The sequence below is a fragment of the Antedon mediterranea genome, chromosome 2, assembly GCF_964355755.1.
Source record: "Antedon mediterranea chromosome 2, ecAntMedi1.1, whole genome shotgun sequence".
NCBI lineage: Eukaryota > Metazoa > Echinodermata > Crinoidea > Comatulida > Antedonidae > Antedon > Antedon mediterranea.
Window position 1 is genome coordinate 10,820,875 of NC_092671.1, and position 58,906 is coordinate 10,879,780.

At 32.0% G+C, this 58,906-nt stretch overlaps 9 protein-coding genes and 1 long non-coding RNA gene across 11 annotated transcripts; 7 read left to right on the forward strand and 3 right to left on the reverse strand.

Moving 5' to 3' along the window:
• The first annotated feature begins 2,540 nt into the window (after positions 1 to 2,540).
• Positions 2,541 to 5,008, forward strand: LOC140039625 (uncharacterized). The gene is made up of 4 exons (XR_011842539.1): positions 2,541 to 3,083; positions 3,630 to 3,787; positions 4,165 to 4,249; positions 4,787 to 5,008. It is a non-coding gene; the product is annotated as an uncharacterized lncRNA (long non-coding RNA).
• A 3,916-nt stretch (positions 5,009 to 8,924) lies between these two features.
• On the reverse strand, positions 8,925 to 10,724 carry LOC140039626 (uncharacterized). Its single transcript, XM_072085244.1, has 2 exons — positions 10,284 to 10,724; positions 8,925 to 9,763 (listed from the first exon to the last, which is right to left on the reverse strand). The coding sequence occupies exons 1-2, from the start codon at positions 10,366 to 10,368 to the stop codon at positions 9,180 to 9,182; spliced, it is 669 nt and encodes a 222-aa protein (XP_071941345.1). The 5' UTR covers positions 10,369 to 10,724; the 3' UTR covers positions 8,925 to 9,179.
• A 2,081-nt stretch (positions 10,725 to 12,805) lies between these two features.
• Positions 12,806 to 14,588, forward strand: LOC140039628 (carbohydrate sulfotransferase 1-like). The gene is made up of 2 exons (XM_072085245.1): positions 12,806 to 12,876; positions 13,228 to 14,588. The coding sequence occupies exon 2, from the start codon at positions 13,257 to 13,259 to the stop codon at positions 14,322 to 14,324; it is 1,068 nt and encodes a 355-aa protein (XP_071941346.1). The 5' UTR covers positions 12,806 to 12,876; positions 13,228 to 13,256; the 3' UTR covers positions 14,325 to 14,588.
• Positions 14,589 to 19,700: 5,112 nt separating this feature from the next.
• LOC140039629 (uncharacterized) lies at positions 19,701 to 22,835 on the forward strand. The gene is made up of 3 exons (XM_072085246.1): positions 19,701 to 19,879; positions 20,520 to 20,659; positions 22,558 to 22,835. The coding sequence occupies exons 1-3, from the start codon at positions 19,822 to 19,824 to the stop codon at positions 22,780 to 22,782; spliced, it is 423 nt and encodes a 140-aa protein (XP_071941347.1). The 5' UTR covers positions 19,701 to 19,821; the 3' UTR covers positions 22,783 to 22,835.
• A 3,208-nt stretch (positions 22,836 to 26,043) lies between these two features.
• LOC140039630 (uncharacterized) lies at positions 26,044 to 29,053 on the reverse strand. The gene has a single exon (XM_072085247.1). It carries the CDS (start codon positions 28,879 to 28,881, stop codon positions 26,908 to 26,910), a length of 1,974 nt encoding a protein of 657 aa, XP_071941348.1. The 5' UTR covers positions 28,882 to 29,053; the 3' UTR covers positions 26,044 to 26,907.
• A 2,194-nt stretch (positions 29,054 to 31,247) lies between these two features.
• Positions 31,248 to 32,150, forward strand: LOC140040379 (putative gamma-glutamylcyclotransferase CG2811). The gene is made up of 2 exons (XM_072086271.1): positions 31,248 to 31,590; positions 31,830 to 32,150. The coding sequence occupies exons 1-2, from the start codon at positions 31,411 to 31,413 to the stop codon at positions 32,130 to 32,132; spliced, it is 483 nt and encodes a 160-aa protein (XP_071942372.1). The 5' UTR covers positions 31,248 to 31,410; the 3' UTR covers positions 32,133 to 32,150.
• Positions 32,151 to 32,819: 669 nt separating this feature from the next.
• On the reverse strand, positions 32,820 to 36,524 carry LOC140040378 (protein CDV3 homolog A-like). Its single transcript, XM_072086270.1, has 5 exons — positions 36,097 to 36,524; positions 35,547 to 35,626; positions 35,029 to 35,153; positions 34,006 to 34,249; positions 32,820 to 33,676 (listed from the first exon to the last, which is right to left on the reverse strand). The coding sequence occupies exons 1-5, from the start codon at positions 36,349 to 36,351 to the stop codon at positions 33,547 to 33,549; spliced, it is 834 nt and encodes a 277-aa protein (XP_071942371.1). The 5' UTR covers positions 36,352 to 36,524; the 3' UTR covers positions 32,820 to 33,546.
• A 438-nt stretch (positions 36,525 to 36,962) lies between these two features.
• On the forward strand, positions 36,963 to 43,713 carry LOC140040380 (uncharacterized). Its single transcript, XM_072086272.1, has 4 exons — positions 36,963 to 37,121; positions 37,957 to 40,779; positions 42,169 to 42,286; positions 42,606 to 43,713. Exons 2-4 carry the CDS (start codon positions 37,990 to 37,992, stop codon positions 42,803 to 42,805), a joined length of 3,108 nt encoding a protein of 1,035 aa, XP_071942373.1. The 5' UTR covers positions 36,963 to 37,121; positions 37,957 to 37,989; the 3' UTR covers positions 42,806 to 43,713.
• Positions 43,714 to 46,261: 2,548 nt separating this feature from the next.
• On the forward strand, positions 46,262 to 50,442 carry LOC140039631 (uncharacterized). The gene is made up of 6 exons (XM_072085249.1): positions 46,262 to 46,428; positions 46,990 to 47,087; positions 47,926 to 48,033; positions 48,652 to 48,973; positions 49,290 to 49,354; positions 49,765 to 50,442. Exons 1-6 carry the CDS (start codon positions 46,346 to 46,348, stop codon positions 49,806 to 49,808), a joined length of 720 nt encoding a protein of 239 aa, XP_071941350.1. The 5' UTR covers positions 46,262 to 46,345; the 3' UTR covers positions 49,809 to 50,442.
• Positions 50,443 to 52,519: 2,077 nt separating this feature from the next.
• On the forward strand, positions 52,520 to 57,112 carry LOC140040381 (uncharacterized). Of its 2 annotated transcripts, XM_072086274.1 has the most exons (7): positions 52,520 to 52,747; positions 53,172 to 53,200; positions 53,480 to 53,560; positions 53,923 to 53,988; positions 54,165 to 54,270; positions 54,476 to 54,534; positions 54,965 to 57,112. In XM_072086274.1, exons 1-7 carry the CDS (start codon positions 52,737 to 52,739, stop codon positions 55,699 to 55,701), a joined length of 1,089 nt encoding a protein of 362 aa, XP_071942375.1. In that variant the 5' UTR covers positions 52,520 to 52,736; the 3' UTR covers positions 55,702 to 57,112. The 2 variants fall into 2 exon arrangements, with proteins under 2 accessions (XP_071942375.1, XP_071942376.1); XM_072086275.1 differs by lacking the exon at positions 53,480 to 53,560.
• The last annotated feature ends 1,794 nt before the right edge of the window (positions 57,113 to 58,906 follow it).

The window sequence follows — 58,906 nt, forward strand, 5'->3', positions numbered from 1 at the left end:
GACTTACAAGGACAAGTAGACACTAACACAATAACAAACCATCCTGCCATAAACAGACAAAAATGGAAACAAATTGTGGAAAGCGTAATGTCGGAAGACGGAAAACGTTAACAACAAACAAAACAATACACAGCAAAATTTGAAATTCTAAGCAAGAAAAAAAAATCTTGTTTTAAGAAAAAATTCTTAAAATAAGTATTTTTTTTCTTGTCAAGATTTAAAATTACTTAAAACAAGAAATAATTTTCTAGAAAAGACACATTTTCTTAAATTAAGTTTTGCAATATTCTTGAAAATGCTTATTACAAGAAATATTTTACTTAAAATAAGAAGTCAATATCATTCTCTTCTTATTAAGAATAGTTTTGCTTAAAACAAGATTTGAAAATACTTAATTTGAAAAGTATTTTACTTAAAATAAGAAATCTATATTATATTTATCCCTATCAAGAATAATTTTTCTTAAATCAAGATTGATGAATTATAAAAATTACTTAAAACAATAAATATTTTTCTAGGTAAGACAAAGTTTCTTAAATTAGGTTTCGCAATAGTCTTGAAAATACTTGTTTTGAGAAATATTTTACTTAAAATAAGAAGTCAATTTCACACTACCCTTATCAAGATTATTTTTACTTGAATCAAGATTCGCAATATTCTTGAAAATGCTTATTACAAGAAATATTTTACTTAAAATAAGAAGTCAATATCATTCTCTTCTTATTAAGAATAGTTTTGCTTAAAACAAGATTTGAAAATACTTAATTTGAAAAGTATTTTACTTAAAATAAGAAATCAATATTATATTTATCCCTATCAAGAATAATTTTTCTTAAATCAAGATTGATGAATTCTTAAAATTACTTAAAACAATAAATATTTTTCTAGGTAAGACAAAGTTTCTTAAATTAGGTTTCGCAATATTCTTAAAAACACTTATTTTGAGAAATGTTTTACTTAAAATAAGAAGTCAATATCATACTATCTTATCAAGACTATTTTTGCTTAAATTGAGATTCGCAATATTTTAAAAAATACTTATTTTGAGAAATGTTTTACTTAAAATAAGAAGACAATATCATACTATCTTATCAAGACTATTTTTACTTGAATCAAGATTCGCAATATTCTTAAAAATACTTATTTCGAGAAATGTTTTACTTAAAATAAGAAGTCAATATCATACTATCTTATCAAGACTATTTTTGCTTAAATTGAGATTCGCAATATTTTTAAAATACTTATTTTGAAAAATGTTTTACTTAAAATAAGAAGTCAATATCATACTATCCTATCAAGACTATTTTTGCTTGAATTCAGATTCGCAATATTCTGATTTTGAGAAATGTTTTACTTAAAATAAGAAGTCAATATCATACTATCTTATCAAGACTATTTTTACTTGAATCAAGATTCGCAATATTCTTTAAAATACTTATTTTGAGAAATGTTTTACTTAAAATAAGAAGTCAATATCATACTATCTTATCAAGACTATTTTTGCTTAAATTGAGATTCGCAATATTTTTAAAAATACTTATTTTGAGAAATGTTTTACTTAAGATAAGAAGTCAATATCATACTATATCCTATCAAGACTATTTTTGCTTGAATTGAAGTCAATTCTATTTTAATATTCTTAAAAATACTTATTTTGAGAAATGTTTTACTTAAAATAGATTGTCAATATCCTTATATTCACACAACGGTAGAGCAGTTAGCACTTCAGTTTCAACTGATGAAAGAATCTGGGTAATCAAACTGTTTGTGCTTTGAATAATCGATTGCACTGCAACCTAAAGAAAATAATATTGATTTAATATTTTTTATATTCAAGTTTTAATATGTTTAAAAACTAAGTTGTGCTTTAGTTGGAGAGCTATGCAGCCTAACAAAAAAAATGTTATTTGTAACAATGAAATTGGTCACAAAAAAAATGCAACATAAACTTAGAGTGTATAATGCCTAGGCCTAGGCCTAGTACCCAAGTCCTATAGTTACTATAGCTAATAGTCCTGTATAATAACAGTACCAGCAGGGCCTAGGAAATAGACGTATTTCTCTAATAAAAAATAGTTTAAAATGCATAATTGTTGTAATTTTAAAGCAAAATGGCTTACCTGTGGAATCTTGTTTCTCTCCTTTAATTTTAGTAGAAGGAAATCAGCATTTTTTATACTATTATCTGCTTGTTCATCCTCTACAGTAGTTAGTAGGCCTTCTTGCTGAGCATCAACAAGATCATTAATATTAAACAATCATTAACAGTATAACAATACTAGAATTATCACTACTACTATCGTCAGTTGATAAATCATCCCCGTTATAATAGTTTTTTTCTTCATTAACTTCGTCAGTCTCCTAGTCTAGGCCTAGTTCTACTTCATCCTCAATTGGCATCCTCGTTTTCTCCAGGCATACTTATATACTGATGTTTCCATCGTCAACTGCAGGAGGTTGCCGATTGTTATACTCGTCCTTAAAATGGCGTCTTATGACATGCTTGTAAAACGAATTGTAAATTCCAAAGCTTGCCGGGCAGCGAACCACCAATTCCACATGTTACTCGAAAATTCGGAGTATTTCCATGAATTGAATTATAATGCCTTAGCAAATAGGGTAGCAAATACTGTACCTACTTCAGTTTACTGGCACCAACTTATCGCTTTTTTTCGGACTGCAACAAACATGTGTCATTATTATTGTCTGTCGTATTACTGTTGGTCCAGACGTTTTATAGATTTGCTTTAACCACCATGGAGGTTTATACCTCCATGCTTTAACGTTGAGCAGTATAATGACCTTATACATTCTGGGTAAAAGGCCAGCGATAAATTTTTGGTTATAGTTGAAAAACAACACTGTGTGTGGTCGATGACCTAGCTCCCGGCGGGATCATGGCCAACGGTTTTTTAAAGTAATCATTCAAAATCTAGAGTTTGTAAGTAAAAGACACCTTTCATCGCAATTTATATATTAAATGCTTCAATAGGCCTAGTAAGATTAGTCTAATATAATGTCGAAGGAAGACGCTTTGTTGAAGATCCGAGAAATAGATGAAGAAGTGGCCAACATTTTAACAGGTTCGTAGGCCTAATAATTATATTTTAATCTGCCAGCAGTCTAGGCCTAGGCTCCTTCCTAGTTAGTAATACTGTAGGCCTGGAACTAGTAGGTCTAGGCTAGCCTACTATGCCTGTACTGACGGACAGGTGTATAGGTTTAGCTTAGCATTTTAGTTCAGACATTGACAGAGGGGACAAATATTGTCGGACCTATTTCAGCTAGGTATAAGGAAGGCCTAATAATAGATAATACAATTATAATTGTAACAGTTATTTTGTAATGTAGCCATGAAATATCTACGAAGGATTATATTATATACACATATTCCAATGAGAAATATAATGACATTTAAAAACATTTCTTTATATTTAATTAATTGTACACACTAAGTAATCCCCGAAGTGATCACATCGATATTGAAACTTAATGTTTTTAACTCTAAATTTAAAAAAAACATACTAAAAAAACAAACAAAAAACATACGTACTGCATAACTAAAATTGTTATATTAAATTTCTTTTTAAAAAACTGTGTTATTTACAATATCTTAAATTATTTGTTAGGTAATTGAAGAAGTTCGAAGGATACTAATTATTACTAGGCAAAGAGGAATGAAATACAAAAGAAAGCTTTTTAAAAAAGTGCTTAGCAAATTTTTCCAAAGAAGAGAATAATATAGTTTATTTTGGTATTTTAAAGAGAAACACCAGTCCTCCATCTGGTAAGTACAGTGTATGTTTTTGTACTTTTATCTATTCATAAATAGTTTTATAATGGACCAATGGTAGTGAGGAAAATACGTGTACATATTGTGTACGTATTTTTAACAGCTTGGTTCGACTCAAGCTAGTGTCATGCACTCCTCCCTTTGACAACTAAAATTAAATAAATGACTTATGAATATTAATTTTTGACATATTAATGCTCTCCTGGCCAGCCCACCCTTTCCCCTTCCTTTTACATTGACCACCTACAAAACTGTAGGCTACATTATTAAAAATTTGAGCTACAGTATATCAAGTTTATGTCCATACATTATTCCACTCATTTAAATAAATTTATATAATATAATGTTTTCAATTTGTTATTTTTGGTTAGGTTCAAAGATAACCCATATGTTGTCAAATCTGTCAAACATATTTGTTGGGAAAAACTCATCAAAAAAAGTCTGCCGACCTTGAAGGTATTTAGTGTTTTTTTAAATTTAAAATACAAGTAACATTATGTACATTAAAAAAAAATATCTTAAAGTGTTTTTTTAAAATCAAATTTATCTTAGCTTAAAATTCAAGGTATATACTATGTTTACAATAATTTATTAAAATCAAACAATTGTTATTATAAACATTGATACGGAATAAAAACATCAATCAGGATTGAGCACCGTTTTGCGTATTGTCTTCCTAAATAGTAATATTAAAAATAAATTTAGACCCTAATAATTTAACTAAAAATAATAGATACAGCCAGGCCTGTCTTTGGGATCGGTATAAACAGGGCAAAGTTTGTGATTAAAAAGTTCAAATGCATATTCCACCCACCCTTATTTCTTATAATGTAAAATTATTCTTACCACCGTTCTAATATTGCGTCATGTTTTTGTGTTTACCGCCCCAGATATAGGACTCTAAAACCACACCGTACCCAATTAGTTGATGATGTTACACATATTTTAAATACAGTAATAACTAAAACTATATTAATCTCTTTTCATGTTTAGGAACATGAATAAAGATCCGATCCGACCGATCAGGTAATATGCCGGTATTGCTTTTGGACACAGAAATGGCCTACATTAAAGTTTAGCAAACAATTTTAACTACAAAGAAAGCAAAATTAGATGAGGCTCTAGTTACTCTCCTCTCCACTTTTTACCTTCTGGATTTTGATTATCCAAAATGAAAAGAAGTAGGCCTCACTATCCTTTAACAGTTAGTGATTTGTGATGAAAACACACCTGTACACTTTACAAAGGCTGTTGAATCATCATTAGTATACATTAATAAATTTAAAGACACCTAATAGTTTAAAGCTCAGGTGCGGGAGAAGAATTTTACGAAATTTGTATTTTACCATTTTAATGTTTTTAAGTTTTCTTTTGATGGCATTTTATTATTAATAAAAACAAGTTTGTTTTAAAGAAGTTGTATATATTATTGTACCTAATGTCATGTAAATTGTAGTTCTTAATGAAAATAACAGTATTGTTAATATTATGTTTTATAACATTCTTGAATTTATTTGTTTAAGTAAAATATTACTTAAAATGAGTATTCATTTATCGTTCTTAAAATAAATTTTTAATGATTTATATTTTATAGAATTCTTGTTTCAAGCAATTTTTTTCCCAATATAAGTAAGAATTTACGAATTTTAATTTGATAGAATTCTTGTTTCAAGCAATACTTTTCTTAAAATAAGTAAACATTTACTGGTTTTTATTTGATAGACTTCTTGTTTACTTATTTAAAAAAAAGTTTTGCTTGAAACAAGAATTCTACAAATAAAAATCGGAATATTCTTACTTATTTTAAGAAATATATTGCTTGAAACAAGAAAACTAAAAATATAAATCGGAATATTCTTACTTATTTTAAGAAAAATATTGCTTAAAACAAGAATTCTAAAAAATACAAACCGGAATATTCTTACATATTTTAAGAAAAATATTGCTTGAAACAAGAATTCTACAAATAAAAATCGGAATATTCTTACTTATTTTAAGAAATATATTGCTTGAAACAAGAATTCAAAAAATACAAATCGGAATATTCTTACTTATTTTAAGAAAAATATTGCTTGAAACAAGAATTCAAAAAATACAAATCGGAATATTCTTACTTATTTTAAGAAAAATATTGCTTGAAACAAGAATTCAAAAAATACAAATCGGAATATTCTTACTTATTTTAAGAAATATATTGCTTGAAACAAGAATTCAAAAAATACAAATCGGAATATTCTTACTTATTTTAAGAAAAATATTGCTTGAAACAAGAATTCAAAAAATACAAATCGGAATATTCTTACTTATTTTAAGAAAAATATTGCTTGAAACAAGAATTCAAAAAATACAAATCGGAATATTCTTACTTATTTTAAGAAATATATTGCTTGAAGCAAGAATATTAAAATTAAAAATCGGAATATTCTTACTTATTTTAAGAAAAATATTGCTTAAAACAAGAATTCTAAAAAATACAAATCGGAATATTCTTACTTATTTTAAGAAAAATATTGCTTGAAACAAGAATTCTACAAATAAAAATCGGCATATTCTTACTTATTTTAAGAAATATTTTGCTTGAAACAAGAATTCAAAAAATACAAATCGGAATATTCTTACTTATTTTAAGAAAAAAATTGCTTGAAACAAGAATTCAAAAAATACAAATCGGAATATTCTTTCTTATTTTAAGAAAAATATTGCTTGAAACAAGAATTCAAAAAATACAAATCGGAATATTCTTACTTATTTTAAGAAAAATATTGCTTGAAACAAGAATTCAAAAAATAAAAATCGGAATATTCTTACTTATTTTAAGAAATATCTTGCTTGAAACAAGAATTCAAAAAAATACAAATCGGAATATTCTTACTTATTTTAAGAAATATATTGCTTGAAACAAGAATTCTATAAAATACAAATCGGAATATTCTTACTTATTTTAAGAAATATCTTGCTTGAAACAAGAATTCAAAAAAATACAAATCGGAATATTCTTACTTATTTTAAGAAATATATTGCTTGAAACAAGAATTCTATAAAATACAAGTCGGAATATTCTTACTTATTTTAAGAAATATATTGCTTGAAACAAGAATTCAAAAAAATACAAATCGGAATATTCTTACTTATTTTAAGAAAAATATTGCTTGAAACAAGAATTCTATTTTAAAAAATTGATAAATTGTTACTTATTTTAAGGCAGATACTGCTTAAAACAAGAATGAAAAAAGCAATTAAATTCTTGGTAAGAATATTGTTCTTAAAGTATTATTTCTTGGTAAGAATAATTTTCTTGATAAGAATTTGTGTGATTCTTGTTAAGAATTTTACGATTCTTGGTAAGCCAAAAAGTATTGAAATACGGACAAGTCAAAATTTACTTGTTTCAAGAAATATTTTGCTTGAAACAAGTTTTTTTTTTCTTAAAACAAGAATCAGAATTTTGCTGTGTAAGCATTGTATAGACACGATTTTCTGATGTTTAACATCAACAAGAGCGAGTCATATGGCTGAGCGGTTAAGGCAGGGGCGCCGTTTATCGTACCTAAAGAGCCAACAACAACATCGGCAAGGGTTCGAGGCCGACTCGCTCCTAGTTCTGGTGGTGGAACAAGTCTTCTCGGATAAGGACTATAAACCGTAGGTCCAGTGTACACAGTTATAACCTGTGTGTACGTAAAAGAACCCAGTTCAATTCATTATTCGAAAAAGAGTAGGGGGTTACCCCGGTGAACTGGTTCACACAATAGCCTCTGTATCAGGGGGATTACCACCTATCTGATAGGACAGTGATTAATTCACTATTGGTAACTTCCAGAGTAAAGTCAATTGCAGCGTGCGTGCGTTATTTAGTGTGTCCAGAAACATGTATGCATCATTCTGACTGGGCATGAACACATCAGTGTCGTCAACATATCTTCGATATAAAGATAACATCTTGTAAGACGACTGTAAGGTTTTTCAACGTTGCACATAAATATTTTGGCCATTAGTGGACTTTATTATCACATGGCTCTGATTTTTCTTTTTACGTAGCGCCACCAGAGGGCGTTTTCAATTAATTCTAGTATATGTATGACACACCATGTGTGGCAAAGTTATTTCTTTTTAACGAAATTGTTAGGCCAAATAAGCCGAACCTATAGCAGGGTATATTGTTGTTTATTTCATTACATGTTATCATTAATTATAATTGTATGTGAAGTATTTCCGTCGTGGAGCAGCAGTTGTTAATATAATCGATAAACAAAACCTTTTCGCGGAATTTCTAATTGCGTGATGAACTGCACAAATTGTAGTTAATAAATGTTATTCTTTTTACACTAAATAATTATTGATTTCACGTTGTTTACTTCGTGTAATCATTCATACAGTGCCTCCACATTTGTTTACAAAATGTCACTATTGTACAAGGCAGCCGCACACGAATAATGGATCGACATATCCGACAATTAATGTGTCTAACTTAGCAAAGGTAACATGGTTAGTGAATAAAATGCCGATAAATATGGTTCATGGTGCAAAATTAAAGCGATTAGAATCTAGTTTCAATTTCAAGTATTTGAGATCAGCACCAAAACCATAACGACATGTCCCATAAAATATTGTAAGGCTAAGACTCAAATTCTTTTTAACCATTACTTAGCCTAAAGATGTATTGTCCCTCTGAAAAAAAATGTTGTTGAATATGTCATTTTAATATCACATAACAGTTATTCACTTTGATAAAAAATTGATCGAAAAAAAAGCATTTATCTGAATAACTGTAATCTAAAGCAAAAAATAGTCAACGTGGCTGCCAGCCAATTGGTTTTTGGTTGAATTTGACCATTTATTTTGTCATTTTAAATGTGAAAACATTATATTTTTCGGTTTTTTTTTACGGAAGGGATTAACTTCATTAAAACTACAAAATAACCTATTCAAAGTCATGTTTCCGGGGGACAATACATCTTTAAACAACGCTTTGAGATCAAAGGCGCACGATTATAAAACGGTGCGTAAATTTGTTACAAACTTGTTTATAAAATACTAGACGTTTAAGCTGTGTTGATCATACCCTTCTAGTAATTTTAATTTAACCTTAAAAAGGTGCCATAGTTTGCAATGTCAACCTAATCGACTCAAAGAATAGAGTGGGGAAAGAAATAAGAGGCACTGAGGATTCAATCATGGCACAAGTTCTTGATTACGAAAGCAGACCATGCTCAGTTAAGTCATCTGTAAATTTTAATAAAGAGGTATAGCAGCCGCTCCCATTAGGTCTACATTTACATCTACACACATAAAACAAATTTTAAAATGTAACTTGAAACACACAACCATTGCTAAACAAAACATGAGTGAAGTAAGTAAATACCATAATACATGCTCTTAATTATTATTACATTTGGTATTTTGTAAGGAGAAAGTCAATTCTATTTACTATATCTGATAATTTTGGCAGTAGACTTAACACCCCTTTATAAGAGTTCATTTCCTGTTCAGTTTCAAAAAATATTAAATATTCTCCAACACTAGCATGTTCCAATCTGGAGAGATCGTGGTCTACATTCACTAACGTGCACCACGTGTTCAGGAGTACCTCTATCTCTCCCCTACTTCGCCTCTGTGCAGCATTTTCTAAGTCCTGGGGCTGTTTTTTTAACCTCATGTAAATCTCCATTTTCACTTGTTGTCGCAAGAGGCGAAAGTTTTTCACGTTTATTAGGAATGATTCGAGGGCGTATGTCCAACTGTTAGCCTCACCATACTCGTGTTGGCAAGATTGTAGTCCAGCCTCTACCATACTCAACGAGATGATACATTGTGAATCTTGAGGTTTGACACTTCGTAACGCCTGGATGAAGTATTTGATAGATTTGGTGAACTTGTTCATCGCGACAAGACACGAGCGAAGTTGGCTTTGGAAGTGTAGTTGCAGTCGTTCAACGAGTTTGATAAATTCAGCTGCAGTATTTTGATTACCTGAAACAGAAGGCCTATAACATGTAGTTATTGCATAATTATATGCGTCGTCGATGTGTATGCATTGAATGATTATGATTACCATTATTATAATGAATCGTCGCCATTTGATCATTTCTTGATCATCTTTAAACCACTTTTGGCATTTCTATCTGAACATCAACACTATCAATGATTTTTCCATTACAAAGGTAATCTCACCTTACTTTATCGGTACTCATAATACACAAGAATATCTACCCTTAGTTTTCATTTAAGAAACAATACCACTAATCTTAGGCCTAATTCAATTCTATATAATCAAATCAAATAAATGACAATTAGACACACCTACGTAATACTATTTTGAATTACTACATCGGAAAACGTTAAAAACATTAATATAAAGCGTTAATGTACATATAAGTTTGTGTAGTACCGAATACCTATATATATATATATATATGTATATATATAATAAAAATATAATACAAATCAATAACAATTTAAATTAAACACAAATTAGAAAGATAATACCAACCCTTGTTTGAATTGTTCTGAAATCCTTCATTGACTTTTCTAGTCAGTGGATGTAGCTGTGACCGGAGAGACGACGAACTTTCCATCACGGTGAATGAAATCGTAAACAAAATGTCAACTGTGTTTCAACAACGACATCATTACAACTTTTGTTCTAAATGCCTATGTTCTTTCGTCTTTTTTCCTTAGTTTTATAGTTGAAATGACTCCATGGATTTGAGAATACACACCAACCGTTTCTGCTTAATTCCGTACGAAAGAATTATCTTAAACACTTTTTTGTTTTACGGACATCAATCCCCTTTGAAGGTTAAATCCAAATGGGTATTCTTCGCAGCTATTGTAAACCTATAACACCACAATTACCTTCTTACAGAATCAGTAGATAAAGAGACAGAGTAAACATACAAAGCTTCCTTTTGTTGACAATGTTGAGTAATCCTCAACAATAATAAAATAAATATTTCCTCTCTTCTTAGCAAATGGTTTATTCTTGCTCAATGGTTAAATTGTTTATAAAAAACAATTCTCTGACTTACTAAATTCAATATCGAATGCAAAAACAGATTAGTGTTTAAACAGTGTGTTTACCGTCATTAGGCAAGGATAACCGTATTTGAACAGAACCGCGAGCAAAGAGAAACACCTAGGTCTGTACAAACATCTTACTCCCATCGGTAAATATATTAGTAGAAAGGTAATGTTTAACGACCATTCTAAAGAAATCTGCAGTGTTTTATATTTCCTTAATTCTACATCTGCGCTTTTCTATTCAAAATCACGTGACGATCGAGAAATCTACTATTGAAGATGATACCCGCAGGGATAACTTCAGATTAAAAGAGACATTCAATTAATATAGATGAAACACCGGAAAAACGACAATTATGAGAGTGATTATATTACTTCAAAAATTTGATTTCAATGAAGGAAAGCAGGTGAGGTGATTTTATTTCGATAAATCGCAGTTTATATGAATAGAAAATTAAATATAGAAGTTTGCATCAATTTGTATGATATCCTACTAGATTTCCGTAAATAAAGCTATTAAATTGAGTGATGTCCTTTGTACTTTTAGGTATTCATTGAGGCCTAGAATTACGATAGAAGAAGCGTACACGTCTCCGTAATTGCAACAGTAGATGATTCTTCGTCAATCAAGAGAAAGGAGTATTATTTTTATTAATGCTATCGTGTACATACCCTCCTAATGCCTTTTTCCTAGCAGAGAGGTGAGAGGTCTCCCCTTTAGGTAAATAAAATATAAGGGGACTTTATAAAACACGACCAAACACTAGAGGGCAGTATCATGTTCAAAATTACATGAAAGCATAGAGGGCGCTATATTGGGTGTCAGTATTTCATACTAAACACTTTCCAAAACGTAGAATATGCGAATATCCCGATTGAAACGGGAGACCGGATCACTCAAAATATCGGAAAACTAGTTAATTTAAAAAATTATTCATTCATTCTTTATTTAGCCTTCAAAATCGAAATACATTTAAACATAGGTAACAAAAACAAGACAGGTGGAAATCTTAGGAGGCAAGGATTAGCAAAAGCATTTCAAATCGCTGTAGCTCGCAGGCTTGTTTATCCATCCTTAGACATGCAGTACATAGATAAATAAAATACACATTTACTATTCAAATATAAATAAGTATAATTAAGTATCAAAGTATAGCCTACACAGTTTACGTATGTATATGCAAAATATTAAAATAAATAAATAAATATGAAACAAATTACTATATGGTAAACGATAATTATAAAAATATTACTACTGTAGCAAATCATATTTAATTTAGTAAAATTGTAAAGATCCAAATTAAGTACTAAAAATCAAACCATCAGGAAAACAGAAAAACATGATGTAGTCTTAATAAATTATTGAAATAAACTACAGTACTCAGTTAATATAAAAGATGATTGTTGAAAAACATGTAATTATAGTACAAAAAATTGCAGTAGGCCTACCCAAGGAATTTAATATTGATAACACATAGTAGTAGTAGTAGTAGTGCTGATTATTGACTTGCTGTTAGGTTCACTACACAAGCTAACTGAACCATACTACTCATCAACAAGTCACACGATATTTATCTTATCTTATTATTTGTATTGTATTTGTATATGTTTTTATTTTGATTATGGAATAAAAATGTCGATGAAAAAAAAAATTGAATTATAATTGTAGTTTAACTATTATTATCTGATTCTGATTAGATCAGTTAAGGTATAAGGTCTCGTAGTATGTACGACATATTGGTAATTCCCACAGAATAATCGATGCGAGTGTAATAGAGTGTAATCGACTGTGAAATACAAAGACAAAAAAAGGAAAATAAACCCGTATACATATGTAGATTTTTACAGTTTTGAAGTGAATATTGAACAATGATGATCAATAAATCAAACTATAATACAAATGTTAAACTCTACCAAAATCACTTGTTACAGTGATTTGGAACGTCAGGGTTTTAGACATTTCTGTCTGTCGTTGTACCAGATTAATTTAATGCATACACTTAAGTTTCGGATCTTCATATGTTTTGTACTTATAGTACTAGCATCAACACTATGTTTTCAAGGTAGGGTATGATTAAACAAAGGGATTAGTCGGCCCTATGTTCTTATTGGTTTTTGTATTGGTTTTAGGCTTATTTCATAATATATCATTATTAAAGTAAATCCAAGACTAGATATTATACACACTGTTTCCGTCACAGTAAACGGAAATATACTATGAGTTGACGCATTACAGACTTATTGACGTAATGTACATTCTCGTGGACTAATCTGTTATTTGCAATATTTTACTCCAGCTTAAAAATTAGACTTTATTGATGAAATTGGAATTAACACTGATCAAAATCTTCATTATATTTGTGTATTTTGCATCGGCTATTTCTTTTTATTATAATGTGTTTTTTTTGTTTCAGTTGGAAATATTCACACTAGTTACCCAATAATGCGTCAACCAACACCGAATACAGGAATGTTTGGAAATATTACCCTACTTGCCAACATCGAGAGGGCGTTAAAACATATATGGACAGTTAAGCAAAGTAAAAAACCAGACTATAAAAGTTTTGGCACCAAGCCAAATGTTGTCATCATCTTATCTTGTAAAAGGTCTGGAACTTCTTTCTTCGGAGAACTGTTCAATCAGAATCCAGACGTGTTCTATGTGTTTGAGCCTCTAATGTATTTCACATATATGGCTTTAAACCATGAGATATCAAACGACAAATTTGATACGTTGTCATTAAAAATGATAGAAAGTATTTCAACTTGTGATATCCACCATATTCCTTACTTATCGAAGTGGTGGGAAAAGGGTTACAATCGTCGTTTATCTATCAATTTCAAAGGTTTATCAATGGAATCTGGAATTAAAAAGATTAGTGAGCGTTGCAATGTGTCCAAACTAATAGCCATAAAAACTATCCGCGTGGCTGATATTGCGTTGTTGCGTGATTTTATTGAAAGCGAAAAAGCAAATGTAAAAGTGTTACATCTAGTTCGTGATCCTAGAGCCGTTATGAATTCCAGGTGGAAATTAAAAGAACCGAATTCAGATTTTCTTCGAAAACGTAGAAATGGAAATGCAACTGACGAGGTTGTCGATTTGTGTCAACATACTACAAGAAATATAGAATACGTTTCGTCGAAACCTGATTGGCTTAGAGGAAAGTACAAACTACTAAGATACGAGGACGTGGCTAGTTTTCCAATTGAAAGCTCTATTGAGATATATAATTTTTTAGGTATTGATTACCCATCTGCTTTAACTGATTGGTTAAATAACAATACCAACAAACAGAGTGGTAATCCATATGGTACATCTAGGGTCTCTTATCAAATCATTAACAATTGGAGAAAAGAGATTGCTTTAAATAAATTAAATGAGATACAAGAAAAATGTAAACATACGATGACGTCATTAGGTTATGAAGTATTAAATGGCGAAAAACAACTTTTGGACATAGACGGCAAAATAGCGTATAAAGCATTTACCAAACCAGAATTCACTTAAGTTCTGTCTACACTACGGTATCAACATAATATATGGATATGATGATGTCATAGCACTACCATATTTGGGAATATCACTACCATTGTTTGGGCACATCACACTTATTTTATCAAAATAGTGTATTCAAATGCTTGCTTGCGCCTTCCTTTGATCTCTTTTGTATGCAGTGATTTCATAGAAGGAATAGATTTTATTTTGAACTTGCAGTTATTGTAGGCCTACATTAATTTCCCTCCCAACATTCTTGTTTATGTTAAATATACTATATGATGGGCTTAGGCCTAGGCCTTTATATAGTATTGATCTTATGAATAAGTTGAAGCAAGAACAAAATTACGAACATACTGATAATAATTGGTTGTATAATGTGTAATGACTTACATCTAAAAATAATTTTACAAAATGAATATATTGTTAAAACGTTACAGATGTTGGTGGTGTACCAGTATTTTATAATGATAACGTGTTGATAAAAAATTAAACAGCGCCATCATTTTAACCAATACTCGCGTCAATTTGAAACAAATTGTTTTGTTATAGTATTTAGCATAGTAGAATGACAGTTTTGCTACACACGTCATGTTTAATATTTATTTTACGGCACAAGTGTCGTAGAAGGCCGACAATTAATGCCTAGGCCTAAAATCAAGAACGTAATTGTTATGGCTTCCGTGATAACGCCAAATTCCAAAATTTAATGTTATAAGTAAAATTGTATTTAGTTGATTGATTTGATACCCATATATGAATATTTAAACAAAAAGGCAAAATGAACACGTTCTTTCTTTTTAAATAATTCTAGAAAACTATATATGAAATGCATTTCCAAAAAGAAAGGAATCAATTACATCGACTTAAAATTGGAGCACAATTTACTCTTTCGAAGAAAAAAAACACAACCCCGAAACACGTTTCTTTATGTCATTTTCGCACAATGCATCGCGAGCACCAACCATAATCTATCAATGCCAAGAGTATGATACGCTTACAGGCATCTCGCCTATTTATTGAAATTACTAAATGCAGGTAAGTGTGTAAACACATTGTCTTAATAGATATCTGACATTCACAATGGATGATAGTAAGAATTGGTGAACGTGATAAGCCAAGATTTTGTTCAGACGCCCCAAATTACCGATGACGTACGCGCTATAAAACTCTTAACCGGTCTATCATTGCGCCATCATTGGTTATTGACGGACGGTAATTTCATCCCACGGGTATAAAGATCGACACTGCGTTGTAGTTTTTAATGTTTAAATGTCAATGTACGAATCCTCCTGTGCTCAAGTCAGTACTGATCCCATCGACGCGAAGAGAGTGTAACTCGCAAATTATATGCCTAAACAGAACTATAATATTATCAATGGTGTTTGGCATATAATAGACTTAATAACAATCGCTTATTCTGATTCGTTGAACGCGTCGATACGACACACGTAATTGGAAGCAGCATATTTCTCAAAATTGTAATATAACTTTTCAGAAAGCCTTTATTCTACAACAATATCCCGAGGAATTTTGAAGTTTGATAGTATCACGGTAAGTACAACAGTTGCATACCATATTTTTGATAGGCTAATCACAGTTACCAGATACTAATTTGTGTAATGGATTTATTTTTGGTAGATGGACTATATTAGATATTAGTTTAAAAAACAACAACAACATTTTTGGTGGATACACCACTGTTTGTCCGAATAATTCATTTGGAAAGAATGTTCTAGTAATAATAATAATTGTATTTTTTGGAACTGGATCTCGTCTGATCGACCGACATGTGTTGATGTTATATTAGCTACTAATTTAATATAGGCCTATAGACGTTAACTTACATTTTTTCAATATTGAAGTCTCGTAACAGTGTCTGTATCACGAAAGAACATTCATTCTAAACCGCCCGGGGATATACTTAAATTTATATATTATATATTAATAATTATAAACATTAATTGTATTAGTTATTTGTTTGATAAGAAGAGATGCTACTTAATAATGATTGTTTTTTATTTTCATTAAATCAAAAAATAAATGAAAAAAAAAAAACTAAACAGATAATTAATCTTTTATACAATGAAGTAATCAAACACGATTCCAAGGCTGTTAAATAATAACTAAATTTATCTGGTTACTGATGATTCTAAAAGAAGTCTTTGTTCTAAAGTGTAGAAACATCAATCTTTTCCAGTGGTTTTAAGAATGCATACGAAATAATTACTTTAATTGTGACATTTATAACAATTACATTTAATAAGGCTTTATTTAATTCACCGAGTTACTACAACGCACTACTAGCAAGCACTATCAAATCCAATTTCCAACAACAATTAGGGCATGTTGTCCTTTCACATGATGTGAATTATTATGTATTTTAGCGGTTAGGAATGGTTAAAATGGTAAATACGTTTATCTACGTCTTTCACTTCTGTTTTATATTGTTGTTGTATTTTATTAAAATGTCTTTTGTTTCATGTGAAGGTAAAAATCAATTTCCTACCTATATACTTATACTGTAGAACTCCTCCTTCAGGGGACACGTCATTAAGGGGGCACCTCTATTGGGTGGACACTTTGCTGTGAAACGAATAAAAGGCAATACATTTTAACCAGGCGATTTCGCGCACTGTGTCTATAGACAAGAACATTGTCTCTAGACATGTGCAGTATCGAGTTCTTTAACGCGACCGTCCCTCCTGTGGATACTTCGTAGGTCTAAAGGTTTCCTGTTAGTGAGGGGTTCGATTGTTTAAGTCTGAATATTATTATTAAATAGGCCTACAGTTATTAAATAAACTATTATACATATAGTGTTCAGAAAGTTTATTATCACGTTACCGAATACCAGCTTACGTATACGACGTATGATAACATATATAAATACAGCAACTTTTACTTTGAAATGACTGTTAGACTTATATTTATCACAATAAATTCTGTGAACCAACCAGAGGTGGAAAGTTTGGTTTTACACAAACTAGCTAAATGGATTATTTACTTACAATCTACAAGCGTATAATATATCCTAAAGGATTGAAGTGAATTATATAAGAATTATTGTAGTGTTAATAGCCAGAGGTCGATGTTACGTATGGTCATTTATACTGTTTTGACAGAAATAAAATACAATAAAGTATATTTTTAAATCCGATAATGAGATGGATGAACATTACTAGTCACAATAAAAAAAAAATGATTTATTGAGTGTCAGTTTGGTGTTCCTGAATAGAGGTTGACCGAAATGTCACATTGTCCAATATCCGTTTCACAAAAAAAATGTCCCCTAATATTATAGGGATTTCCCCTGAGTATGTGTCCGAAAAGAGAGGTTCTAGTGTATTCAACTATACGAATACGCATGCGCAATACTAAATGCTTTCGATTCGTGCAAGTTAATTTACCTAATGGTAAACAGGGTCCAAGCATGGTATAAGCAGCCAAACTCACGTTAATAAATAAATAATTATGATTTATATAAAAACATGTTTTTAGACTTCAAACAAATTAATCAGTTACAAAATTCAAATACGGTTAAGATGAAACAGAACGTCAATCAAAACGTAAATGTCAAAATAATCCTTTTAGGCAATAATAAGCAAATGAATCTGGTTCGAAAGAATGATTTATAGGCCTACATCATTGAATTAACTTAAATTATAGCGTATTAGCTCTCAAAAACATAAGTAACATACACATTCTGAATGAATACATTCGTGTCATCTGCTACATCGAATTACATGAAATAGATGTTACTTAAAATTGTGAGCGAAACATCACAGGTATTGAACAGAATTCTGACATTTAGCACAACGAAGGTAATAAAACGTATCATCCATTTTCGTAATAAATTGGCTTACTAGGATTCAACTTAGACTAATGTGGCACTTTTATCATCGGTTAATAGAGCTAAATTACACCGTAGTTTATTGAAACAAAATTGAAGAAACCCGTCTTATGGGTAAGCTTGAATTCGGTTAACGACCAGTTGCAGATTAATATCTACTTATGTCGACTATAAGCTAGTAACATTTACAATAATCCACTAAAGCTTAAGTATGATCGTGAGTAATTATTAATTAGACGTATAGTTACAAACTACTAGTGAAGAGAAGTAAGTGGATTTGATTGCAGTTATGCTAATCTCAGAATGTTCGTGTGTCAAGTTCAGTAATTAATGCCAGAGGTGAGGTGTGTACCAAGTTATTAGTCTGATTTGTGTTTGATGAGAAATATGGGTTAAAAAAAAGTTGGCGAAGTGATGGGAATGCTGGAAAGTAAATACCGGAGGTGCGCTAAAGCTTTATCTACACTATCAAACTTTATGTGACAAAAACGTGATGTGACCATATATGGACATGATTATGTCATATCAATACCATATTTAGGCACATCGCATTTGTTGTCACATAAAGTATGATAGTGCAGACAGAGCCTAAAACGAATGTGTTATCAACTAATAGGACACGACTAACGGTGACATATTCAATAGGCCGTTTGTCATCATAGGAATTGCTTCGTCCTTCTCTCACCATCCATCATTTTTGTCTTCATCTTTTGTCGTTCTTCTCAACACCATCACCTCATCCATTAACATTATCATCATTGTTGCCATTATCAATGGTTTGTTACCCGAGTATGATGTATTATGTAGGGTGAATGAATACAGAGACTTAACCACGATTACCAAGGCACGTGGCATACATCGTACTTAACATGTTTAGATAACAACCCACGCTTACATCACATCAGTCACTTTTAAACATAACACTAAAGTGTATGCCCTCGATGTTATCTGTTTAATAATAAGCACTCAGCTAGAGATTTAGTAAGGTTTGATTATGAAGAAATTTACTTCAATGGTTTTCTGCTACAGAACCTATATTATGGGGACACTTGTTGGGTCTCAAGGTGTCATATGAATATGTGTTAGTAGTGTTCAAACTTATATTTCCCCTCGTTTGTTTTACAGGAGTGTCTCTTACAAGGGTGTTCTCTGTCAATGGTTAAGGAAGAGAACGTTTTACCGTGTTTACAAAATACGAAAGTTAAATATTATAAAGCAGCAACAATCACAACAAATAAGATGCTTGATGGACAGAAACACTAATTTGATGTGATTCAATATGTGTATATTTGTATCCCTCTCTGCAGGGGAAATCATCCATTATATTGAGGGGGTACTTTCCAGTGACGAGCAATATGATTAGGTTTTGTAAATGTCTATCTGTCCATAAACTATACTATAAACATTTGTAATGAACACAAATTGTTTGACAAAATAAAAATGGTGATGTTCCCAAATATGGTAGTTATATGTTTAAATAAGGTAGTGATATGACATCATCATGTCCATATATGGGCACATCACATTTTTTTGTTGTCAAATAAAGTTTGATTTTTTTTTATTACAAGTGTGATAAATACTGTACTTCCTTATATTTCAGTATCATTGCAAGCAGAGGTAACAGCAGTCCGGAATAAGAACTTCCACAAAATAAATATGAATATATTATCTTCTGTTATTAAGTGTTTGTTCGGTTTGGTAGTTGTATTTTTGGGTAAGTTTTAAAATTATCGGATATGCATTCAAGGGAGTATTCCACTGGTTTATCTATATCCACAGCGAAAATGAATTGTAATACGGTTTATTTGATACACATGCCTTTGTAAAAATCCCTTTCTGACCCCCATATACACATCCTATTCGAAATCATTAACACAGCTGTACCAACCAACCAGATAGTACCAAGGAAATAATTTTGTTTACAGGATTTTATACTGTTATCTCTCTATATTTTGCCAAGTTATTCATTAATTCATTTATTCATGAATAATCAGATATTTTTCATGAATTTGAGCTCTGTTAACACTTCTGTAAAATAATAATAACACTGACATTTAAGAGCTAAAATTCACATTTTTGTTGCCCGAGTTTTCATTTTGCTTGGCTCAGCTTTTAAATGGGCAAAAGCAACACTAATATAGTGTTAAATATCAGAAACTTACAAGACGTTGTTCAGTGATGAAACGTCTCATATTATTGCAAGTTTTCTTTGATTTGTCTGACTGCCGGTGCACACAATCTAAAATAAGGTAGGCCTACACTCGAGTTACACGCGATATATTGATACGTTTCGATAATAATACTGATATATATAAATATTATATGTTTAAACCATATGTTATAAACCTTTACAGGAACGTGCAACGCCATTAAATGCCACCAGTGTTATCGTCTAGGCCTACATGGTATTGTTATTGAAAACGACAGAAAGGAATGCCAGGACCCTTTTACTGGAGATGGTGTCCACACGATTGAATGTGATACAGGCTGTATCGTAAGTGTGTAAAGCCTTCACAATATAAGCATGTTTCGTTTTGATGACGTCATCATGTTGACAATTAGAATAAAAGGTGGGTCCCTTAATTTCACCTATGCTACACTGTATGTAGTATTCATACAGTATAATACTGTGTTATAATATAAGACACAAAATAGACAGAATTTAGTACTAACAACATATCTGGTCGTAATGGCGTAATCTTTTTTCTGTCTGCATAACGTAGGCTACGTTCACGTTTTTGTGCGGATAACTAACTAACAAATCTACAGTAGTGCTTATTTGATTTTGCGTAACTACATAACCGGAGAGGAGAGTCTTACATCACCATGTCTTGAAAATTGTATATTTGTAGTGACAATTAAAACTGATGTTTTAATATTAAACATAAAAAATGGGGATGATTTTGTTTTTATTTAAAATCAGAATTATTCATCTATGTAATGATTTATCGACTTCGAAAATCACAGTGCTCGATGTTAAAACACTAGCGTATAGCCTTGAGAATATCCGCAAGGCATCTTTGGCTAAAAAAAATCTTTTAAAAGGCGCATTCTATAAGCTGTTTGTAATTATGATCTTTTAAAACCCCTTTGTCTGTAAATATTACTAGAATATGTTGCGAGTAACATTTCAAAATTACGAGAACAAACTGCTCCATAAAACATTAATAATGCACATGGTGGCCGTTGCATGCCCCTTTGAGTCTTTGGGAATATGTAATTTCGTTGCTGTCAATGGTGCGGCTTTTTTGATAACATGTGATGCAGCGGAATGTATGCATAATCTTACGATAATAACGGCATTTTATGTGTTTTAAAATTTATCAATAACTTCTCTTATTGCTCGTAAAACAACATTACAGATTACACTCAACAGTGCCTTAAATAAATAATGCAGGCCTGTTACAACGGTCCTACGCATGGTAGATCTACTACATGTCGGGTAACGATTATACATTAAAGTATTACAATATTTATATATCAATTATATTATATAGGTATATAATATAGGTCTAATAATAATAACGATGATTTTTAAGATAATGACGATATACACTGCAGTATAATGGATATGTGGATGAGGAATAGGTTGATAAATGACGACGATGAAAATACAAAATATTAATAAAAAATTGTATACTGTATTAAATACATTTTAAAAGACAATAGTATACGGTAATCAATACATAGAACCATGACTTTTAGTGTAGGCTACAAATACAAAATACATCGACAATTGTCTATAATAATAACCAACTAATGGTATATTGTTGACTAATGACGGGGATAAAACACTACACCGTTTGGCGCATAATTAATCTGTGTGTGTCGAGAACATAAGATTTTAATCTATGAATCTATAGAGTCTTTTACTACTATATTTTTGAATTATTAATGTTCAAGTCGAACATCTATAATGCTTGCTTTCTATGGTCAATAAGACTATAAGTTTGCATATTGACCGACTACCGTGACTAGATACCGTTATTACTACACTGACATAACACAAGTAATATCCAACATTACTCCCCTGCCACCCAACCCCCGCTATCTTCCATAGCCCCTAGCCCCTGCTCCGACAGACAGGAACGTATTAACCTCTGCTGGAAAAAGATCTAAAAGTACTAAATAAAAATCTCGAGGTCTTGGGTTAGAGTGCTTTATCTTCTGTATTTGTTTTTACAACCAAACTATAACGCATGAATTATTAATTTAACAATACTATAATTTTACTATCTGAAAGCGAAAGAAGACGTGCAGCCAAGAACGGTAAAGACAATTTCCGTTAGTCATCAAGTCGCCACGACCGAGACTCGAAGCATTTCTTATACATTTATGTTATGAAAATATCAGTATGCATATTAAATAAATATTTTTGTTTCATCTATATAGAAAGACGAAACGATCTTTGCTAATGAAACAAGCATAGTGAACAGACGAGGGTGTAAAGACATAGCTACAAAATGTGAATGTGAAGAGAAAGACAATGGAGAAGACCGATCATGTTGTTTACTGTGTGACGATCGTGATCTTTGTAACACATCAAGTTTTTTACAAAGTAACATGATGGCTATACTTTGGTCATTGCCGCTAATTCGTTTAGTTCTCAACTGGTAAACGAATCACATAAACTTTTTGTCGTACTTTTCACCAAATTCTCTGTACTAGATCTCCAAATATGGCGTTCGTTTAGTTCTTAACTGATAAAAAAATCACATAAACTTTGTGTCGTATAGAAACTTTTCACCATTCTGTACTATTATACAAACTTTTCACCTAATTCTCTATCTCCAAAATATGGCTTTCGTTTATTTCTTACCTGATGAAAGAATCACGTAAACTTTTCTCCTTACAAACAGGCGTCACATGTGATACGTAAATGCCACTGTATTAGTGCCGTGATACAGGACAAATTACGATTACAATAATCGACCTTTGTAGGAACACTAAACTAAAATTGTTAAAACAAAGAACAAATTTAGTTATATTAAAAATATAGTCTTCAACAAAGTTCAACATTAAAAAAAATTAAAGTTTCATTAACAGAAAGAGATTTTTCCTGATAAAAGAAAAACCACAAACAGTTAAAGTAACGTCATATACGATATTACACACATTATACAGTTGTCTAGGTTACAGACAGAGATTTGACTTAATATTAGTAAAAAGATAAATATTTTGGCAAATATGGCGTTTCATATGTATACTACTTTTAGACAAACTTTGGAAAGCCTCGAAATTTACAGGGGCATGTCTAACAGTAAAACAATCTTTTTCTGATATTATCATCCAAAATATAAAAAAAAGATTACTTTTGGTGGATTACGGACAAAATGCAAGTTATTTCTTGCCAACTATTGTTTATTAGCTGACATGTTATTAGTGCAATATTGCGCAATGCATCAGCGGCACTTTTGAATAAAAACATCGGATAATATAACTGCATTATCGCTGATTAGACAATTGGTTTTTGGAATTACCTGAAACATATTTTCAATTTATGTATTAGTATAAGTTATAAATAAATGTAGATTGTTACGTAAAGTCACGGTTTGTTGTAAATATTACTGCTTTAAATCGATAGGTTATTTCCAGATATGACTTACACATTTAATAGCAGATTTATACATTTATACGTACTTAACTCGTAAAACTGGAAGTTGTCGATAATATATATATATAAAAAAGTATAAAACCTATATTTGTAATATACTTAATAAACATTTTTATTTTGATACAATCATATAAAAACGTGTAAAATTATTTTGTATGTACCTTCGTATAATAATGTCTAAAAATGTCACTATTCTTCAATTAATATATTGATACTGCTTTTAACAATTGAGTAGGATTCTTTGCGATGTATAAGTAATTGAAATAATGCTTCATACGTGACGTCACGAAAAAAACAAGTGCGCGTACAAATTGTGTTGAGTGTTGAATATGTACCCCCAAATGACTGTTGCGTTCCCACAATTTGTGACTCATTTGTATCGTTCATGTGTGTAATGTTAATCAATGTGTGTTAGAAAAAACAAGATATAATAGGCCTATTTTTAATGAACGCTAAATTGGTTTAGTATAGGTTTGAGAGCAAGTTTTCTGAAAGAGTTTATGAAATGAATAATTATTACATATTTTACTTAAGATAATATTTATGTTAATTATTTAAGTGTATTTCATTTCAAAATATCACATTGTGTATTTTTGCATTCTTATATATAAATAATCGTAAGACATAGGTCTATTTATTTAAAATTTAAACTTAATTCTGTATATAGGCCTATTTATAGAATATTAGTTATATTTGTATTTCTAATCTATGTTATTGCGTGGTAATTTATTTAGTAAAGCGTTTAAAAAAAGATTATATAATATTACATGTAGAAAATAATTGTATTATTAGCCTAATAGTGGAACAAGAATTATGATATTGTATTTTTATGAATTATGTTTGTGAAGTTGGACAATAAATTATTTTGTGTTAATTAAAAAGGGGGATTGATCAAATTCCCTCTTACACAATAAGCATGTACCTCGTATTGCTTCTACAGTACAGGATACGTTGGAGAATAACAAGAAGGCCAAATCATCCTTTTACATCGAGATCACCCGAACCACTATGTACCCTTATCCTAACTGTAAATGTTAATACAGCTGAGACTGTTGTCTGAGATGATAGCCAAAACTGTATACAAGCTGATTTTAGTCAAATGTTTTCTTGTGTAGTCAAATATATTCAATTTTATGTCTTTAATATGTTGTTATGAGACATCTAGTGATGAAGTATAATACCTGCGGCATCATTTTAAAAATATATTTCAATTTCGAACAATCGTACAAATCCCTGTTCGTTGTACAAACCTGAGATGAGATCTACCCATTAATATCACCTTCGTAATTAAAACCTATACTATGTATACGTCCACAACATACGTCGTATTTGTCCACAACAAATGAAATATAATATCATTTGGACATATGACAATACAACTGGAAATTACCATTCAGTGACACAATACACCTTAAATAATGATGTTCTTTTAATCAAAACTTTAAAAGATAGTAACTTGTATTCATTTATTTAATATTTATCACTTTGTATTATCTAATGATCTATACTGAGGTACAAAAAATTGTAAGATTTTGACAATAAAGTAGACTTATCTTGTATCTTAAAATTTAAGCAATGTATAGACATGCATACATTTTGAAACTAAATAATACATGATTGAAATAAAAATCTTAACATTTTCTGTACAACAAAATATAGAAATTAGTGCGTGCTTTCTTCGTTGAATACCGACAAAGAAAGATAATGATGAGAATCGACGGGATGATCAGGCTTAAGACAGAAGACCAACTTTACATATTACAATTCTTTTCTCTGTGTTGAATGACTAAAGCTCTGTCTAACACAATCAAACTGTATGTGATAAAAAAAATGTGATGTGCCCATATATGGAAATGATGATGTCATATCACTACCATTATTTAAGCATATCGTATTTGGGCACTAGTTTGATAGTGTAGACAGAGGTTTAGTTTGGTTTAAAAAAAAACGTTTAAATCACAACAATTATGGGGTTTATTTTAGATCGTGTTGCACCTTCGAGATCAATACAGATTTAACAAAACGTTCTAACAGACTAATATTAATACTGTTAAACCACTTAAAACATTAGTAAATTTGACATGGATGACCAAGTATACCAATATAATACATCTTCCACACCACTATTTAATATAGAAATATTTTTAATCTGAAAACTAAAACTAACCTTTTAAAACAAAGCTCAAAAAGGTTACATCTTTAAATGAGAGATTAAATACAATGAAAAACATCAACGATTAAAAAAGATACTTGTAAATGTCGATGACCCGAAAAACGCAGTCCGATATATTGCATTAGCATTTTGATAATTTAAAAATAGATTTCGTTAAGGCGATAATAGCTGTCACGGCGGCACGGTCTCGTCTCTCATATAGAATTAAGCGTACATAATACACACAAAACACATCTGTCAGTGTCCAGTCTCCACTTTCAGTGGATCTTAATTCGGACTCTACTTTTGAAGGAAATAGGCAATAAGGAATGATGGCAATTGCCAACCAGAAAAAAGAACAGAATGTATTACATTTGATTTATTTGAATTCAGAACACGATTTCTCTGTTAGTGGAGATACAGTATGCTATTTATTGTTATAAAGTAGCAATTAATATGCTTTTAATCAGATAATTAATCATATAAAAGAGTTGCTTAATTCCATGAAAATGTGTATGATTGTTTCCTAACTGAATAACAAGGTTACAAACGTACTATTTAGGCTGCAGAAGAAATAGAGTACAAATACGACTGATAGTTACGACTTTATTTTCTGAAAAGGTAATTCCTGATTTTTTTTTAATCAACTAAAATATGGACTAAAATAATACCAATAGGCACATCTTATCATTATTATAATAATCCAATTATCGATTCCATCCGATTCTGCAGCTGTCATTAGTTATCACCTAACTGACTATCGCAAGTTACTGAGATACAAGCATAGTAATAATTTCAAAACATTATCTTTGTCACTAGGTCGTGTCTACAGAAAAAATATAATTGTTTAATACACGTTATTACCCAATGCACTGGGTGGAATTTTAGAAAAGTTTCTTTAAGATCTATACATAGTGAAATTTACACTTTTCTTCTATAATTTTATAGTTTTTTGTAGTATAATAATGATGTAATATTACGGACTATCTTTCCTACTAAAAACACTTACAAAATGCTTTTCTACGACAACCATTTTGTCATCATTAGTACAGGTGATGCCCAGAGGATATTCTAACCCAGTTATTACACACATGACGTATTGGTATGTGCCATCCGCAGAGTTATTCAACATATGAACAACTTTCATCGTCCAGTCTAAAATGTACAAGTTATCATGTTTGTCAAAACATATGCCTGTAAGGTCCATGTCTGTATTTTCTGTCTTTGTGGACGGTATTGTTACCTCATGGATGTCCTGGCCATCTTCATTAATAAGCTTCACTTTGCTCTGCGTGTGCAAACTTACGTTAAATGCTACCGCTAGTTGGTGTTTTGAGTTTATAGCAATGCTCCATGGGCTAGGACATGTGATCTTCCAAATTAAAGACCCATCTGCATAGTAAAAACGTAGCGTATCGTTCTGCCAGTTTCCAATCGCTACTCTGCCATCCCGACCAACAGCAAGACAGGGACCAGTTGATTCATTTGACGCTACAAATGCGAGTTTATTAAGAAGGTTGCCTTTCATGTTATATGACGTCATATCGGTACATTCTTCTTGAACGATCAGTATTCGTCCATCAGGAGTAATTGCAACGTCCAAAGGGCCTTGTTTAGCATTAAGTGGTTCTTTCGCCACATTGATTGTCAGTTTAAGTTCTCCGGTTGCAGTATACATCTGTACCTTACAATTATTTGTATCTGTAATCACGATATCACCATGTTTGGTTACTGCTGCCCGCCGGGCATATCCGAATTCTTTAAGACCTGTGCCTTGTTTCCCAAATTTTGAAATACAAGAAAGCGATGTCGTAAAGAATGAATCACCCCTAGAACTGCTTCCGCTTCTGTTTAGACCAGATCCTTTCTTTTCTAGCCTAGGGCGTGGAGCCGGCTTTGGCTTGTCACTAGACAACACTCCAACATCTTTGGGAAGCTTTAAGTTATCATCAATTTTACAATCTGTGAACAACCTTGACGCAGTGCTTTCAATTTCTGTTCGAATACTTACTACGTCACGATCGCTGCCTAAATTTAAAATTTCATTCAAAAAGTCGACATTTGTTTGTAAGAACTTTAATTTATTTTCAATTAAAGATTTTTTATTTTCTATTTTACCAAACTTTTTATCCACCTGACTTTCAATCCTAGTTAACTGTTTTGCTTCCTCTTGTTTGATTAATTTTATTTTCTCTTCACTAGAACTAACGACGTCTGATTTCATTTTACTGGCTTTCTGTGATATGCTGTTTTCAATTGTTTGAATTTCGTCAATTGCATCATGGAAACATCCTTTCTTCTTCTTTAGGTCATTCATTTTATCTATAACTTTATTTCGACATTTTGACGCTGCATCTCGGACATCCACATAATTATGCACTGGTCTAGGATGATCAACAACCGTGCATTCACGGCAAATAGTAACGTCACAACTTTGGCAAAAGTACCTTTGATTTTCTTCTTCGTGACGTGGGCATTTGCTTACTTTACGTGATTTTTTGTAAAGTGTTCGTAAACTCGTGGTTTTTAGTTCCTCCAGTGAGTTCACGACATGTTCTTGAAACATCTTGATTCTCTGATGAGATTCCACACATTTTGCGCAGAGAAACTCGTCACATTCAAAACATCGGCCAGTTGCAACTTCACGGGAATCACACAGCGTACAGACAATAGGTTCGCTTGGATTCTTGATCAATTGATGGATTTTATTAAAATTCTGCAGATTTAAGATCAAAGAATTCACCTTTAAAGCGGCTAATCCATCTTTATCTAAAACGGTTTTAAAATCACATTTTGGACAAGCGATCCTACTTCTCATCGGTTCAATGTGCTTAGTAAGGCAATCTTTACAGAAGCTATGTAGACAATGTAACACTCGTGGATTACTATAGTTCTTAAGACAAACCGAGCACTCAAGAAATTCTTCTATCAAATGTAGTTTTGCAGCCATGTTTCTCTGCTACTAAAATCACATATAAAGGTTCTCAAAATCAGCAACGAACAAATAAAAATTGTTAATATGTCCTCTGTTTAAAAACATTCTCCATTCTCGTAAATGTCCGCACACTAATTTTATAGCAAGCCCATCATTGTTTCATTTAATACAATACACTTAATGTGTTGCTGCGTTTTGAATGAGTAATACAACGTAGCGTATAGTTCTTCCTCATCGGATGCTACGTGGAAGTCTAATTTAAAACTTCCGCCATTGATGTCACTCGAGTTTGTTTGTCGTTTGAGGTGCCAGAAATACATACATAGATGTTGTATATTGTATTGCGTACGTCTTTGCCAGATCACGATAAAACTAACCTAATTATAATTGTAATGAGTTAATTTGAATAATAGTGCGGTTTATTAGTAACGCTTAACGTGAATTATCGTTGAAAAAGAGACCCGATAGCAAAGAATCGTTGTTATTTATGCCTCTGTTTTGTATACTATAAGTTATTTATTATCTTAGTGTATACAAATCCAAAGGCAAAATGACAATGCTGTGGGTATCAGTGGCTGGATCGCTGCAATGGAGATACAATAACAAGAGCGAAAAGCTAAATCAAAACGATAAAGTAAAACAGCAAGAAAAGTTAGCAGCGAGCTTTCGGTCAACACTAGCCCTTCATCGGTGCAAGTGTATGTATATGTATATAGATTTTTTTTTTTACTTTTTTAAATGGTGGCTATGACTCACATATTGTTTTGCTTTTTATAGGATATTTCATTTCTTGCACTTCTACTATGTAATGTGTGTGGTAAAAAAAAATATATACTATTCGCATTCCCAATTATAGGCTAAATGTTAAAAAAAGACAGAAAAAAAACCCCCCAAAACAAGTCAATTAAAGGAAGGTGTAATGAAAGCTAGAGAGGGAACATGATATATTAATAATCAATCGGTTATATTTTAAGTTGATGAAGAATTGTATAGTCAGTTAAAATCCCAGTCAACAAACCTAGGCAATCAGCAAAAATGGGCATTTATAACTGGGCCATGTGAAGTGATATCACTTTCTTTTATTCAATACGTTTTACTGATTATTGTCTTTTCCACTGTCTAATGAAGATCTATTGTAGAAAATCAATTTTCTCTTTGGAGACTGAAATCTAATCTTCGCATACGTGTGCTACACTAATATTACTACATACAATCGTCATGCTTTCGATTCATTAGGCAGAGAAGAAGTTGTCATAATTGGTTGTATTTGTAATAGTGCAATCAGAAAATGTAGGCTTATAAGTAAATGATATGGGTTCCATCTTCAATTATAATCTGTCTCTGAATCTTCTATACTGCTCCTAAAATACTAGACCTACTAACTAGCAGAAAGATACCAATAAAACTGAAGCATGACTAAAGCACAAAATATTAAAAAAAATAAGTGCTAAGGCATAAACAAATCATCATTTTAAAAAAATGTCTTTACTCGGGTGAGGAGTAAGCCTGACGTAGGCCACGTGATACTCAACGTTTTAATATAAATTAGTATAGTATTACCGTAACAACTCGAATAGGCCCACTATGATGTAATTATAGGCCTAGTATTCTACTTCTAGCCTATTTTGCCGTGACCGCCGTTTAATAATTCATGACCATGTACATTAAATTACACAGGCCTAGTTACTAATAATAATTGAATCAATAATGCATTAATTAATAATTTAACTGCAGCGGAAAATAAGTAATTGAAGGCCGCTTTACTACGGTAAATTTCAATCAGCTTCATGTTAACAACAATCTTAAAAAAGGTTGACAATAAAACAAAAATGTTTTCTACATCGTCGAAAGCATGGTGCGCGAGTATATTAATATTCATTTCATGACGTCGTGAAAAAAAAGCGCAACCAATCAGAACTCATGAATGTTCGAATTTCATTCGCTACTGGTAATATCTGTCACTGGTGGTGGAAACAGGCTTTATAAAATCGTATCGCTAATAATATTATATTAAATAATAATAATAATATTACACTTTTATAAAGCGCTAATTACTGATGTCTCAGCGCTAAAATATCAACAAGAATTATTGAAAAAGGCGATATTTTAGAAGTGACTTGAATTGCTTAGGAGATTTACATTGACGGATATGGAGTGGAAGCTGGTTCCAAACTAGTAGCGCTTGTGCAAAAAAACCCCACTTGGGGTAAAATTTAAGGTGTGATTTTGGAGTAGATAAAATAATTATTTTTATGTTATAAATATGTTTATGATAACTCATGTGAATGTGAGAATTTTTCATGGATATGAAGACATTTCTCTCCGTGGTGTGAGTAAGACTGAAGAGGGCGCTAAGCACGAGCTTACGACATACCATGGCATAAAACAAGAACATTGGAATTGGAACCCGTTTGTTTGTTTGTTTACGTTTGGGTGATTTCCGTTTATTTACGTGTTAATAAGTTAAGCCACAACTCCCTGCAAAAAAAAAGATATATGAATAGTGTGTTTTCTTATACAGTATATAGTACGCCAAATTGAATAATGTTATCGTTTGTGTACGGTACCCTGAAACGAGGCCAGCCTAACCACCACCTCTTGCAGAATCCCTCTAATGGCAAAGGAAAGTACCTTGGCACGGCCAAAACGTATGAAAAGTGGCCTTTGGTCGTAGGTTCTCGACACAATATACCTTACATTTTGGATTGTCCAGGAAAGGGACATGTAAGTACTGTATTGCTATAGTATACAGTAGTATAAGGTATGGAGGTATAAATATATATACCTCATGAGTATAGCAACGTGTAAATTGGTATTTTCTATAGGCACGGTTTGGTTATTGCCATGCGTCTAGTATCTGTTTTTAATCAGCATGGTTGTAAACTAATGCAATAGCCAAGTGATGAGATGTTTTTTTTTAAATAGAAATTAATTTATTTCATTTATTCACAAAATGCTTTTAGAATGTTATGGGTGAAGTATTTGAGATTGACAATACAATGTTAGCAGCTTTAGATCGGCTCGAGGGTCACCCAATCTATTACCAACGTACAGACATCAAAGTAACATTAGTACAAGACGCTGACGGCAATCCTCTCCAGAATCAAACTCCTATAACCTGTATGTTTTATGTCTTGAGGAACTTTAAAGATCACATGATGGAACTTCCATTTATAGAAGAATACAAAAATGGAATCCCTCTGAAATATAATCCACACAGTGATAGGGATGAAGATGATCACAGAGTTGATGTAATGCATATTTGAACAATTTTATTATATAAACTGATTGTATTTTTACTTCTTTTAAAGAAGGCTTCTTAAAATCAAAAGTACTGTTGTACGTCACTTTAAAGATATATTATTGATTACTTTGAGAATACAAATTTGAAAATAACAGTCACTATCTATATCATTTTTGTCACACTATATCTATATAATAATGGTCATCTTAATAAATGTTATCAGGCTGGGGATGGTTAGCGTAGTATTATAAATTATCAGTATATATGTCATAGCTTATGGAAAGTAGTTATGGTAACGTTTTCCTATGAAGACAAAAAATGAATAGTGGCAGATATAATAAGCATTATTTTAAACCAAAGTGTGTTTAAAACCTGCTGCCATGTTAAACCGGATACATAAAATATGCCACCACACATTTTTGTTTTACATTTAGTATGTATTTAATATTTTGTATAGATACGACTTTAGTTCACATAATGTTGTCTTGCTTTTGAAACCGACATGCTATACTCCCTAAAGATACAGTTTATATATAATATACTATTTTAGTTTCTGAGATTTATGATGCAATAATATTAAAATTACTGTTCCAATAATAGTCCTTATATCATTCAATATTACAGAAAATATATCCATTAACATTTTAATAGTAACAGAAAAATATTCAAATGACAAAAATATATTTAATTCACATTAGGTTATTTTGATATTAAACAATACAGGAAAAATAATTATAACAGATGCTGTACTTCATTTCTATTTCAATAGAGGAATTCAAAGTCAATTGATACCATGAAATATATTAAGAGATATTCTTCAGTCAACTGCTATTCCATAGGGGGCGTTCGATTTGCGATGACCTACTATATACGCATACTGTGCTGTTGGTCGTTGTGTCGGGGAATCGAGCAAGGAGGCAATGATCCTGCATACACACATTGAATTAACATGACGTAATGAGTTTCTAGATTGTCGCAAATCAAATGATTTCTAATTACTACACAGATGAGAATAGAAAATATTATACTGTAGTGTAATTATAAACTTAGATCAATTCAATGTACATGAACCCTCTAACTGATCGAGATATATTTCTACCATGGAGGAGTACTCCAGGATTTTACCGAAATGCCCAATATTAACATATTGTAAACCTTAAATGGAGAAACAAAATCAACCGTATTGTGTACAAATTGAGATTTGAAGAGACAAACATAGTCACTGAGTTGGCATCAACTTTTATGAATATTGCAACACAAATATGAAAACATGCCTCAAGAACATAGATAACAATCATTTCCCTTGCCTGCAAACACAATACGGAGTAATAAAAACAATAAACGAAGCCCTTAGCCACAATACTCGGAAAGCTTGTTGTGTAGATCTATTTGTCCAGGTAAATCTTGTCGATAATTCCTAAATGTAAAGGTTAACATCAATTCTGCTGGAGAGCCGAGTATTTATTCTGAGTTTCTATCTGATTATTTTTTTTGGACGGGTCTTCAGCTGAACCGCGGCTGCTTCCTTTCGTAACTGTTTCAAAATCTCGTTCACTTTCTTTTGTTCTGGAAAATAATACAATTAAACATTTTTTTAAAACTAGTAATGTCATGTCGGATCAATTCAATGTAAACAGGTCACAAGTATATGGTAGACTAGATACGCCTATACCCTCCTAGGGAATGTCATTTTTTTAAATATTATTTTGGTATAAAAATATAATACAAAAAGCAGAAAAAGTTTTGTGATCATATGAATACAAAATATCAGATTTGTATTATTTACTGTCAATCTCTTAAAAATCGCTTATAAAAAATATGAAAAAAAAAATTAGAAGCTTTTTGGTGCAGGTTTGAATTTTTGGCATTACTATTACAAGTATATTGACACTTACTTATATTTTGCAATGTCTATACTAGCAGATAAAGATGGAAAGTCCGATTCACTGGTAATTTCTGGAGCTGTCATTTTTTTTCTTCTTCTCAGTCTGTCATTAGAAGGTGTCATTGATTGTTCTGTCACAGTAGCTCCAGCTCTTTTTGCTGGTGGGACATACTTGTTGGACTTGGGAGCCTCTGGTTCCGGTGCTGGTGGTGGTTGGGCGACCGGTTCTGGTGCAGGTTTTTCAACTACTTCAGCTACATTGCAAAGAAACAGAAATTACATTCTAACTGTTTTGGCGCTAATACACTTATGTACCTACAGTAGGTCGATGGGTTAAAGTAGGTTCAGATTTTACCACTGAATAATATTACCTGAATCTAAAACTAAAAATTAACTCAGTGGGTGTGAAAATGCATAAGTGATGTTACATGTTGTCTCTCATATAAAATATCAGGCTCCACGATTAAAAAGAAATGACTCTAATGCCTCCTTATCACTAAGGTAAGATAAGATAGTAATTGATTGTATGCCAAATATATATAATATGTTTGTAACCACACTAACCCCACTTATTTTGTGATTCAATTGTGATTGAATGTTGCAGTAAATAAAGACAGGCTGTTAACAATTTCAAACTATAGTCAAGTGAATCTAGTGATATTTAAAGGTATAAACACATCACAAATTCACTTGAACAATGCTCCATTTAATCTTAATACAAGAATTATTTACTTTCAAGATATGATGAACGTTAAATATCTATTTCATAAGACCAGTTAAGATTGGGTAAAGTGGATTAAATAGAATTTGTAGCTTTGTTTCCTTGTATTTATTATTAGTTTATATGTATATATATTTTTTCTTTTCAGATTTCATGTTATATATCTTGGGGTGGGTCAAACTTCAGAGTCTTTTTGACTTATATGACTCTCCCCCCCACATGATTACTTACACTATTTATTAACCTGTATGTTGTTATATTGTGGAAATAATTGAAATTGAAAAATTAGAGAGCATATTTTATTATTATTACCTGCAGATGATTCTGTTACTTGCTGTTTATTCCAAGGACCTGATGTACCATCAGATTTTACAAGCTCTCCATTTTCATCAAATTCATCACCTTCTTGAATTTGTTCATCAGCATCGTTTCCTGTTCTGTAAGTGTACGTACAATAATAATAATGTTAGGAATTAACAGTTGTTTATCCGAAATTAAGGTATTTGTATTTGTAAATAAGAGTTATTTATTAATTGTAAGAAATTTGACCCGTTTTATAACAATAAAAAAAGATAAAACAGATTTTATTCAACCTGTACTTGACTGATTAGCTACCTTTCATTTTCATGATGCGGCACTATACTACATGCATATTTAGTCAAATAGTAATTCTGTGCATTCCCAGAAACATATTCATGATCATGCATATAGTAGAATTACTGTTGGACTCAATAGCTGGATAGTTTCTTGCGGCATTGTGAAAACAACAGATCGGTATTCAGAGAATTTAGTAAGAAAAGAAAAAAGTAATCAACGAATCACTACTGTACCCAATTTGTAATGATTGTATCCTAAGTCCGCTGTAGTCTTTGGTAGATGGGTCATCAAAATCTTTCCATTCATCATCTCCCTAAAAAAAATGCAGGGAAACATGTTAATTATGAAAAAAGAGGAAAAATAGAGCTAGGCAGTCGTATCACTGTTCGAGTTTAATCGCAAACACTAATATAAAAATTAATATAAAAAAAGTGTTTAGTTGTTGGAATTTTTAGTGGTGGTCTGTGCTTGTTGTATTTGGCCTAGGCCTAGAACCCATATAATACTTTAAATAGTTAATACTAAAATAGATGCCAGGGCAGAAATAAAAAGTAAAACAAGCTTCTTTCTAGGCTTACTAGGTAGTATACTGTCTAGTCTGGGCTAGGCCTAACCTGCCTCATAATCAACACATTAGCGGCTGGCTCGACTCTGCTCGCCTGCCTAAAAAAGTTTTATTTGGGCCTAGGTAGGCTAGGCCCTGGCTAGCTAGGTAGCCGAGGCCTAAAATAAATAAGTATTGTTAATAACGGAAGGTCGAAGGAAGAGGAAATATTAGCTTACTTGTGGAATTTCATTTGCTGGCTTTGTTACAATATCGTCGCCAGTTTCATCAGTCACTACTGGAAAAACTTGGTTCTGTTTCTTCTCCTTCTTTTCTTTTTTCTCACCATCTGCTGCACTGCTGGCAGTCGTGCCTGTCGAGAGGGTTTTCGCGATTTGGTCCGAGGTAGTAAATTTACTTTTATTAGCCTTAGATTTCGACCTTTTACTCTTGTCTTTTTTAGCAAAAAAGTCTTCAACTGATTTATCGGTCATATTTAATGATATAATTTGTTCATAAAACAAAAGAAAATTATTTTAAATACTAGATTTGACACATTTCCTGATGACAAACAACGATCTTCCTCGGGAAAAATGTGGCGAGTTGACCGGCGGTCTGCTTAGATTGTTTTTACAAATAGCGAAACTAAGCGGACCACCAACAACAGTAACAAAAATATAGCTGATTTTAAAGATTAGTGCATTGCAAATAATTTGTTTAGATGTAATAATACATATGATTTTAAAAATATAACACAGAATTTGTAATAAAAAAAGCCAAAATTGTATTTGATCATTTGTTGTCTGTGATTTATATACATTGATGTCGTCACGTCAGTTCGCAAATTTCATTATGTAAGTACTTAGTTTAAGCCTAGTGCATTTTGCCTATGTGTATTTAAGAAATTCAATTGTACCATTGAATAACACAATACAGCCTTATGCTAAATGTGTTTATTGTATTAAATTAAAATATTGTTTTAACTTTGTTACTTAATAATAGAAAAAACTGATCTGATTTATTTCACTAACGTTAAGGTAAATAAGATTATACAATCACTATAATCAAAATGGAATATTCCAATGACCTGGCCTATCGCGAATAAATCTGAATAATTTAGGGGATTCCCCGATCAAAACCAAAACATTAATTTTAGTAGTTAAGTTCTAAATGAAGAAAGAAGAAATAAAAATTAATAACCTTTTAACAAATGGAATCTTTCCTAGATTGATAGTGCACTGAAGACCGGATAGACGTTATCAAGGTAGGTATAGGGATTTTCATGCATAATACTAATTATATTCTACAGCCTGCTGCAGTAAATAATGACACTATACAATACAACGAAGGGAGAGGGCTTTTTTTATGCATTTTCATGGCGGGTTCTGCTCTTCTTGTGGCCCACTCAGTAATTTGTTCAATTGGTCATATAACATTATAACTGATTATTAACTGATTCCAAGATGTGACAGTTGTCGATTTTTATCATTATCCGGGTGTTAATTTTATATATTGAATATTATACTAGGCCTAGGCCTAATTGAAGCATGCAGGGAATTGAACAATAGGCTCCCTGTTTAAAGGATATAAGACAGAGCGGGGTTTTCCCGCACGGACAGGTGAATTAAATTATTATATTTCGTCACATCTTGATACATAGTATATAAAACAATTTGTTTTTCAGCAGAGAGACAAGAAGAAATCTTAATCAAGTTATGAAACTAAAGTAGGCCTACCATAAGACTACAATACTGTGCCTTGACATAATGACATGAATGTATAGGCCTACAGTTAGGGTGGAGGGGGCGGTTTGGCAACATGTTTCCTTCTTTCTAGGATTTTTATCAGATAATCTACGACTACTCTTGTAACATGACCACAGTGCTGATTTTGCCATTTTCCCTTTAACTTTATAGGCACACGGATGGCTTGAATTGTCACTATTGCCCTTTTTGCCAGTGATAGGCCTACCACTAGCAAAAAAAAGCAGTATTCATGGTTATAGCATTGCACAGTGCATAATCCCATCAAGTGTACAAATCAAATCACCTGACATATTATTATTTATAAACTAATATTAACCCCACCTTTTTCAACAGATTTATGAGATAATCCCTACAAAAAACGCAAGCATGCGTGACCGTCACAGAAAAATAAAAAATGGGGATTTTTTTGGAAAACGACGTATAATAGTTCTTGGAGAAACTGGCGTTGGAAAAACGTCTCTGATAAATAATCTAACAGATTATTTGGACGACTGTGACACCGTTCCAACCGATAGTATAGGAATTACACATTGTTACCTGACAAGTGACTCTTCGAGGTTATCACTTCCATCATGTCTTCACCTAGATATATCTCCTGAACTTGAATCAGAAAGTGGACGAATTTCACCTACGATATCTCAAAAAGTTGAATCAGAAATTGAACAAAGTTTACCAACAATATCCCCTGAACCAGAAATTGGAAAATGTATACAACATACAATATCTCCTGAAAGTGAATCAGAAATTTCACGCCGTACATCTACGATATCCCACAAAGTTCAATCAGAAATTTTACACAGTCGGGCACACAGTACCTCTACGTATCCTGATGTTGAATCAGAAGTTGAAAAAGGTAAACCTACAATATCTATGAGTCAAGTCAAATCAGACATTGAAAAAAGTACAGATACATGTATTCCGCCTCCAACGGTATCATCATACCAAACTACATATTTGGAAGATGCTCAAGATACCTGTATATCAGTTTTTCTTGCAACAGTTTATCTATTAATTGTTGAACTTCCATATTATGGTCTTGGGGCATTGTTTTTGTCAGTATTATGCACGTTTCAAATAATCAAACTTATTCTCACTGGTAAATTGTCTTTCCAGTCAGTCCCTCGGGTTTTTGATGTTACGCTGTTTCTAACTTTGATTACTCTATTAATTGGATTAATGCGACTAGACATTTCTGATGCGACTGAATTAAATCGAAAGTTTGCTTTAAGATGTCTTATGTTTCTTGCATGTATCACTGCCACTAAATTCAAATGTCGTATTGGAATTATTTTAGCTCTGAACTTCTTCCAATTTCCAGAAGGTTGTATTCACCATGCCACTTCAGAACTCATTTCATGGGATGTGAAGTATAAACACGTGATATTTATTTTTATTATTTATTTGTCGATAGGCTTACTCATGCTATTGGATTGCTTTACACTTCTTACTAGAAATAATTGCACGGTGGTTGCTGGAATTCTTTTAGCTGTTCTGGTTTTAGTTTCATATTTGATATATCCATCTACGTCGTTTGTTTTCATCGTAACAAGCATTACTATACATCTTATTCCATGTTGTTACGGTACAAATTTGCATACTGTAGTTGGTCCAAAATTACAATGTATCGCTATTATAACGTGTGTCATCTTAACATGCGTATTTGGTTTAGAAAGTGTTTCACCGAATTCTACATCTTCAGTTTATATTGAGGTTATCTTAAATTGTGGTTTGATTGTAGTGCTTTGGCGGTGTTCAAGTATACAAAAAATGATTGAACATAAACAGGTTGAAAATACTTCTAGTTTTTTTAAGGAAGGGTACAAAACTACAGTAGCGCCACTAACTATTTCAATTCAGTCGGTCATTTCGGCCAAAACTAGTGAGATAAATGTTGATTATTTTTCACTTAAGTTATTGGAGTTTGCTGGAACCGTTCAGTTTGAAAACCTTTACCACGAGTTCATCACACATGCGGACGTTTACATATATGTTTTCAAATTAAAACGAAACATTGCTCCTGAAACGCAAGGGAATATCTTATTAAAGCGATTGCATGCCTTGAAAAGTAAAGGAATTCTTAAATCTTCATTTCTACTACTTGTTGGCACACATAAATCGGATGTCACGCAGACTTACATTGATTCTCTGCTGAAACAAATTGACATGGAAGAATGGCGTAAACTATGTTGTAGAAACAATGATGAGCAGATGCTTTATACTGTGGATAACGATAAAAAAGATAACAAACAGTTTGATGACATTGTCCACGGTGTTTGGGAAAGATTGATTTCTCAAGAACGAGCACGAGACATCCCAATGGAATATGTCAATTTACAGGGAAAGACTATTCACTTAAAAGAAAAACATGATGGAAAAATACACATTCCACAAACACTGTATGAACAATCGAGTACTGACATTTCAACATCGAGTTCAGAAATTGACGATACAGACAATTTGTTAGAGGTTATAGTTCGTCTGTTTACAGATAGAATTGATAAAGTTGAATGGATTAAAGAAGGTAAACTGCGTGACATCTGCAATTCCACATCGAATAACTTAGTTAACGTTTTACAAGAATTGGATTTGGTTTCTTTCAAAGATAGGCCTACAGATAAACTCTGTTTGGTACCTTCATTGCTGCCAACATGTCAAAGTTGTTCGATTAGACGCCAGACGAACGAGGACGCTGTGTTCTATGTTGACTTTCCCATGTTTCATGGAGCAGTCTTTTATCTGATTGTACTTTATATTTTAGAAAAATATAACAACATACAAGTGCATCATGTTTGCAAGACCACTGCAGATCTCCGAATCGCAAATGAACTTGAGCTTTTATTGGGTATGATTCAAGTCACAGAAACGCACAGTGTAATCTGTATTTCAATACGGACATTATCAAATAGTCACCATTATATGAACATGTTGCATAATATACTAACTCTTGTCAACACAACATGCGAACAGAAGTTTAGAAATTTGAAATATAGTTTTGGTTTGAAGTGTCCTGAGGCTAAGTCACAAGACCCAAGTAAAGCTGGTTTTCATATCTTAACGTTGGCATCACGTGATACAAAGTTACCGGACGATTTGAATGCAACCATTAGTGTTGATTGTTGTAACAAGACGCACGTATGGTCTGCGAACGACAACAAGGTAAATAAGTTTAATGATACAGAAGTAATTTAATTGTATTATTGTTGGCCTTTATAAGGGGTAAAACGTTCATAATCGCTTCATGCAATAATAATAGTAGGCATACAGCAATTATTATTAACAATCAGATACATGTTGGTAATTCGGATACGGTATGCCACCGATTAAGTTAAAAATATACATAATTAATATGCACAAACTTTTTTTCAATATAACCCTTTATTGCGGAAATACATTGTACAAACACAATGAAACAAAAAATGATATAAATATTATCCTAAACTTAATTTTGTATGCACTTGACAAAAAAGGTGCGCGAACGCACGTACCACCTAAACCAGACACAGTATCATGATACACAAGAACTGACGTGTTCTGAGTAAACTAGTAATAGTATCTCCTGTTGTGGTCTAATTGTTGTTTTACTCGCCCTGTGAATGATACATTGGATGTTCGAATCCCGGCAGAGATATTTTTTTATCATAACAAATCTCAGTGATAGTCTTTTAATTGTTCATTAACTAGATACAGTACCTCGAATGGCGCACACAAATTAATAACGTGTATCATTTCCGTTGATATTGTTGTTGAACTCCTCGATAACAATCAAGTGGTTTTACAAGAATACTAAAATAATTCCCAGGCCAGTGGATCTTCACTGAGATTATGTAGACCTACATCTTTCCAGGGAAAAGCGAGTGTTCTGTTCTTGCAAGTAACAACAGCGAGGTTGTTACTTGCAATCAATTTTGATTGGTTTCACTGTCAATTGGAAATGGCTGAGCGACGCGCACGCTCGAGATACTTGCGTACTGTAGTCGTGCTTATTTGAATACAATTGGTAGAGTGTTAACACTTAATACAGGTACATATAATATCAATATATAACCATTCATGGTCTCAGCAATGATGTTACATTAATTCAACCAACAAAATCCTATAAAACAAAACCACTCCATCCGCAGCGCCAGACTGATATAAAAAATGCCTGGACAGAAAATCTGAAATGCATTTACCATCATATAATGATATGATGATATAATATCAGTATCACTATTAATTCAGAAATCATAACAAAGGTACATTACTAGGCTTTAGAGAGTATAGAAGTCTAGGAAATACCACAATGCGTGCACTAAACCTAGAAATGATTTTTAAAAATTAAATCGTCAAAATCCCAAAAAGTCTTCTTTCACCCCTTTTAAAAGAAATATCTCAGGTTAAATTAATACCGATAAGTCCAATTAGAAGTCATAATCATATATTTAAATATAGCAATCAGCAATATAGCCTAGAGAAAAAAGAAACATGCATTGTAAGCGTGCATCCACAATGAGGTATTTTTCGTTAGATATTATTAATATTTGAAATGTTTTTATTATGTCAAAGGTCGCAACTGCTTTGAACGCTAGAATACTGGTTTTTAAAGATTGGCCACAAGAAGTGGTGAACGTGGTGTGTAAAGAATTGGATAAAAGTACTTTCAGGAGCTGGAAAGAATTGGCTGGTATGTTGTTTAAATTAAATCTTTCAAATGGTAGATTCTCACTTTTTTTGTCTATTCACATTTTTCACTTGTTTTTATTCAAATTGTTATATTAATTTTCTCTATGAATTATTATTTTAAAATGTTTATTTCTTTAGTTAGTTCAACTAATTATAAATTAAAGGAAAGTCTTCTAAAAGTTTGTTTTTGCCGATGCTCTGAGAAATTAAAAAAGACAAATATATATTTAATTTTGTTATTTGCTTTTACTAGTTTTAGTTAGTTGGTACCGTACATTATGAAGAAATACTCGACGTGGTTTCTGTTTTATTTTAAATAGGAGTACTCCACTTTACCGTGGATATGGTTGAAACTATTGAACAAAAAGATAACAAAACATCGCAAGTGCTACAAAGTTGGAACATGATGTCGCCGACTCCTCCCACATTAGAAGATCTTATTAATGCGTTGAGAAAGGATCCATTGGAAAGAAGAGATATCATTAGAGAAATTGAACAATGTTTAAAGCAAGTCGAATAAAGACAATGAAATTACAAATACAGTATTATATAACTTAGTGTAAATGTCAACATTTATACGATAATAATTTGTTGTTCTTCAATAAAAAGAACAAAAACATCGTATGAGAAGAACAGGCGCACACATACAAAAACTTGTATATTCGTTTTAAATTAATAAAGGTACTATATAAATGTTATATATCACATTATTTATATTCATGGAAATTAAAGATTAAATTAAATATGCCGAGTTTTAAGTTTTCAAGCCATCACGCAGTCTCCTGAACACCCTCTTCGTCCATTTCTTCCTCCTGTTCGTACTATGTCTATGGTCCTTCGCCATAATCGACACTCTTCTCATCTTCCCTTTAAAGGACGTACTACTCGTTTTATCACTCTACTCTACCTCACTCACTGTCACTCGATCAATCTTATCATCTTAACGTGTCTTCCTCTTCTGTGCTTGACATTAAAACTGCCCTTAATATGTAACCTATAATTTATTACACTTTTATTAATTAACTATAACAATAACAATAATTACAATAATTAAAAATAATAACTACTACAGTAGTAATGACTAACATTTATGTGTTTAAATTTTAAATGTAAATATGTATAATTATGTTTGTTTGATGTAGTATGTTTAAGCGGATATTAGCCCTTGATGGCATTTGCAAGAATAAAGAAATTAAATTGTTTTTTATTTATCATATTCTCTTAAAACTCAACTAATTTAATTATATAACTGTTACGCTATTTGTATTTACAGTAGGCCTATGTATTATAGGCCCATACATACAAATCCTTATCGAAAGATTTGCGATATAATATAATCTTTGCTGATCCAGGTTGTGGCGAATTTGTCTGTGTTAAAGTTTGTTGAATTACATTGAAAGTTCATTAACCATAACAATATTTAAAAAAAAAAAAAAGCAGTAGAGAGGACATAAGGAAGTGGTTACGAGATTATTAGTTATAAGTTTACTGTTTAAAATAAGTACACTAGAAAAGGTACGGTGTGGCAATAAAAGAACGAAAGCCAAAAGTTGCTACCATATACCATCCTTATAATGATTCTACGAATCTGATGGCAGACATAAGATAAGATGGTTTACGTAAACGTGTTTATGTTACAAATTACTAATGTCGAATTAAACAATTCATCACGGATATACTGTAGCTATAACAGTTTAACGATGGTATTTTTGTGTAGGGCTACACTATTAGTTTGATAATAATGAGGGGAAGCAAAAGATTAGCCCACTGATCAACAAGCAAAGTTACCTAAAGTGTATCTATCAACTATAGTCTGACACCTCTATTTATTAAGGAGAAATACTTCTATGAAACGGCCGAGGGACTATATTATATTTTACAACACATTGGCCAATCCCTATTCAGGAACACCCTTTTAAGGGGAAATGTTGTTGTCATCTTATTCTGCAGTACATATATGTTCCATAAACATCACTCTTTTCAGTATTTACCTGGCTTGGTAGAATGACATTGAATACTTTCATTAATTCGAATTTCTTAGATTTAGAGAGATCTTTCCTTGGAATAAAGTACACTCAAACCTACACATCCAAGGTTTAAGAATAATTCTACAGTTGATCTGTATCATTGTTTGATACCTACGGTAGCTTAAACGAAGGCCTTTATCAGGATATGTATTAAAAACGTAATCTCCGTACCTGGTATATTAATAAGACTGGCGCATTTTCATCTTGCATACAAATTAGTAATGTTTTAATAATAAACATAAATCTATCCACGACGCAACGAACGAAATAGGAGAATTAGGCCTCTTTAAGTGGCATTAACTGTGTTTTAATGTTTTAATTAACATTAAAAACATAATAATAAGTTTTGCCTATTTCATAATCATAAAGGACTTAAATGCAGAAATAATCATGAATCTATAAAAGTTGCACAATTCATGCCTACAATACAAACACCTTACTATAAACTGCCTTAGACAAACCATGTCAAGCGAGTTCACCAATGACAAGCGACAGTTTGAATAAATCATCGCTTGTAATTGGTCAACTCCCTTACGTTGCGTTGCGTAGTTGTGTTGCGTCTCTAGCGGGAACCACGCATTGCAAGGCTAATAAAAACGTAAACATGTAAAACGTAAATTGGAACATTTACACACAGAAAGTGCACATTTTCACTTTCTATATATAGGCTACTCAACAAAATAGACCGTTTAAAAGTTGATATAACAATTGTGTTTACAAAAATCGGTGGTGTTGATGGTTAACCTTGGGTCGTTTCCTTTATTGGTGTGAATGTATTGAAGTTACTTTTTATCACACGTAAACATCTAAGTTATAATATTTTTAGCTTACCTGGGATATTGTCTTTAACCAGCTGATGTTTTTGCTGTCTAATTCTGTTTTGACATTATGAAACTCTTTTACAAAACTCCTATTTTTGTAAGGCCTATTGTTTATACAAAAGTGAATAACATTCTTTTCCGACTTCATTGGTTTAATTAAAAAACAAAAAAACATGATATAAGAAGTCATAATAGAGATATTGATCAACAATGGCTATTTCTCTTTAACAACATTAATGAGTGCGATATCTTTTGGAATCTGATGGAACGTTTTTTAATACAATTATATAAAATAAATGTAAAAACATTATAAAATAATAATTAGCAATATTGGTAATAAAACAACCTCTTGCTGGGAATTACTAAATATTCGAATGCGGTTGTAATAGTTAATTTAGGCTACATAAGCATCATTATTTGAAATATTAGGCCAATGTGAATATTAGAAAAGTAAAACATCTTGGCCTCTGGAAGAAATGCTTGCCAAGCCATGTGTATTCTAAAATAATACAATAAATAAATAAAAAATGTTGGTTGCCCATGAAATGCTGTTTACAAAACTCGGGACGCCTGACATGATGCGATCATAAAAATACCCCGGAAAAAACAATATTTTTTGCAAACTGTTTTATTAGGCATAATGCAATTTGATTATAGGACAGAAATGGTTGATATGTACATAAGCTTTAAAACGCCATTAAAAAAATATGGACACTATACGCCAGGCACCTAATAAGACAATAATAAAGCTAACGATGGCTGCAATGTAGCGGAATGACAAAAGCACGAAAGAAACAAAAGCTTCCCAGGTACGTATAATGACCCCAATCTTAAATCAAAGCATCTTCATGTGGTATTGCAATTTAAATATAATGCCCCCTACTTAAATTATTAGTGCAGATTTTGTATATTTACCAACATGTATAATCAATCGACAAGATGCAACTTGTAGTCATTTAAGAAAGGAGATCATTGTTTTGAAAGTTTGGTCCATGACCGCACTTATATTGCGTGATAAACTCTTACAAGACCTTGCCTATGCAGACGGATACTGTATACATGATCAACAACACGACACACCTTTGACAACGTATTTCCTCTAATCTCACTTCTTTAATATAAAATTTACATACGCCAATAAATCCGGCCACACGCAACAAGACAGTCTACCAGTGAATACCAAAACATTGATTTGGAATAGTAAAGCTAACGATGACGCAATTACAGAGATTTGTGATGTTGGTAGCGATTCTTATTGGAACTTTAATAAATGTTTCTAAAGCAAACAGGCCTACGTAAGTATCTCAAATATCTTCAATATTTTGTTTTTATTTTGTTTATTTAATTTACACATAACTCTTTAAATTAAACTAGGAATAATTCACGTAACATACCGTCTTGAGTTACAGGGTAATAAGCCCTTCTACTAAAATTATTAAATGTATAATTTATGTTTTTGGTTCGTTTTATCAAGAAAATATCATGAATTTTGTAAAAAAAAAAATCTTTCATTTTAAATGTTTTTCATAATTCAAATGTATTTGGCGACGAGTGTTTTGTAAAACATTATTGCAAAAATAAAACAAATAACAAAATAAATTAATATGCGTTTTGTATTCATTACCTTGTTTTCAAGGATCTTGTTTTTCAAAATTATCAAATATATTTACCTTATTTTTTTTTTTAGATTACGAATTCTATTTCATAGATAAAACGAACTGGCGGATAAATAACTTTTTTTTTCTTTTCTTAATTATTTTGACTTATTTTGATATTTTGATAAATGGCAGCCTTAATATATTTTTACATTTGTCACTCTAAATGGAATGTTTAGATTTCTTCTTTATCATACACAGTAAAAGTCGATTATGCAACATATTGTGTTGTAGTGAAGTCTTGGACTTAAACGCTACTTGTGATAAGGTTTGCAACGAATGCAAGAAAAACCATTCAGGTAGTTCTCTTTTTTTCTCTTTTGTGGCGTAAACACCACTTTTATTAACATTAATATCATATCATCGTTCATGTCATCGCATCAAATCCTATACTATTTATCCCATTTTTGTTAATTTCTAATGTCATTACAATTTGTTAAACTTCACCAGTAACATTCTTAAATCTTGTGAATTCAATTTGTATTCCGAATTACCTTTTCAGATAGTTATCTTAATATTTATTTTCCCTTTTTTTAAATCGCGTGAGTAACCGACTTTTGTTGAAGGGCAGGTGCAAGAAAAAGTATATTGAACTGAATTTTAAACCCGCTTTGTTTACTAAAAGAGAATTCTGAATGTTGAAGGGCACAAAAGAATAACAGACTACTACATGTACTAATACCTTTTGTTACAATAATGTGTCTAATATTATTATGATATACACAAACTAGTCTAACTTCAGAACTCACGAGTGCTACAGTTTGAAAATGTTGACTTTTTCTTTCTCTTTTTGGTGAAAAAAAGTATTGCCATAGAAGAGTCAGATTTCAAACTCTCTTATTGTGGGATTTTTCCTCTTAAACGTTGGAGACTAATTGTACTACCACATTTTTGAAAAAATGTTGCTTGTTTCTCAGCAGATTGTTTCCGTTAATATTGTTCTAAATAAAAGAATATTAATTTTAGAATAATTTACTATTCATCTCCTAATAACTTACTGTAACTAAACTTGTATTTGCTTTATCAAAACAAGTATCACTTATTCATTTTCAGATATATTGGATATTCCTACTTTCGATGTTGATTAACTATACGTTTCAAATATTGCCTAATACAATGATTGTTTTTATCTTGTAGTGGGTGGCGTATGTGAGCTGAGAACTTCAAAGAATACACAGCGAGGCTGCAACAAACACTTTACCTGTGATGTCACTTGCAGGAATGAATGTAGCGTGAGAAGAGAAGGTATATCGGAAACCCTTATTTCTAATCTACTTACCTTATGTGTTTCTGAACCTGAACAGGTTACACCATAGAGGTATATCTATTTTATGCCGCCATGATTAATTATATTGTATCGCTAAACTGTAATAATTATTCTCCCTCAATCAGTCAATCAATCAATCAATCAACCAGACTTGTTTTGCTTTTTTAAATTTCTTTTGTAAGTTTATAGTATAGAAAAATATACGATAATTAAAAAAGAGGTTTATATGAAAAGTGAATTTATAAAATTTAAAAATATTATAGGCCTACCACTGATGAAATTAATCAAATTGTAATGATAAAAAACATTAGAAAATAACAAGAATTTGATAATAATGAAAATAATATGAATATGTTATTGTGATGATAACTATGATGATATTAATGTAAATAAAAGTGGTGTGTACGCAACAAAAGAGAAAAATATATATATATCGCCGGTATAACATAATAGTAATGTTCAGAGTTTTCAGACGTTTTCTTACCTCATGGTAAAATAACTCCTTGAGCTCAAGTCTTTAATTCAACTTCACACTGATACAGTAACATTTGTTACGTTTGATATTTATTTATTATATAATTATTTATTTTTAATAGACGACGAATCTAGAGAAAGTGATTTCGGCAGTGGGGACCACCACACTACGCAGATCACTCCCGCTGTTAACCCACGTACTTCCAGTAATCCTCTACACACTGACGAATCGCAGAATCTTGAAAATGATTATTTTGATAATGCAGCCACGTATGATGATGATGATGATGATGATGACAGTTCGCCGCCAGTTCATTATGAATCCACTTGGGGCCTTACAGAATTGCATATTATTCTTATTATCGTAGCAGTGTCCCTCTTTCTCATGATTGTGTTTGTGTTTGTTTTCTTGATGATAAATGAGAGGAGGCCGCCACCAGTAAAGTAAGTAAACTTTTACATAACTATGTATTAATATAAACAGACCATTCAAGATGAACAAGTTATTACCCATAGAAAACTAATCTGAATCTGAACTTACACACGGCTCCAATGCAACTATTGTCGTATAATGTTTAGTACAATTAGCGCAGCTTTTGGTTCTTGGAACAATGGAACATGTTGTTTTAAATATAAGAAACCGTATCAAGATATACTAGGAATTCAGTAGTATATCAGTGTTTGGTAAAAGTGTATATGAATGGTATGTACGTAGTATAAATAATTATATAATGATATGCAATTTGTTTTTTTTAAATAGCAACAGCAGAGGGCAGTATCCACCGTCAGTATTCTACACTGGTAAAATGGCCACAATAAGCCAAGGTTGGTTATTTTTAGTTTAAACATTCCTTTAAAAATTCAATTTGAATGTAGAAATTGATAATTATTTAAAAATAAATATTTACACTGAATGTATGGTTAAGGTATCACCACCACAACCACTGCACCAGAGAACCATTAGTGACAGAACAGACGTACTCCAAATTGAAAACATAGATACGATCATTTTCATTTCATTTATTTCGTCTCACATAACAAACAATAGAGAGAGACAGAATTCCCAAAAGCGAACTAAATCAAACTATCAAGTGGGTCTGCACGCATGTCTAATGCGAACTTTAAATGTCGGTTACATTGTAATATTTGTATTTTATTCAACCGGGATTACAATTCAAAATGTAAGAGTTCAATTTTGGAAACTGCATTAATTAATTTATTTTTTCTCATTGCAGGATTCAATCAGCCATCGACGGATTTCTCAAATGCATGGCGTTAGTTAGTTCAACGACGGCGGGTTAAATAGAAAATATCTAAATAATTTGATTCAGCTGACACTATACCAACGATATAGTTACTTATAAAATTCGTTAAGAATTATATAATAGTAATTCAAAAAGTATCTATTGTAACAATTCGATACGTTACATGGTGTGTGACGATATGATGTGTGACGATGTGTGACAAGGTGTGATAATTTGGTGTGTGAATATATGATGTGTGATGGTGACAATAACTAACGGTAGACATTTTATAATGATTGCAATACAACCAGTGTGTTATTTTGTTTTCTCTATTTTTAAACTTTTTACTAAAAATAAAAACCTGTATTATATTTTTGGGACTATTAGTGAGACTCGAACGATTTTGTGAATGATTTCACACAATCAAATTGTCTAAATAATTAACTTATTTTAATGTAAAAAAACAACATTTTTCTTCATGTAATTGCTAAATTGTAAATATGAAAAACATTCAATGTTATGTGACGTTGTACATAGTTTATACTTAGTGGCGAGATTGTACATTTTTGATACAGTAAATATAAGACATAGTTCATAAACATTTTTCGAGAGTACTGCCAGTAATAAATTAAGTAAATACGATGTTATGAGGACTACTTTCTTTTAATTTGTTATATCTGTTTCTATAACACTTTTTATTCAAATAGAAATAATATTATCGCATAATAATTGAATTTAAAAAAGTTCCTTATGTTGGTCATTTTCTGACAAAATCCTACAACAGGGGTTTTTTCCTCGGAAAAGGGGCCAAATTTCAAAAACATAACACGGAAATGATAAGTGCATAATATAAGCTCAAGAAGGAAATAGCAGGTAGACGATATACGGTAATCATGCATCTAGTGAACAAAGACTCTTTGTGAAATCGATAATAATACTTACATTGATTTATTGAATGAGTTCATTCAGTATACAGTATACCTAGCGTGTAATTACATACTGGGAAGACCAACTAGTTGTTATAGTCCCCATTATTGGGTGGTGCATAGAAACGTTATATAGAAATAAATCAGTAAAATGAGATTCTCAATCAACAATATAGGCCTACGGTAGAACCCTACTTTGGAACACCTCAGGGGAAACCTCTATTGAGATTCTCTCGTGGACGAACGAGGGGAATCGGGTTTTAACTTACGACAAAACCCTATTCACGTGACACCTCTATTAAGGAGATTCTCTCGTGGACGAACGAGGGGAATCGTGTTTTAACTTACGACAAAACCCTATTCACGTGACACCTCTATTAAGGAGATTCTCTCGTGGACGAACGAGGGGAATCGTGTTTTAACTTACGACAAAACCCTATTCACGTGACACCTCTATTAAGGAGATTCTCTCGTGGACGAACGAGGGGAATCGTGTTTTAACTTACGACAAAACCCTATTCACGTGACACCTCTATTAAGGAGATTCTCTCGTGGACGAACGAGGGGAATCGTGTTTTAACTTACGACAAAACCCTATTCACGTGACACCTCTATTAAGGAGATTCTCTCGTGGACGAACGAGGGGAATCGTGTTTTAACTTACGACAAAACCCTATTCACGTGACACCTCTATTAAGGAGATTCTCTCGTGGACGAACGAGGGGAATCGTGTTTTAACTTACGACAAAACCCTATTCACGTGACACCTCTATTAAGGAGATTCTCTCGTGGACGAACGAGGGGAATCGTGTTTTAACTTACGACAAAACCCTATTCACGTGACACCTCTATTAAGGAGATTCTCTCGTGGACGAACGAGGGGAATCGTGTTTTAACTTACGACAAAACCCTATTCACGTGACATCCCTATTAAGGGACAGCTTCTTAATAGGGGTTCTACTGTAGATCCGTTCAAGGAGGGGGTAGTGAATATGTTTAAACTGTACATAATTGGAAAGAAGTGTGCAATACAAACTTGACAAAACATTAAATCACACCCCGCGAACCGATTGATAATACAGTAGGAATACGAAATTAAATCATTCTGAACTTAATGATATTATTATAGTCTATTAAGGGATATGAAAGAGACTGTCACCTGCGCTACTCTACCGCCTTCCAGTTTCTCGAAATGTACGATTGAAATAATGTACATATCTAAAATACATATCTGAAATCATCCAGAATAAGCTTGTAGTAAAGCTTGGTTCCCACTAGGACGCAACGCAAGAACGTAAGTGCAACGCAAGCGAGTTGTCCAATCACAACGCGATGGATCATCGAACTGTCGTTTGCGATTGGTCATTTCGCTTGCGTTGCGTCTACGTCCTTGCGTTGCGTCATAATGGGAACTAAAGCTTGGTTCCCATTAGGACGCAACGCAACGACGTAGATGCAACGCAATCGAGTTGACCAATGACAAGCGACAGTTTGAATAATTCATCTCTTGTGATTGGTCAAATTCCTTGCGTTGCGTTACGTCGTCGCTAGTGGGAACCACGCTTAAGCTTAAAGCATAAACTGGGGTTAAGCTTAGAAAACACATTCTAACAGAAGGTACATTATAACAACAACAATACCCAAGTCTTTAGACATCGATTTATGGTGTCTTTAAATGGAATGCATTGAAGTCCTGAAGCTTAAAGGGTGCAAAAGTACTGATCGTTACTGTACCATGAAAGTTGAACCCTAAACAACAATACACATTTGATTGCGTCATTGAAAATCAGTTTGTGTTTTCTAAATGGTTGCATTGAAGCATACACAAGAAAGGGTAAAAGCAAACACGGATATACATGTTCATCGATTCACAAGAATTCGTATTAAAAAATAGATACTGCTAAAACTTTTAAAGTTATTGCTAAACATTTACAGCGACGTACATGGACCGAGTGTGAAACAAAAACGCGACTTCAATCCTTCTCATTGATTTGTATATGTTGTATCTTGTGTGTAGTGGATCACGTTATTGCCCAGATGACTTGTAGGCAAGTATTTAGTTAGATCTAAATAGTTAAGTCGAATGTACAACTAAAATATATTATGAAGCAAGTAATATATAACTAGGCACTATAAACACTAATAATATTATTTATAGTATTATGTTGATTATATTACTACAACATACTTATATATGTAGGCAAGTAGTATGTTTTAGGCTAGTAGTATAAAGTTCGAATATAATACTACAATATTTATGTATATAGGCAAGTAATATTTTTAGTTAGGCCTAATATTTCTATAAGAAAATAAAAATTACTATTAGAGTGTATTATAGTTAGGTCTAAAATATAGAATTCCTTACAATTACTACAATGCTCTACCATGAGTCTTTTCAATGATAAGCTTCTGAGTAGGCCTATAACAGCAAAAACAAAACGAAAATAACAACATTTGTGTGTTGATTTACAGCTGTTGCTGTAAGAAGGAAATGCGTAACAGTAAGTCAAATTTGATTTATTTACTATTTACGAAGTTCAGATGTTTCAGTGTAGAGTAAAGGTTAATTTAGTATGCATAATTTAGCCAATTCGCCAAATAAAAGAAGTAAAATTGGTCGCCGACCAATCAGTAACATTTACTTAGTTTAACGAACAAAGTATCAATGATATCACTGTTTCGTGGTTAAGATGTAAATATATAATCGACGTATAATATATATATATATATAAACAACTTGACATTGTACAGAAAATATTCTTGCTTACTGTTGATTATAGACTGTACAAGATGTATTGTAAATAAGCTCGAATGTTCCAACAGCCAGTGTTGGTCTTCTGAGTTATTTTGTTGTCGGACAAGTAACGTATATTATTATTATTATTATTATTTACCCTATTGTAACGAAACTTATTTTAGTTTATTTAAATCTTATCGGGAAATTTGATTATTTCCCATATTTCCACATTAAAACAATACACAACACCAATCTATCAATCAATAAACGTATAATGTTTGTATCATCTATATACGATAAATTCTGAGAATAATAATAATAATAATAATTATTATTATAATAGGTAAGGTCGGCATTATATATTACCTTCTGTACCACAAACGTTACGTGACATGCTGTACATACAGACGTTACATGACAGTACTCGTACACGGGAACTTTTGACTTAAATACATTAGTAAAATTAATTGGAAACCTTTTTTTCAGACGTAAATTGTAGTTGTTATGGCCTTGATAAATGCAGTAACTGTACAGACGATGGTTCTACTTCTGGTAACGTTATTATTTATATTATTTAAATAAAAACATAAGAAAGTATTGAGGCATGCAACCAAGATACGTGGTAGTCTCTGTTTGGTTGAAATTAATATTATTCATAATATCATTGACTACAATTAACTGTAAACGTTTTCTTAATTATTATTTTAAAAATTACCTCCGCAATATAGACCTAGATATAACCATAATTGTTGTCTCATTTGCTGCCGTCGTTGTAATTATTGGTATTCTCATAACCATTTGTTATTGGATCAAGCGAAAAGACAGAAATCAAAGGTAAACATTGTTTTACATCACGGCATTAATTATTCAAGATAGGCCTACTATAATCGTTTCAAATATTGTTGCATGAGCAAAGTATGACAAGATTTCATTGAGTGTCGAAAATAAATGTATGAGTGAAGTATAAACGCGCCTATTATAGAACCATGCAATAATATAGTGTTATTATATACATTGTTGTTTATGTTTATTTCTAAAGGCCTCCACATTCTCCAAAGGTAAAGTATGCTGCTAATGGAGAAACCATCGAAGTACAAGGTAATGTTAACTTTTATATTTCACTTGGTGTGTTGTTAAACATACAAAAAAAAAGATGATTGAAATCAAACTTTGAATGCTGTTTTATAGTTTTAATAAAGTTTTTCATTTTTTCATTGATTTTGCTTATAAGAAAGACAAATAGCTTTTTTAAATGAGATTCTAGTTAACTTTTTATTTATTACGGTTTTATCTGGTAAACAATTTGTTTCCGATCCATTTTGGGCCAAATGAATAAAAGCTACCGCACTGACATAGCATGTCATAGCAATCTGACATATAATTATTTAGTTACCGTAACATGTTACCTTTAGTTAGTTAGTATACATATTAATATAATTATTATATAACAATTTTCATTTATTTGTTGTTCTGTACTACTACTACTTTTTTTTTTTTTATAAATATAAATATTTGTTTTTATTTAAAGGTGAACCAAGCGTATCAACCCAACCGCTTCCGGCTATTCCAGTTACCAATCATTATACTCTGGCAGAATTACAAAATAACACATATGAACAAATTAAACCTTGTTATTCAAGTCTCAAAAGAAACAGCAATGGATCAGAAGATTATACAACCCTTAACAAAAACGTTGATGTAAACGCATCAAGCGCTGAAGGAATTGAAGACAAAACTAGAACTATGTCTTCCACCAATAGGGACGAAGTTGCAAATACGTATGCACAACTTACGAAAAAACCTGCGACTAAGTATACCACACCGTATTTAGAAAACGAAATCACTCCAAAACAAGCGACACCTAAACAGAACGACGACTACGAGGATACTGAAGTGGCATACGATAAGTTAAAACACCATGCATGTACTCGCCCAAATGACGATGACATATCAGATGATTACAACAAACTGGCTTCCGTAACTGCTGATGGAGATTTGGAAGACGATTATTCTCATCTTGACAGGACATCCAAAAATGTATCAAGTGGTGTCAAAAACCAGTATAGTCAGTTAGAATTGACTGCTGCCAATGCTGCTGATGGAACAAATCCGAGAGGAGAAACAAATCAAGGTTATGAAGATACTTGGTTATCAAAGACACCTGAAAATGAAAACCCGGTAATGGTTCAAACTGAAAACGACAAAAACTGTGCGAAGGAGCCAAAAGTAAACGGTGGATATGAACAAGCGATTATTAACAATTGATAAACTTTCCACAGAGAGATTTAATCTCATATCTTGTAAAGCTCTGTCTACACTTTCAAACTAGTTTGACAAAAAAAGTGTGATGTGCCAAATATGGTAGTGGTATACCCAAATATGGTAGTGATATGACATCATTATGTCCATATATAGGCACATCACATTTTTTGTCACATAAAGTTGGATAGTGTGTAGACAGAACTTAAGTCTACTTTTAACTTTGGACAAAAGACAAATACTTATTAATGGTGTAAAAATATCTTATAGATTATAGTAGCAAAGTATAAGTAACGAGATAGTCTAAATGTTTCAAGAGTAGTATTACTGCTTTCAGCATAGTCATTATTATTATATACATGTGACTGTTTACTTTGTATGGGTTGTTATGACAATGATTATATGTTTGTGTGAGTCCATTGTGGCAAAAGTACTTGCTTGCGTAGTTTGAAAAGCTAGTATATTATTTTAATTGAATAAACTTAGCAGGAACTATAGGAGATTTCGACATTAAAAGGATTTCTGAAAATACTCATAATATACGTGTATATAAAAAGAGGATTTTGTGTTTGCCGATAGGTGGCTCTCTTCACAATTATCAATTAGGAAAATTGTAATGAACTAGATGGTACGCTCGCTTCGCTCGCGTACCATCTAGGTCGTTGCCACAGATGGTTCTCGAATACACAGTAATTTCAGCGTAACAAAACTGGCGATTTCAAATGTACGTACCGCAGGACTATAGGCCTATACATTGTCGTTTACAGAAACAAATAAATAGACACGATGAGTTATGTAGTCAACTAAAATTAGCACCCTGGGAATTACTTCCGAAGGAGAAACTTATCACAAAATGAGTCCAAGTTTTTGATTTGGACTCATTTAAAGAAACCCAATTTGTGTTTTGTATGTAACATTAGGGTTGAGGGATGGGAAAGCGGATAGGTACAAAGAGGAACAATTTTTAAATATATTCTTTATCCACTCAGTAACGAAATATTTTTTTCATGTTTTATAGGCCTATAAATAATATACCTCTAAATACAGTAAAACATTTGCGATTTAATACTTTTTTTATTTTATTTATTTATTTATTTCTTTTAAATATTCATTGTACACTAATTTTCCCCGTGTATGGCAAGAGATTCCTAATTATATTAGAGAACATTCTTTATTTAGTGTAGTTAAAACTGTCACTGTCATAATCGATTGAAATATTAAAGTACCATGTCACGATACACCACTACGACGTTTATATTTGGTAATTATTAATTAATACAAACGTTGAGAAAGAACTGTCAGTATAAAGTTTATTTGTATATAATAATGTGTTTATATATCTAACAGTAGAGCCTATCCACAATCTCGCAAGTTTATTCTCAAAGGGCCCATATATTTACCTACCGTATGTGTTAAACCAAGGGCTCATAAATTTACCTACAGTACTTGTGTTAAACCAAATTCTGGCAGACTGAGAGATTGGGATGTTCCATTCATCGCAAATCAATAGATTTGTATAATCGTATATTAAATCTATCAAAATAGTATTTTTTAAAGAAAATCGGCCTGTCTTCAACATTATGATGGTGTACTCTAGCTGTTCAACCGGTTTTCAGCCATTAAAAACAATTATCGTAGGAGGAGATAGGAAAATGCGAAGCCTCCTCGCATTTTTGTGGCGGGTATTTTTCAAGACGGACATCCATTAGACAGTGTATACCACGATCGGAAAACACCCCTATTTGGGGCAAATCTTAGAACCTAAATTCGTTTTAACCGTCAATAACTAATTATCTAACTTAATTTAATTAGTAAACAGGGTTACATCAGGTGGTTAAAATCAGTACCGAAAGTACGAACCAACTTTATATACCATCGAGTAAAAATTATAGAAGTAAGGCGCGATTTACCGAATTTTGTCCTTACGTAAATTTATATATAGACTAGATGGCACGCTCGCTTCGCTCGCGTACCATCTAGGGGTGCTCACAGATGGTTCTCGAATACAGTAGAATCCACGGACGGGGACTTTTTTGGGACACTAAACAAAAACGGAAGTGTCCCCCTAATTGGGGTATTCAGAAATAGAGACAACAAAACCAATACTGGATTCCATAAAGGACAATTAATTTATGTGGATTAAAGAAATTAGGGAGAAATGGAAATGTATGTACGGGAATTGGGCGGCGGCACGTGGTTGTGGTGATGGAACCGCAGTAATAAAGTTGATTGTATTTATATATTATAAGAACCAAACTAAATAAATAGACCTAGACATTCTGCGAAATGGAAATCGGAAATTCAAGCTCCTATTCAGTGAAAAATTAAACTGTAGTCTACCTAAATATTTAGGGCAAATCATCGGTTGTGGTGTTGAACTTCCTGTAAACATTTGTGTGAACCAAACTGGGTCGAATTTCTGTCATGAGTACTGATTTGTTGGCCTGTGATTTATGACGCCTAAGGGATCTATCTAGACTTATTTTTTAGAATAATGTACGTACCTGTCAGATACAATTGTCTTGTGTCGTATAATAAATAAGTACTGTAATAGTTACTGAAGTTACTATTACAATCTCGTCAATGAAAACACGAAAATGTATATGCACTTACTTATGAAAACGTATACAGTATTATACTCAGTTATTGAAACAGTAGGTTTAAAAAAGTTTCGTTTGTCTGTAAAATGATGTAATCAAGCTGTTTACATGAGTCTTAATTTATAAGCACATCAATAATAAAATAGTTTATCTATCCTGTAATTGGCGAGATTATGGTCGCTGTTGAATGAAATAAAGCCAATCGGTATCATATTTGTACAGAAACGTTTTCGCGGCCGAAGGGTGTAACCTAAATTCGTTGTATTATCGTCAAGAACTAACTGTAACTAAACTTACATAGAAAGTAGGGTATCATAAATTTGGCCTTAGCACTCGGGGGAGTGGCTAAGATGAAGTCCGTGGGACTACTAAATATAAATTGTAATGAACCTCGAGGGACATAAAAAGGAATATTTCATGTTTCATTATCAATGTATAATAAATGGAAACTGTTTACCGATTAAAATAATAGAAATTGGTTTTTTAACATTTTCCGAACCTATTGCAAGTTTATTCTCAAAGGGCCCATATATTTACCTACCGTATGTGTTAAACCAAGGGCTCATAAATTTACCTACAGTACTTGTGTTAAACCAAACTGGATGTTCCAT

Coding starts and splice junctions, on each gene's coding strand:
- LOC140039631 (XM_072085249.1), top strand. CDS start 46,346: ATGACGCAATTACAGAGATTTGTGATGTTGGTAGCGATTCTTATTGGA. Junction 46,429..46,989: donor TCTAAAGCAAACAGGCCTAC/GTAAGTATCTCA, acceptor TATCATACACAG/TAAAAGTCGATTATGCAACA. Junction 49,355..49,764: donor AATGGCCACAATAAGCCAAG/GTTGGTTATTTT, acceptor TTCTCATTGCAG/GATTCAATCAGCCATCGACG.
- LOC140040378 (XM_072086270.1), bottom strand. CDS start 36,351: ATGACCGATAAATCAGTTGAAGACTTTTTTGCTAAAAAAGACAAGAGT. Junction 35,154..35,546: donor ATACAATCATTACAAATTGG/GTACAGTAGTGA, acceptor GTACACTTACAG/AACAGGAAACGATGCTGATG. Junction 33,677..34,005: donor ATAGACATTGCAAAATATAA/GTAAGTGTCAAT, acceptor ATTATTTTCCAG/AACAAAAGAAAGTGAACGAG.
- LOC140040380 (XM_072086272.1), top strand. CDS start 37,990: ATGCGTGACCGTCACAGAAAAATAAAAAATGGGGATTTTTTTGGAAAA. Junction 40,780..42,168: donor GGTCTGCGAACGACAACAAG/GTAAATAAGTTT, acceptor ATTATGTCAAAG/GTCGCAACTGCTTTGAACGC. Junction 42,287..42,605: donor GAGCTGGAAAGAATTGGCTG/GTATGTTGTTTA, acceptor TATTTTAAATAG/GAGTACTCCACTTTACCGTG.
- LOC140040379 (XM_072086271.1), top strand. CDS start 31,411: ATGTTATCGTTTGTGTACGGTACCCTGAAACGAGGCCAGCCTAACCAC. Junction 31,591..31,829: donor ATTGTCCAGGAAAGGGACAT/GTAAGTACTGTA, acceptor AAATGCTTTTAG/AATGTTATGGGTGAAGTATT.
- LOC140039630 (XM_072085247.1), bottom strand. CDS start 28,881: ATGGCTGCAAAACTACATTTGATAGAAGAATTTCTTGAGTGCTCGGTT.
- LOC140039629 (XM_072085246.1), top strand. CDS start 19,822: ATGAATATATTATCTTCTGTTATTAAGTGTTTGTTCGGTTTGGTAGTT. Junction 19,880..20,519: donor TTTGGTAGTTGTATTTTTGG/GTAAGTTTTAAA, acceptor AAACCTTTACAG/GAACGTGCAACGCCATTAAA. Junction 20,660..22,557: donor AATGTGATACAGGCTGTATC/GTAAGTGTGTAA, acceptor TCATCTATATAG/AAAGACGAAACGATCTTTGC.
- LOC140040381 (XM_072086274.1), top strand. Junction 53,561..53,922: donor GTTATTTTGTTGTCGGACAA/GTAACGTATATT, acceptor CCTTTTTTTCAG/ACGTAAATTGTAGTTGTTAT. Junction 54,535..54,964: donor AGAAACCATCGAAGTACAAG/GTAATGTTAACT, acceptor TTTTATTTAAAG/GTGAACCAAGCGTATCAACC.
- LOC140039626 (XM_072085244.1), bottom strand. CDS start 10,368: ATGGAAAGTTCGTCGTCTCTCCGGTCACAGCTACATCCACTGACTAGA. Junction 9,764..10,283: donor TCAGAACAATTCAAACAAGG/GTTGGTATTATC, acceptor CTTCTGTTTCAG/GTAATCAAAATACTGCAGCT.
- LOC140039628 (XM_072085245.1), top strand. CDS start 13,257: ATGCGTCAACCAACACCGAATACAGGAATGTTTGGAAATATTACCCTA.